Source organism: Spea bombifrons, chromosome 5, assembly GCF_027358695.1.
Source record: "Spea bombifrons isolate aSpeBom1 chromosome 5, aSpeBom1.2.pri, whole genome shotgun sequence".
Classification (NCBI taxonomy): Eukaryota; Metazoa; Chordata; class Amphibia; order Anura; family Pelobatidae; genus Spea; species Spea bombifrons.
In genome coordinates, this window is record NC_071091.1 from 17,934,600 (window position 1) to 18,002,188 (window position 67,589).

At 37.0% G+C, this 67,589-nt stretch overlaps 3 protein-coding genes across 5 annotated transcripts in view; 1 reads left to right on the plus strand and 2 right to left on the minus strand.

The window, feature by feature from the left end:
• LOC128496590 (protachykinin-1-like) overlaps positions 1–1,815 on the plus strand; it is a 15,094-nt gene extending 13,279 nt beyond the window's left edge. Inside the window, exon 5 of the mRNA XM_053466285.1 lies at positions 1,656–1,815. Coding sequence (XP_053322260.1) covers positions 1,656–1,702 — 47 coding nt within the window. The 3' untranslated portion in view covers positions 1,703–1,815. The remainder of the gene's footprint in view (positions 1–1,655) is intronic.
• Positions 1,816–11,400: 9,585 nt separating this feature from the next.
• On the minus strand, positions 11,401–27,522 carry LOC128496589 (tachykinin-like peptide). Of its 3 annotated transcripts, XM_053466281.1 has the most exons (7): positions 27,367–27,522; positions 26,896–27,148; positions 19,913–20,012; positions 19,121–19,144; positions 18,556–18,579; positions 16,344–16,397; positions 11,401–11,972 (listed from the first exon to the last, which is right to left on the minus strand). In XM_053466281.1, exons 2-7 carry the CDS (start codon positions 27,004–27,006, stop codon positions 11,926–11,928), a joined length of 360 nt encoding a protein of 119 aa, XP_053322256.1. In that variant the 5' UTR covers positions 27,007–27,148; positions 27,367–27,522; the 3' UTR covers positions 11,401–11,925. The 3 variants fall into 3 exon arrangements, with proteins under 3 accessions (XP_053322256.1, XP_053322257.1, XP_053322259.1); XM_053466282.1 differs by lacking the exon at positions 18,556–18,579; XM_053466284.1 differs by lacking the exons at positions 16,344–16,397; positions 18,556–18,579 and having other exon boundaries at positions 27,367–27,521.
• Positions 27,523–44,965: 17,443 nt separating this feature from the next.
• Positions 44,966–60,067, minus strand: ASNS (asparagine synthetase (glutamine-hydrolyzing)). Its single transcript, XM_053467243.1, has 12 exons — positions 59,978–60,067; positions 57,013–57,274; positions 55,466–55,703; positions 54,337–54,522; positions 53,696–53,797; positions 52,414–52,541; positions 50,760–50,886; positions 49,199–49,305; positions 48,585–48,685; positions 48,096–48,177; positions 47,838–47,993; positions 44,966–45,270 (listed from the first exon to the last, which is right to left on the minus strand). The coding sequence occupies exons 2-12, from the start codon at positions 57,259–57,261 to the stop codon at positions 45,061–45,063; spliced, it is 1,686 nt and encodes a 561-aa protein (XP_053323218.1). The 5' UTR covers positions 57,262–57,274; positions 59,978–60,067; the 3' UTR covers positions 44,966–45,060.
• Positions 60,068–67,589: the final 7,522 nt, after the last annotated feature.

A 67,589-nucleotide genomic window follows, 5' to 3' on the forward strand; every position in this document is an offset into this window, starting at 1 on the left:
TTATGGGTTTACATATATATGGGTTTATTCTCCAAAGGGGGCTTGGCAGGGGAGTTGAGGATTCAACATTCTCACTTCTTTACAATGGGCCAACACTGGCAGGTTCCTCCAATAACATAAGCCTAGATGACCCTATACAATGTATTATTTAATCAGTGAGTAGACATTGGGGAAAGTTAATTGGTTTAACTATACATAACACAGGGCCAGCCTTTTCATAATGTATAGTCAAATCAAGACGATGAACCCACAACTCTCCCTTTAGTGAATAAACCCCATAGATTGTTACTCTCTATTATTTCCCAAATTTCTTGCTGATTTACATAACACATACGCTAGATTTTTTTTCTCATTTTATGAGATCAGCAGTTTTGAGACATGGTTTTCTTATGTGTTATGTGTAACTTCATTGCTGATCACTTAAATACAGTTAAAACATTGCATCTTGCAGATCTCAGTATGACAAAGGGCTAACCCTACATTTCCTCTATGTACGTCCGTAGGTCAGTGAGATGAAATGTTTTAACTAATCTCTACTCACAGTGCTTCATGAGTGAGTGAGTAAACTCTTCCACTTTAAATCAGCTCATGCTCTAGTGCAAAGGTCTCCAAACTACAACCCCCAGGCCACGTCTAGTCCGCCAAAAGTTTTTATCTGACCCACAGCAACTTGCCTAGGCGGTGGGGCTGGACTGGCCTGCCAGGATAATATGTGTGGCCGCAGCGGTAAGAGAGATCTGTGCTGATTTGCAGAGACACTTAGAGGCCGGGGACAGGGAGCATGCTGGGGGAGGGTATGAAGGAAAAATAATGCTGGGTATAGAGATGGAGGGAGGATGATTTTGGTGCAATACAGGGTGATGATAGGGGATTAAAATGATGGTGGAGAAGAATATGATGATGGTGGTGGTGGGAGGTATGAATATGGTGCTTGGGGGACATGACTTAAATGAATTATGATCTAGGTGGGGGTTATGATGGTCAGCTCTACACTTACACACACACACAAAATCTAACACCTTACACATACACACACAACCACTCCAATACCATACACTTACACATAAATACACACACATAGTCACCCCAACACCATACACTTATACATACATACACATTTTGTAATTAAAATTGAGGATCTTGTTAGGATATTTATTTAAAGAAAAACTGTTATATGCTTGGTCTATACCTGCAATGCAGTCTTTGCTTTGGATATTCAGTTGATCTCTGTTTCTATGTGGTTTTCATTTGATCTATACCTGCAATGCACTTGCATTGGATATTCAGCTGATCTCTATGTTTCCATGTGGTTTCGTTTGATCTATACCCAAAACGCAGGGTTTGCATGTTTCCGTGTGGTTTGGCATTTGAACGATTCCTGCAATGCAGGGTTTGCGCATGTTATTCATTTGATCCAAATAAAATGTATTCATTCACTTACAAAACTGATTTCTTTCTTTGACCCATGAAAGTGTGTAAAATATACAATGTTGCCCTTGTACTGGAGACTCCCGCTCTAATGCTGTAGAACCCTGCCTGCCTTTCTGTCTCTGTGTGTTTAAGCTTATAAAATTGGCATTTCTATATTTACCTTTTAAGAGTGCATATGTGTTTTAAATCAATAATTTATTCATGAAACTATAATTCTTTTCCAGAGTCTGAAGAAAGTGATGCAGATTTGAATCTCAAAAGGAGACGTTAATACTTTTAAACTAAACATTTCCTATTTATTTATCTATGGTTTTTGAAAACAATATGTGTTAATTATTTTAATGACTAATTGTCCATTTAATGATACTAGCTGTTGTATTAATGCATATATATTAATAAAAGAAATGTTTCTATCTTCGATTCATTCTTTTTAAAAATGAGGGAAATATTTTTTTCTTGTCCTACAAGTAGGTTACAAATTATTCTTAATTCTCGGCATTTGTATTTTGATCAAGCAGGGAATCAAGAATAGTCACTGCATTTCTATAGGTTTTTAACTACTGATAACTGTTATCCACTCTTAGTTCATTATCAATCAGAGTCAACTTTATTTCTTATATGCCACTTGTAAGAACAATGACTTTTGATAGTTGTATTGAAGCCCCCACAATGTTTAAACAGACAATAATCAAACACTTAAACGCCATGTATGTGATGCAGCAGCTTTTGGGGCAAAATGTGTATATATATATATATATATATATATATATATATATATATATTGCATTCTGCAGTGTCACACTAAATATTATTTATGCAGGGATAAATAAAATTATATTTAAAAATTCTAGTGAAAGCTAAGACAAGTTTGGCACAGATACCAAAGGAACTGGAAGTCTGTTCACAAATGTGTGTGTTCACAAACAGATTAAGGTCAAGGTGATCTAATGCATACGGCAGAAGAAATAACAAATATTACAATCTTTTGTATGCTGGAGATAGATGTTTAAATGGATACTTAGTCATGAACAAATTACTTGACTTTTGGCCTTTTAAAACTGTCATTATCTTGCAGCTTCCAAAAGAAAATAATTATTTGTTTAAGAAGGTAATTACAATGTCCATACCTGACACTTACTCAGTACCCATAATTAATGACCCATTGTGCTAGAACAATATTAATCATCATTGCATTTAGTGGAGGCAATCTGACAAAGTTGGATGAGAAGTCTAAAGAATAGAGAACAACCAGATCATTTTTCAATTGTTTCATCCCCACTTTGTATAAATTGCTTTTATTTCTGCAATTACAATTTGTGTGTTCTCTGCGAGAGGCTTCCTAAGACCCTACAGTGTTAGAGAATAATACTCTGGCTGGTGGGTTGTCACAACAGTGTCATAATTACTAAACTAAACACCTATAGTTTGCACAGTGCCATTTAAACTTACCAACGTTAGTGACATAGTTACATTTTTTCATCTAAGCAAAATAAATTTTTACTTTTAATGAGAGGGTAGTAGATAAGTGGAACAGCCCTCCAGTAAAGTAAACTTGCATGTGATAGGCATATGGCTATCCTGAATTTTAGACAAGACCAAGGATTAATTAAGGTTAGAAAAATGGGCAGACTAAGCGGGCCTAATGGCTGTTATCACCAGTTAAATTCTATGTCTGTAACTATAATACATATAATGTTAATAACATTATACAGTTGTTAGATCTTCATTGTGTCCTTAATAGAGAAAAGGGCTCTTGTTGTCGGTACCAATGATGGTTCTATACATTATAGAATGTATCAATCCATCTGATTATCTACCCACATAATCAGCTATATCAGTGTGGTCTAATGTTTTCATGATATGTTTACCCAGAGCTGAAAAATATTTTTTGGCACGTCATATGGTAATGGAAGGATGACTTTCAATACATTATACCCTTGAGTGCCTGGAGCCTTTTTCTATTTCAATACATTATAGACATGTGCAAATGGGTCAAAAACGATTATTTCGTTTTGTTTTTGGCCCATTTGTTTTCGACACCATTCGGTTTGGACAAAAATGGGGGGGGGGAATTTTAATTCAGGAATGAAATTTGTTGCCCACATTCACTGTTATTAACCCCTTAAGGACAATAGGGGTTTTTACTCGTAGTATATTGTGGGACAATGGCTATTTTAAAATTTTTCGGTGTTGCTGTTTAGCTGTGATTTTCTTCTTTCTCATTTCGTGCTCCCACACATATTATATATTGTTTTTTTCAGGACAAACAGGGCTTTCTTTAGATACCATTAATTTTATCATATCATCTAATTTACTATAAAAAAAATGATAAAATATGGGGATTTTTTGTTAAAAAATTACTTTTTCTCACTTTTTAAACAAAAAACTTTTACTCATCTGCAAAAACGAATGAAAAAACCTGCTAAATAGATTCTACTATTTGTCCTGAGTTTAGAAATACCCAATGTTTTTATGTTTTTTTGCTTTTTTCTGCACGTTATGGGGCAATAAGTACAGGTAGCGTTTTGCTATTTCAAAACCTTTTTTTCCAAATCTGGTAATTCTTCCCCCCATGTGCCATTTCGGGTATCTTTGAAGCCGGCCAATGCAATTTACCCCATCAAGTCATATATTTTTAAAAACTAGACACCCCAAGGTATTTCACATGCTGGTAATTTAACCCTTTCCATGCACTTATTTTACCACCAGCCTTTGTGAAACTTTATGGCAGTACATTTTTTTGTATTTTTTTCACACACGTTGTACTTCAGGTATAAATGTATCGCTCCTGGTATATGTCCCTGTCAAACAACACCCCAATATGTGTTCAGTAACATCTCCTGAGCGCAGTGATACCCCACATGCATGGGTTTGTTGGGTTATTTGGGAGGTAAAAGGCCGCCTTTGTGAGGTGTGTATTTTTTGGCCATTTAGACATCTGATCCTACTGCCCCCATGTCCCATATTTGGGACACCTTTGAACCCGGCCAATTCAATTTATCCCATCCACTCATCCATTTTTTAATACGAGACACCCTATGGGCATTTGTAATGCCAATATTTTAACTCTTTCCATGCTGGAATTTTTGTAAAGATAAAGAATTTTAGGACTTGCTTATTAATTTTTTTTTTTTTTGGTGACAGTGGGGATTTTTATATGTTACCATATTATTTTTATTTTTTTTAAACATTTTTTTAATTTTTTTTTTTAATTTTTTTTTTTTTAATTTTTTTTACTAATCACTCATTAGTGAGCTGGGCTCCATTGACCTTGCATGGTTGGATGCAGTACCTGCATTCAACCTGCAGGAGGAGCTCGAGAGTTCCCAAGAGGGTCTGGATAGACCCTCTATGAACTCATTTCTATTGTTGATGCCATCCTGTGAATGACGGCAACGTCATTTACAGGATGGCACTTGTGGTTGCTCTTCGGAGCAATCACAAGGCGATCGGGGTAGGGGGGTAGTGTTGCTGACATGCCTCGATATCGAGGCATGTCAGTAACACCATTTATGCTTAGGAAGCGATTCAGATCGCTTCCTAAGCTGTTTTAGCCGGGCGCCGCCGCGATCTTTGATGATCGGTGCGGCGGCGGCCATTTTTCTTCCGGGGAGGGCTGCCGAGGGCAGCCCTCCCCGGATCCACGGTCAGCCTCACTTGTGAGGCTTCCGTGGATGCTGCAAAGCCGCCGATCGCGGCGAAAACGCCGCGATCGCGGCGATGCAGCTATTTAACGGCAGCCCGTACATGTACGGGCATTGTCGTTAACCCGTTGCACGGCAACCCCGTACATGTACGGGGATTGTCGTTAAGGGGTTAACCTTCACACTCTCATTCACTCACTCTCTCACACTCTCTAAATGTTTTCCCAACTTCTCTGCTGACTACTTCAGTTTTTACTTCCACTTCTGCTTCTGAATGTTCTTGCTAAGGCAAAAAAAAACAGTTTATTAGAGATTCCTCTACATTCTTTCATGTCACAATTTGTTCATATTATGTTTTGGATTCACATTATGTTCCACCTAATCCAAAGCCTGGCTACTGCACATGTGCAAACCATGGTTCACTGTAAAATAGGCATTGCACACGTGTAGCTAATGATATGTGATATTGGACAGGACTATTGGCAAGGGACACATATTTTCTGGTGTAGACTGCCCCCTTTCATATCAGGACAATTGACGAAAACTTAAGGTATAAGAACAACATTACATATACCACACAACACAGAGGTGGAAAAGGTAGGCACCTAACTGACCTCACTTCTTGATGCTCGTCATCTGGGGACTACAGTCTTCTCGCCAGTACGTTACAAGTTCCTGCCCTTCCTGTGACTGGACACACAAGCCCATGTAACATGGAGGGAAAGGAAAGGGAGAGCAAGGAAGCGAGGGAAGAATGAGTAAATATCCAATCAAAGCATACTCTATGCCTTGAACCCTTCCGATCTACGTGCTGGGAAAGAGGAAATGGCTCTGCTCTAGATTAATCAACTAATACACCTGCTGTAGAGCTGGCCCCTCACTGATAGTGTCTGACCATCCCTTAAATTGATCCAAGACTAACAGGCTTCGCAGGTTATTACAACAGTGGAACACAATTGCTACATGTGCTCCTTGGTTAATCCGGCGCTGGTCTGGAAAGACATCTACAAGATGTCCTGGTCCACTAGTCACTGTCTATGAGTGAATAACCTCATCATAAAACATGTAATACGACATAATTTTATGAAACAAGACTCATGGTATAATACCAGAAAAGATGTGCGTTTTGGGATATAGATATCAAACAAAAAAATCTTTAAGTTCTATAAGATTTGGTCCTTTCAATGCTAGGTTTGTATGACAACCTTTACAAATCATTCATTAAGTATTTAACCCCCGAGAAACGACAAATAAAAAGGAAAATCGTGTCCGCTTTTAATGAAGGGGAAAAATGTTGCCGACATAAACTCATCCATGTGAGAAAAATATTCCCTGGCTACATCAGCCAGATAAGCAGAAAAAGAAATTATCTTTTACAGGAAAACTTGCTTAATATAAAAAAAGAACAATCAGAATCATTAAGTCTTTGGACTGGAATTTTTTAATGAGAATCAGTGAATTAGGAAAGAGTAGATTTAATTTATTAGAGCAATTTTAGCAAAACACTTTAAAAATTGTCCCAATGCCAATTATACTACTAATTATATCTACTGACCAAGTTCACACAATCCTTTTTAATCAATGGGACCCTTTCGTTAAGATATAAGCATGTTCCTCTTGTCTCAAAAGAGTGGTCCAATCAACAGGAATATTACATTAGCTGCTACGATGAGAAGACCAAATCTTACACGGCAGACTCATATCGCGTAATAACTGTAACCGTGTGTTTTACATCCGCAACTTGGTTATCTGCATATAATTTACATTGCCTTTCCAGTTATATTGCCATTTATCACCGTTACCATGATATCATCCATTGCTACCAACCACTGTATTTATATTTCAGAGAGTCATTGGTTATAGAAAATAGCTGTGGATTTGACTGCAACCTACAAAAACTGAATTTAGTTAAATTAATATTCTCATAAATTGTTTCATTTGTTCTTTTTCTACTCTTCTTGTTATTTATTTACCAAAACCCCAAATTCTTTGGATCATGGGGTGACCTTTGAAGATAGACTTGTCTACCTCATTTGTGTTCTCCTCAAATGGTAGCTTCAGCCCTATTTAACTCTCTTACTTTATTATACATTTTAAGATCATATATTGTATGTGTTATCAAGCAACTTCCTAAATGAAAGGAAGGACAAGTTTAAGTTGAGGAGCACAGCTCCGTAGTACACACAAAAGAACCCACGCCACCAAGAATTAAACTCTTTTTTTACCGCACAAGTTGATTTATCTTCATGGGCAAAAGAAACAATATTTTTCCTAGGGTGCATTGATTATTGTGAAATAAACAAAGCCACAAGGAATAATCATTATCCTTTCCTCTTGATTTGGAAAATGATTGCCTCGGGAGGGACACAAGTGTTTACCATTCTGAATCGATACCAGGATTACAATGATAAGTATGTTAAATAAGTAGAAAGCACACACCAACACCATGTCCTATAGTCTATGTAGCGCCAGTGTCATTTTTTAAATGCTACGACATTGTGTGGCATACTTTATTATTTGCAAACAACATTGAGGAACTCCACTAACTACATCCTCAATATATACCCAAATTTAGAGCAATGAACAGCTGATTTCTGTTATTTATTTCTTAAAAAAATATATATCACATTCATGATTACAAAAAAATAGGAAAGGAATACATTAATGAATAGGTACAAAAATTCAAATCCATTCAAGATTTTTAATCCCGCTTCCGCCCGCTCCCTCTGATTTTTTGGCCAATCCCGCCCGCTCCCGCAATGTGGGTGTTCCACTCCCGCCCGCTCCCGCCACATTTGTGGCCAATCCTACCCGCTCCCGCCACATTTGTGGCCAATCAAGCCCACCTCCTTACTTGAACGGCAGATTGCTCGCGCAGTCCCACAAGGCTGCCCTCGAGTTGCTCCCTCACAGCGTCTCTTCTCTCAGGAACCAGGAACAAGGCGGAGTCATGGGAAGTGATGTCACATTACGTGACTCCATTTTGTTCTTGGGCGGAGCAAGAGAGGAGACACTGTAAGGGAGCAGCGAGAAGGCAGCCTTGCGGGACTGCGCGGGATTACCGGGACCCGCAGGTACAGTGCCTGACCGCCCGCTGCCGCCCGCAACCCCAGCAAGACCGCCCGCGCCTGCAAGTTTTTGGCGGAACCCGCCTCCCAATGCAGTCCTCCAATACCCACCTTTAGCACTTAGAGTACAGTGCATTCCTGCAATCTACAGAAAAGAATGAACAAGTTTGGAGTGAATTTTATAGTATTGTTATGCACGGTATAGTTATTGTTATTGCACAGGGATGTTTGAAACGCAATTGAAACAAGTTAATAAAGACTGAGGCTGGGAGATGAAATTCTACAATAGGGCAATTAATGTGAGGTCAAGTTAGAGCTACAAAGATCAAAGAATCTAAAAGCGTTCCTAGGGAACATAGTAAATGCACAAATTGGTCTGCTTACACACATCGCAAGACCGCATCGGAAGCAGGTGGCGTTCCCTCCTCCTCTACTGAATTAACCAAGATACCCATGACAGGCGTATAGTCGCTATATGGGCTTGGTGACAGAAGAACCCCCCGATTCCCAATAAAACACAAACACCTTTATAGCTGGGAAAATATACGTGAACAGCTTTAATATAAGGAAAGATTACAAAGTCATATGCCATAATAACATCTCCTGTCGTAGTACATAACAATGACCTCCCAACAATATTTAACATCATCACAATACTTAAAAAAGTGCCGATCACTTGCCTGAATAACCTAAGATAGCCATTCCATCCCCCAATTTACCTTTCGGGTCCCCGCTGCTGTGACAATATGGAGAACAACCAAAAAATAAAACCAACCACTCAATTAAAGGGAGGGGAGTGACAGCAACAGGCCTGGGAATCCTATTAATGGTGTCTCAGTCCTGCATGAGGTCATGTACCCTAATGGTTTATGTTTGTATGTCCATCCTCAGCAGTGTGTATATATGACAAATATCTGATCAGTTACTTCAATAAATGTACCTGATCTGGCCTCTGTTTCTACCTTACAAGTCATATTATTAACAAGGCAAATAACGAGGATGGGATGCATGCAAAGTTGATTTTCACCTAAACCATAAAATCAAAGGCATCTATATGTCTTTTCCTACAACTATAAGACAGAGGGAGGAGGGAAATGCAGAAGCTATGCCAAGACGTCCTTTACATTTTCAAAGTGAAAATTATTATATGTGACCATTTTTACTGTTATTCAGTAACAGTAAAGGAAATTGTTAAGGAAACAGAATTAGACCCTTTGTTAATCAAAGTATTACAATATAGACTTGAAGGTATGCCAAAGTTGGGGGATGAGTTATTTTTGGTCACTGCAAGAGATTGGAATCTGGAATTCTTGTTTGTGAGGGGAGACACGGTAACCAAACCAAGACAAAAATAGAGGTGGTACGTATGGGACATTCTGGCATTGGCAGAATGAAGTTGAGAGGACATATATAATTGTGGACACTGAAATGTACGTGAAATCCGATAATGGCTGCATAAGGGGATGCAATACCAAATATGATGCACAAGGTTGTAGGTCAATCACCTCTGCTTTATTTGTGAATGAGGCCCTACTATAAGAAAGTAAAGTCCAAGTTAAACAAATAATGTTCCCTGCTTGAGAAGCATGCAGCATATTTTTTTCCTAACCCTTTTTCAAATTGAGCTTTATGGGATTTTGATGACCACACTTGTAATTAGATACCCGTTTGCTCAGGGTAGAAGTTAACCTTACCCTTACTGGTTTGTGCAGCAAGTGAAATACAGCCAGGAAAACCATAGAAGCTGCCAAGGTCATAATTCTCCCTGTCACAGGCTGCAATCATACATCCAACCAATCCAACCCTATGATCGAGTACAACCATGGAAATGGCCAAGAGTACTGTGGTACAAGATTCATTTATAAGGGCCCAATAAACAATGTAATGTATATTTTAGTGATAAATGCACATTCAACATGATATGATGTTATTTCATTACATTCTTGTACCTTTTTAAGAACTATTAAGGATCTGAGTAAACATCAGCCATGTTTTCCAGATAAAGTGCTGCCTTGCAGTATGGGGGATGTATAACTGATTAACTGGCTCCCTCCCATGAGTCTATACATCCCACATACTGCAGCACTTTACCTGTGCTGGTCATAATATGTAAAATGTATACATGTCTTGGAAAACATGCCCAATGTGGTCAACCTAGCATTAAGTGATGGTTAGTGATCATGGACCACGATTCACATCTTTAGAATTAAAAGAATGTATGGCGTCTCTGAATATTACTCACAAAAGAACACCACCTTATTATTTAACATTATGGAAAGATTTTTAGAAACATTAAAGAGTTGTAGAATATTAAATGAAAACTATATTATAATTCTGTCTGCTCACATGTTACCGGTGTGAGTCCTGCTAAGTTAATGTTTGGGCGAACAATCAAAAGATTAATTGATTTGGTAAGAGAGAGAAAACCAAAAGAGACAAAGGTGTATGAAACTGGAAAAACAAGAAACTATCAAATCTATGCAAAGTCTAGGCTGGAATATAAAACAAAGGAAGAAACTGGTTGCTTGTGATGTTGTTAAAGATCTTGGGAAATAGGAACTATCTACTCAAGTCAACTAATGGTGAAGGCGAATTGAACCAGCTACAAAACAAACTACTACTCGGACACTGAACATCATAAGGACCAAGATGCTGTGTGGTTTGATTCATCGCCAAGTAATGAAGGGGTAAGGAGTGGAGCAAAGGCAGGGATCGTTGAACAACACAACTCATCTCTAAATAAACCTATGAGGAACAAAAGGCCACCCATATGGATGAATGATGGTTGTTGTACAGGGCTAATTTCAGTTTCTTCTAATGACAGACTGTTATCGGTGTTTTGGAAAAAAGACAAAGGGGAATGCTATAGTTTGTGTTTCTGGCGTTCTTACACTTGGGCATACTATACACTCGATTCACACTTTATTCATATCACTATTTCTATTATTTGTGATCTCTTTTTCTTATTATTGTTTGTGCTTTAATGATTCTAACAGTCCTGCATTATACTTGCCATGTAGTCTACCTTCAGAAGTGTGCAGCACTCAGGCTTATTGTCAGTTACTTCAATAAAAGTGAGTTGTACCTCATCTCGGCCCTGGTTCTACCTTACAAGTTTATTACATTACATATTAAGTGATATTAGTTATTTAGACTGCATGTGTCTCGTAACATTGAGAAAATCTAGCCAGTCCCGTTTGAAAGGATATATAATCGCTTTTTCACCTTAAAATGAACACACCACGTACACAGAGAAATGTTGCAAAATCTTAGGTTTTTTTTTTTATTCAAAGTGCCACTATCAGAAAAAAAAATGTAGACTGTGAAATGAAGACTTTGGATTCACATATGAAAAAAAAAAACATGCTGCAATGATACGAATTTATTTTTGAAGACAACGTTACAAGATTTTTTTTCTAACAAGGAAACATAACTCACTGAACCGGACATTGGCTGTTCACTGCTGTAGATATGGAAATGGTACAATACATTATAATTTCATAATGGGCAAAAGGAGCCTTTTCAGCATCGTCACAGAAGCGCCTAGCTGAATTTGCACCTTGAAGTAGATCTTCAAGAATCAAAACTGGAGGATCACAGCACATTTAGATAATAGGTATCATTGCTACACTATTAAAAAATAATAAATTTATTGAATATACAAGCTAAACAATCAATCTTAAAATAAATAAGTATTCCTTTTACACTGGGTACCGTATATTACACTTTGTTTTTTTTGTGTCAATGACTGAAGTTAACAAACAGCATAAGGGGATTTCTCTTTAGCGTCTTCTTTCATAATTCTGTAATGTGTTCCTTTCTGATGATCCTATAAAAATAAGTTTTACATTTTCAATAAATGGAAATACAGAATTGACAAATTTACAAACTCAAAAAATACAGGAATGTGTCATCAGACATGTATCAGAGATAGATAGATGATAGATAGATAGATAGATAGATAGATAGATAGATAGATGATAGATAGATAGATAGATAGATAGATAGATAGATAGATAATATACAGACAGTACCAATACATTGTATTGTAATTATTGATAATGTATAGCAGTAGTACTCAACTGAGGTCTGCAGTGCAAACCACTAGTGGTCACAGGGCACTAAAAACAGTCCTCTATAAGACAAAATTGTGTTTGACTTGTATAAAAAATATATATGTATAATATAGAAAGTGGGCAAGAAAAGTTTGCCATCACTCCTGTGTTCCAATGGCACATTGTGTTCGCTAACCTAAGTTTAAGTTTAAAAGGCTAATTGATCATTAAAAAGCCAATCTGAAATGTCTGATTTTATAGGTTCTAGTTCTATCTATAGAATAAAGATAATATGCTATATCACGTGTACATGAATTAAATATGAATGGTGAAAAAAAGTGAAAAAAAGTGAAAAATAATAATATACTTCCCAAATGACCGCAGCAGCCATTATATGTACCTGCGCCCAACCATCTGTATATCTGCTAGTTCTATCTATTTCTAAATTCATATATCAAGAAAATCAATTACATTGTCTCTAATATTTTGTTTTTTGTTTATAGTAGAAGCAGAACTTTATGGGAAACAAAAATTCTCACATTTCACATTTTACATGTATGTACAGTATATCCAATAAGTACATTTTAGGTTTTTTTGTTTAAGCACTGTGTGTTAATAATTTCAAATTTTTATATGACCTTGATTGATAAAAGAACAAAATGAGTTTGGGGATTTGGTGGGTAAAAAGACTTTATGAGAATTTTTGTTATGGTAAAATATGGTTTCATATGCATTCTTTCAATGTATTTACAGTTTAATTAAAAATAAAGCAGGAAAAAAAGAACTGCCCTCCCCCCCAAAAGGGAGGGGAACCAAGCCAAGAGCACTTAGCTCCAAATCACGAATGAATGAAGGATTTAACAAAAAAGCTGAAAAGCAGCTGGATACAATAGGTACTAATAATCTTAATCATTACTCCCCACACTAACAAAACATTTTCCCAGTGTGCAATAGCAAATTCAAATAGACCCAATTAAAACAATAAATCAAAGCATGGGGATGTTTGTAATGAAAAACAAATCAGTAGAACAGCAACAATGAAGGGGAGAATGATTAGAACAATTAAAACATACAAAGTATAGACATGCATGTGTCTGGTGAACTATTAAAGGGAAAGCATTATGAATGACCAATGCACATTCATCATAATGAAAATGCTATACAGTGAAAGGCAGGAGCATGGCCTGGGAAAAGGATTAAATGGTTACATACTTAATTCAATAGTTTTTCCTCAATTATAAAATCAAAAGAGGAAAACACCTTAATATGGGAGACCATCCCACTATGGATATATATAACGAAATACAAAAAACTAACATATCAGTAAAAAGGCTGCCCTATACATTGAGCTTGGGAGCAGTCATAATGTGTCCCTTATCCAATATGTATTCAAAACTAGATGATTTTTTGATTAGTTTTTAAACATTTTTTACATTTTGTGTTTGGTGCCACTCGTCATCCCATGCTGTTCCCTATGAAGGATACCAGTTGTTTAAAGCAAAATTAACTCAATCTCTATACTTGCACATCTGGGTCTACAAATGGGTCTACAGGGTCTATACCTAGGGCAGCTATATGGAGCATAGGCTCCAGAGTAGCTCCAGGCCCAGGGGAAGGTGGGTGTGCTTTGTTAATCATAGCCTCCATGAGAAATTATAAATAACTTTTCTTTATAAAAATGGGAAGATCCTGAAGTGGTAGGGTTGACATGGAAGCACCTTGGAGGATTAACATGATGGTTGTGACAAGAAGAGGGCCTGAACTCCCTTTTCCAGCTCGTCACTCCCAGCTTCCATTTATGTCGCCCACCCAGCCAGCACTAACTATATTGTTTTTCAATAGATATATGATTATTCAACTAGGAATCCAGACATTGATCTTGTTATATAACTGACTTTATATCCCCCTAGGCCTTTAGGTCCAAAGGACATAAGTGCAGTGAATTGAAAACGTCCAACTAATAGACCTAATTATGCATTCTGGGGGCCAAATTATTTTGCATATCGTTATATTAACTTCAACAGAAACAACGGCTACATAAATACAATTGAATACTTAATTCATTAACATATGGCTTGATCCTGTATACATTTCTGTTGATTTACACAATTGCTCAAATATGTGACTTAATAACAAGGTTTGCCAAGAAATAAAAGTGGCTCAGTTGCCTTTAAAAGGAAACTTGCCAATTTAGCATTTAGAATTATCAGCCTGGCTTAAGGCGGTTTCTGTAATAATTACCCTCATTTTTCAGAATCTTGAACTTTTCTCTGCATTTTACCGGAAGCAGTATCACAGAAAAAAATTACATTTTATTTCATATGTGACACAAAAGCAGCAATAGTATGGTATGGAATAATAAAAAAAAAACTTGCTACACAAAGCAACCCTAATTAACACTCGAAGGCACCGCTTATTTAAATTTATTTGTAATACAATCACCAGAAATAAAGTGATTGCAATGAAAATATACATTTAGGCGTTTTTTTCATTATAAACATAGTGTGCTGCGCTGCCAGTATACTTTTGTTAGTTTCCAGGAAGTGACATCATGGATAGAGCTTGCTTCCTGCGCGTATCAAGTTTAAACATTGGCTATTATATTACCTAATATTAGGAAGCTGATGTGCAAAGACTTGGTTTACTTATTTGAAGGTCAGTGAAGTGAGTGAAAAGACTACATTGTATGCAAAAAAATAGTCATGGAAAAGCATACAACAACAGTAAAAGACAAATATTATTCTACATGACAACTTTTAATTGGCTTCTGGGGTCCATGAAATTCTTTAAAATGCATTTTCAAAAATGATACAGTTTTTCTGGACTGGGAAAATCCCAAAAGACAGATATCTATGCCATTTTTTTCTGCCAACACTGCACTTCTTCTGCTATCTTACATTGATCGTTCGTGATAAATGCCTTCCTCAAAGAATAATTCGACACCTACATTTTATCTAGATTTGTAATGTTCACCTTTCCTTATCCATTTTCTAATGATGAGAATGTATCAGAGAGTTTTACACATCCCTAGGAATTGAGTTAATAGGAAATATTTATAGAAATGTTTTTAAGTACGTCATCACACGTGGGGCAGATTAACAGATTATTTAACTTTTACTTATTTTTTTCAATTTCTTTCCCATTGCAGTCTATGGCAGGGTTACTATTCAATGATAGATGTATCTCTGCACTGATTCCAGTCCACTGGGGAAAAAAACACTAAATGTGTAGCTATAAATAATGGAAATTATTTTGTGTCTGAGTACCCACTTAAAACCCCAAATGTAGACTGCTTGGGGTATGTATTGTAATTTATTTTGAACTCTGCCTAGCTCTTGTCATAAATCTGCCTTTGTATCCTTCTTTGTGAATGTTTAATCACATAAATACAATATGGCTACTTTTCAGAAGATCTTTTATTTTCTTTCTTCAGTTATGGCTAATGACGTAACAGTGCCTGCGTTCGTGTCATGTGACAATTAAGCATTCCTGGGACAATTATGAATAAGGCAACATTTTACATGCTTAAAGAATAGTATGCGGGTGTGAGCCTAGGGACTAGCATCCCTAAAAGGTCCTTCCTATAGAAAAAAACGTTCTACAAGTCCCATTAAAATCAAGTACAATAATGGTTATACCTCATGCACTTGAATGTTGGTGATTAATATATAATTCTTCTTGTAAATGGACTTCGTTAATAGTCTATACTATACTATACTATACTTTAATAGTCAACATATTTAATTGTTGCTCAACAACTCTGAGCTGTTTCATTGAACAACCAACATTTTAACCATGTCTTATTTACCAACCCATCATCAATGTCCTGCAGCAATCAATGTGCCTTCATAGATATTACAAAAGTACAAGAAAAAAGAAAGAAAATACGTCTCCGGGGGGAATTAATTAGAGAATATTGCCAATTAAACTATATAGAAGGGAAGAATAATGTTTAAACATATACAGAAACAAACAGCTCAAACATTGCATCACATAGAACTAAAGTGAATGGGGTGGAAAAAACCTATTACAATCATTATTGAATAATTAATGGATGTGTATAATTCATGATCTTTCCAAAATCATTACTGTATTGAACATTATATGCGTGATTCCTATCAGTCATAGACAAAAGGGATACATACCAGAGTATAAAGATCTTTTGCCCATAAGTCCAAAAAAGGAATCTGATTTATACCCTGAAAAAATATACATTTGATGGATGGAGTTCTTAGACATTAATTGATTCAAATATCACCAGAACAGATTATTTATGTCTGATTTTATTGATTAGCTTTCAATCCTAGTAAATTGATAAGTAAATAAAACCGAAAACAGCTTTATTGTGAAGCCTGAGGCATACATAATGTGTAACTTTGTCAGTTGGAGTTATGCGAGCTTCTACCTGAGACCATCTGAGATAGAAAAACTCTTTCTGCACTCGAATATCTAATGTCAACATGTATCGGCATACGGGAATTATCCGACTTACTGCTACGTATGGAAGCGTGGGCTTGTATGTCTAAACTGCATGCAGTGCCAGCGTTATGATATAAGCAAAACACCTACTTAGAGGCTTTTTCCTATGTTAGTAAGCAAGTGTATGTATGATGGAGGTGCTGCAAATGTAGCCGGTAGAAAATCTAGGGTCGGCCCTTATTGCTCAGATAGACGTATCATTGCCTGTCGCCTAGGCATGGGCACTTTTTACTACTCATAAAGAAAGAATATAACTAAAGCACTCATACAAGTATTGTTAAAGAATGCTCCATAGCAGAAACAATAAAACAATAGAAAGGGATTTATATGTATATATACAGTATCTTATAAACCAATTATAACAGGTTACTGGGCCCGGATAACAAGCCACCCAGCAACTCTGTAACCCCTGTGCCCTGTTCTGGGCTGCTCTGCTGGAGTAAAGGAGGGGGGTCATCAGATAAGTAATCAGGGGACGCGAGATCTGCCCTATATCAACCCTGTATAAGGATGAGAATAAATGCAGATTTGTGTGACCTGTATAACAACCTGTATCCTAGAAGCAATATCAAGTAATATACACATTAAGAAGCTATTAAGTGCCAACCAGAAGTTCATTAAAAGGCAGCACATTGCAATGAATTTTGATGCACATATCCATTATTGGAACAAACCTGTGAAAAAAACATCTTACTTGAATGGAAACTATCATTTACATGTTTATGAATTCCATTTATTATTAAATATTGCCTTAAGTGGCGATGTTTTCTGCTTCATATATGTTTTAGTCTTTTTATCAAGACTGCTATAATATTCGTGTTATAAAATAGCTGTTCCAGATCAGAGGTTCTCAGCAATGGTTTTAAAATAACCTCAGGAATTTTGTTTTGTGTAATGAATGCAAAAGCAAAAGGCAGATGTTAATGTTTTATGTGGTTCATTGAATTTACAAATATAAAAGAGACTTCTGAGCTCTCGAAAGCTTATGTTAGTCTACATATTTTTATTTGTTAACCCCGTAACAGGTATCACCAGTTTTTTCACCATCTTCTCTTGGACCAATATGGCAGTATGCATTTTTTACATTTACTTTGTATGAAATATTTGAACATTGTCTATGACTAAGTGCACGCCATATTGACTCCCATTAAAGGTACCCTGGGATTTGTTATTAAAGCTTCCTAACAATGCAATGTCCGTCTCCTTCCTCTCTGAATGCTGAGCCACATGGAGCGGTTGACTCCAACAGACCTCCATGCCACATCTCTACACAGAAGTGGACATTTATCGCAATTTTTACAGTAACCGCTGAGCGTTCCGTTGAAGTTGCAATCTGTTCTTCTAATTGATCGAAGCTGTACATTTAGCCTATCAGGGTTCTGGTAGACCTCCTGTCTTTCAACCCTGCCTTGACTCACTTCACACTTTACCTCCTACATTGGTGTCCAGAGCATGGTAGGTAGCAAAGTACACAGAGGTTCAAAATGGGGCTCTTGTCTAACCCTAGGGTCCATGTAGATGCCATTTTACACCCTGTTCAAAAACTCACTTGTGTATGAGTATGGCCATCAAGTTATACATATGCAAAAACAGCCGATGGCAAAAATAAGCATCCATAACCATTTTTTTTGCCTTGCAGAAAATATACTAGCCCTATATGGCACCAACACACCATCAAAGTCAGATGGTGCTGTGTGACATTTAAGCAACTTGATTAAGTTGTTGCAGTTATAAGTGATATTAATAATTTATTAATCTTGTCTGATCTGCTTTTAAAGTATCTAACGTCCAGAATTATATTGCATTTTCCCTGCACTTAAAAAGTATCACAGCTGACCACTTCTGCTTTGTTATTAATGTATATATTCTCCAACTTACGTTTGCGAGATATTTGACCAAATCCTAGAAAAAGAAAGGAAAAATAAACTACCTATTAAAGATTACTTTCTACGTAAAATGCATGCTGATTCTATTGATTGGTAATGGACATTAGAAAACAAATCAAGTGTTGCTAAAAGTTTCCTTATTTATACGCCTATTTAATTTCATCAGGTATCTGTACCCCCAAGGATTTCATCTCAGATCAGTGCAACAAAGCAGTCCAATCACAGGTACATTTATCAGCAAAAGGAAGTAGGAGATGATGTCCTACTTCCTTTTGCTGATAAATTTACCTGTGATTGGACCAAATAAACACGCTCAACATAAAACGCTTGGTTTCATGGAAAAGAATCATGGAAAAGAATCATAAATGAGTTCATGGAAAAGAATCATAAATGAGTATGATCAGGAAAGGTAGATTAGTTTTTTCATTCTTGAGAAGGAAAAAATATTAACACCCAAACCTCTTAAAATTTGGAATACACAATGTTCTGCAATCCTTTAGATTAATCATTGAAATGTCCCATTATGATAGACATGCCAAAATAAGGGGTACACTTACTTTTACGGGATATTTGACCAAATCCTGGAAGAGAAAAAAAAATATTTTAATCTCCTTTAACTGCATCAATAACATATTGAACTGTTGTGTTTGCATGAATGAAAGCAGATTATGGATCACCTATAACACAGATACTAGTGCTCAATAAACAAAATGCCTAAATGAAAATGATTACAAGCAATGATAAAAACAACTGTAGTGCATAATTTCTCAAAAAACATTATTTAAATAGAAACATTCCCAATATGGCCGAAAAAGTTAAAAAAAAACAAAAAAACAATGAACATATTTAACTTTGGAGAAAAGATGGGAATGATGATTTTGCTTATGCTAACAGTGGTTATTATAACTTTATAGAAAAGTGTGTCTATTGTGAATATACTTACACGTGGTTCTGTGGTTGATTCAAAGAGGAATACAACCAATATCTTGGAGCATTGAATGATTTTTTACATTCATATTTAAGTTGGTTGTTTTTCCTATATCTAGGTCAACAGCACAGCAACACACAAAAGGGTTTGAATATAAAGGACTAAGTTACTATAGGGTAACAGTGGCTTTTAAAGTTACCAGAAATTCACATTCTTTGCCACATAGTGGTGGAGAATGTAATGATGCAACAAGCACAATGTAACCGGATAAGTTACATGAATGTTAATTACAGATAGCACATTATACATATACTGTTGCCGCAAGTTCTGCTTCTACTGCCCTCTTTTCTCAGCCCATTAATTTGACATTGATGAAGAATAACAGAATTAACAGCATACAATTTTTTTTTTACATTCTTACCATTGTTCCGTTTTCCCATTAGACCATAGAACTGATCAGGTCTTGGTTTCCTTGCGATTCTCTGAAGGAGACTTTCAAACACTGGTCCCTGTAGTTCTTCCTAAAATGGTGAAGCGGTACAAATGTGTGAGTTTATTTGCTGTGTTTTTTAATATAAATCATTATTTCAGAAAGTTGGAGCTGCTTTTATGTCTGTCATGACCACATCATAATCATGTCACCGTTATTGCCAACTCTACACTGTTATCATTAAAAAATGTGGTCTTATTCAGATATGATCGCTTCACAAGGGCGTATTCTGGCCTTGGCCTATTAGACCTTTTAGCAGGTCCAGGATGAGGCGTGCCCCTTTACAAGGAGCAGATTGATTGGTCAACGGACCAGTATTTTTAGACCATGGAGCTCTGCGCTTAGCCAGCACAGACATTCATGGCGTTCCTTTCATCTTCTAAGACAGAATGACGTGTTGCAGTGATCTGCACTGAGAGGACACCCAGTGAGGGGAAGATGTAGTGCTGGGGGCTCTGCTCTTGGTCAGGCCTATAAATAAGTCTGGTCTACACTCCCAGTTCTTTCCTCATCTATATATATTCTTGCAAATAAAACAAAGTTTACCTAAGTTCTTTCACTTTCCTGTCAATTCATCATAAACTCACTTACCCCTCCATCTACCTATTTTTATCTTGTAATTTCACAGGACTGTAAAGTCTTGACTCCATTACAAGAAAGTGCATGACATATACCTGAAACTGGGCCTGTACTGTATTCTAAACAGTTAAAAACAGACCAACCATTCTCAATGTAGCTGATGAATTATATTAAGACAGGCAGATTGTGATACTGAAAGAAATATGAACAAATTTGAGCTACCAAGTATCCCGTAAAGCATGCCTTACTTAGGCCGTCCCAATATAAGCCCTCCATTTTGTCAAGAAAGTTTTCTTGTCCTTCATCAGCATCACATTTATCATTTAAATCATCTTAAATTCATTTCTGCCTAAATAACATATTATTTATATTTCGTTCAACATGGTTAATTCCATCACCAACAGAAAATCTCCTCTACATCAATCATTAAATGGCTCCAAAGGCTTCATACCAAAGATATATTATTCCCAATGTGTGAGCCAGAAGTACCAAAAAATGTCATCGCTAAATGATTACGTGATGTAAATAAGGTTGGAAGAACATTTTTTACAGTGCTTTTGAAAAACTTTGAATCAGCAGTAGGGAGAAAATCCACTGTTGCCACCTGTATCTTAAGGAAACATGGCTTCCAACGTTATACAATCTGTATCAATGTAGTCACATAATGTAATAATCATACTATTACATGATTAAAATGACAAACATAAATAAATATACTTTCAATTATTTTAAGACAATGTAAACATTTCTAAAACTGGCTTACATAACCTCCTTAGATCACTAGTTAAGGAAGTGTTTCATGAACACCGCTGAGGTGGTCCTTCATGTTATACGTAGAATTATTGATGAGCAGAAAAAAAACAAAATGGGGTATGGCAGGGATGGATTTGGGCAGCTCATGATTTAAACACGATAGCCACCTACCCCCGCCTAATTTTCCTCTTGGGAAATGTAGCAATTTACTGACTAGAAATGTGCCAAAACAAACAAGGCCACACATCACACATGACTACCTATTGATCTTAGAAGCGCAATTCATGGATTTCTGGACTGTTTAATCAAACTTATAATACCTTCAATGTGTTATTTTAAAGATGTATTGACCTGGTTTAATAGTTCACCTTTTAGTTGCCATTTAAGATATGTAAGTATTTTAAATGAAGCAACCACTATTAACTCCCTTTAGTACTAGAGAAGTTAAAAGAACTACCATTGGCGACTTTACTACTGAGAAGTCTAGAAATCTACCAAAGGCCACACTTGGATTCCTCTAAATTTTTTCATCCTTTTCTAAATCATTTTTTGCTGTTCCGATATATATATATATATATATATATATATATATATATATATATATATATATATAGATATAGCATTTCCAATATTTGACTAGTTTGTGCTGGTTTTGTCAGTATAATGAAATTATACGTTCATTCTATTTCTAGAAATATGTTTGTTAAGATATTATTTGCACTTAAATCATGTTTTTAATACTTTCTACAGATGGGTATACATGTGCAAAATCTATACGGTCCTTTCTAGATTATGTATGATATGATTTAAAGACCCATTAAAGGAAAGGACCCTTTTAGATATCCCATAGGAAGTAGTCAGTAATCAGCGTCCTCTTTAATGTAGTCCATTTGTGAAATACTTCTGAAACCGCCATTACTGTAAACTAGTAATATAATGTGCACAAACTGTCTGTAACTGGGGGAACAAATATACTGCGTCACATTTCTTTTACAGCCTCTGACTATGAAACTATCCTGTACAGTGGAGAAATTTTTGTTCTTTGTCGGGAAGGAATCCCGATGCTCAAAAAAGCACACTTCACTGACTCGGAGTAACATTGATTAAAATTAAATCCAGAAATGAAAAGAGTCCAGAAGGTAATAATTCCTTCATGCATACAAACTAAACACAACAGGTCAAACAAATGGATAGTAATTAATGTAATGCTATTACATGCAAATTAAAGAGACAGGTTTACTACATTGTTATATAAATAAGAATATATATATATATATATATATATATATATTATACATATGTATATATATATATATCTATATACACATATATACACATATATACATACAAACATACATTCTTAAATATATATATATATATACCTACATGCAGGATATAGAAATTGTATATAGAAACAGTTAAAATGTTACAAAATTAAATTGAGTTAAATCTACATACATATTAGGAGCCTTAAGTGACTTAGTGTCGAAATTACCCGTAGCTTGTCAAGTCAATTTATCAATAACCCAGCCTGCTGTATTTGAGCGCTGATAAATAGTTATGTCAATGACAATGTTTGAATTGAAGTACACTTAAGATAATTGGAGAGCTCCCCCCAAGGTGACTTTGTGAGTACAAGGCAGTATTTCACTCTCCAGCAGGAACATTTTCCTTGGAAATAAACCAACGCATTTGAGATGGATGGACATAATTGAACCTTATTGATTATTTAAAGTAGTTAAAATATGTCCAGTGGACATGTGGGCAGTGTTTAGCTTCTGATGCTGAATGTCTCTTGTGCTCAATGTGAAATGTCACTTAACACATAACACCTTCTTCAGAGTGATATGGCTTCATTAACACATGCAAAATTCATCAAGAAAGGAGGCCATTTTTAATTGTTATGTATCTGTAGAGCCTTGCTAAATGCAATATTATAGTGTTATATGTAGTCTGGGTAATTGGAACTTACTTAACCATATTTGCAATAAGGTGATAACGTTAAAAAAAATAATGTATCGAAACGTACAGCTTTCTATAAAGTAATCATGTTGTTGAAATGTTAAAGGTTTTGGTAATACAGATGATTCTCCAAGTGACATATTTAAAACATAATCCTCAAGTTAGGAATACATTTTCTGTACGGCTCCGATGATCATGATGTCTGCTGTATACATATAGACCATTCAGCCCGATCAAATATTCAAAAACGCTGTATTAAAATAAAAATAGTATGCATTATAAACTGGATATATGAACCCAGATGAGTTAGGCCACATATAGAGGAAATATTTTATGTCCAGGTCCATCAATCAGGCAATGAATGGAAATTATGGGTTTTTAAGAAAAAAAAACAGAATACAAAGATGGTAATCATGAAATGAATGCAGGATCCGGTCCATTAGCTACACCCTAGGATTTTTTTTAGTAAATATTTATATATATATACTCCATCATTAGATATCTTTATATCGGACGTTTTAGAATATTGTGCTGGGAATTACATTTCAGAAGCGTGTAAAGCAATTCATACATAAGTCATGCTTACTAGAATATAGCAATTCATACATAAGTCATGCTTATAGAATATAGCACGTAATCTCTTAATAAATGCTGTGTTCCGAATGAGACATAAGGAATAATGTTTTATACAAAATAAAATATCATATTTAGAATAAAAGTTATAATTTTTTAACATTAGATATTAGAAAAACCAAACTTAGAGTGTAAATAGCACTGTTTCTGGGAATTTTAGTACTGAACTAAGACTTTTAATGACACATGAATGAATAGCAAATCCAAATGTACATTAAGTGAAAATTTATGGCTTCTTCTAAAGAAGTCATGGTGAAATATGCTAATATGAGAATAAAATATACCTTATTTTAAAGATTAATATTTGGCTCTATAGTAGGCTGTATCGAAGGCTTGGTCCTCAACCAGATCCTAATACGCAGTCATTTTTAGGCATGATTTATGGGTTGGAATTAAAAAAAGAAAAACGGTGATTTTTCAAACCTCACTTCCATCAATCAAGAAGAAACCTACACGCTACCAATGTATTTCTGATACTTAACTCATATAGCTCTTCTCCTAGTCACGTAAAGTTTCTTTTAAAAGTCAACCAAACCTGTTGAGCATAGTATCAGCCATTGCAATAGCTGAGTAAAAAACACATTGCTTCTTGCTCCAGTACTTGACGCTGACCTACAGATCATATATTATAGACTCGTGGGTCAACCAATATTCAAAAATGAACCATAATGCGGCATCTACTCAGAATCTTGCAAGACCCTTAGATGAATAGCATTTCATTTATGGACACAGCCAGGCTTTTCCAATTCTTTACTAGAATGAACATGTTACTGGCGTAGCAATTTATTCTACAGCCTCTGCCCTGTTCAAATCCCCTCGACAATCGTATGAGCTGTATATCTGTATGGCATGCATTATTATCCTTATAATCCATATTATGCTCCAAAGGTTTGATCTGGAATATGAATTCTAAGTATCAACTGCATTTTACAGGTAATGTTACATTGGGGTACAGTACTGAGTGCTTCCACAAAGTACAACTTACAAACGGGTGATATAAACCTTCCATTGTATAAATCACTAAAAAAAGTAACAGGTTATTTTATAAATGCCTGGGTTATTTTTAATAAATAAGTTATTTCCAATGTTTTAATATTTCGCCTAGTGTTGCTTAAATGATTTTGTGTAATTGTCATACAAAATGTCGGAAGTTAAGGAAAAGCACCGTGGTAGAATTTTATTTTATTCACCGCTTCTGCACAAACGTGTGTGTGGAGCCAGACCACAATATCAATTTAGATTTCTTAAGCCATTTGGGTTGAGGTGAATGTACTCATTACTGAATGGCACACTAATGATAATATATTATCATTTTGGTCCAGCAATGTGCAAATATTTTATATTTTTAAGTATTCTGCATTCTTAAACTATAATACAAATGAAATTACTGCTCAATTAAGTCATGAATGGGTTTATGCCGCAAAGCAGTATGTATGACACCGTCTGATTCTATATTGAACATTATGTACTAATGCATTAAAATAATAATATTATACTATAAGAAAAAATGACTATGGACAATTGTGTCCAAGTGAAAATGGACTCTTTAAAGGTTGATACATTTTATTTGACGAAACATAAAAATATGTAAAGTTACATAAGCTTTGAGAACATCAGAGGTCTGTTCTTCAGATGGCATGAAGAGGAGACCTCTGAGGTCCCAAACGCTTAGGTAACTTCACATGTTTTTCTTTCTTGCCCCAACGAAAGGCACCGATATAATCATAAAAGATTCCGAAAAACTATTAAGATACACTATTGTTTATTAAAAAAATACCTAAATATGAAAAAGAATACTAATTTCTATACCTTCTTGTAATGATTGAAGTTGTGGAGCTTGACGGGGGGGTTGTATTTGCTGGTTTATTACTCCATAAAATCTAATAGTAAAAAAATCTCTCTGTCACTCTAGTATATAGGCTCTCAACTAATAAAACTTTAGTGTGAGATAAGCCGATCGAATGTAAACATATTCATGCAATTTTCACTTATCCTTAATGCTTCATTAATAAATGGATGACTTATCAGCTTAACTGATTAGAGTAATTGCTCACCCTGCAAATGCACTTAACAAATAGAGCAGTTCCTTGTCTGAGTGATCACTTACAGCAAAATTCCTTCTTAAGCTATATTGCTGTCAAAACTGAAAAAACAGTTCCTTATTTCTCTCTAGACTCTATAGATTCTTTGCTATACATTGCTAAAATTATTTAATGGGTATTTTACTTATAGACTTATGTTTTATTATAATAATATTAATATTATCAATTATTGATAGCTCCATCCTATTCCACAGTATTATATATATATCTATCTATATATATATATATATATATATATATATATATATATATATATATATATATATATATATATATACATATACACTAAGAAAATAACTCACGTAGCTGATCCATGATGTATTCATTCATAATTTATACAATGACTAAAGGGTCCTCTTAATTACTGTTTTCATCCAAATGTACTTAGTCTCTCTTTGTATGAGATTACGTAAAAATGTAAAGTGAGAATATAAATATGATATTTTCTTTTGTTAAACAGAACAATACGGGGTGTTTCAAAGTACAATAGCTCTGCATCTGCAGGTTAATACATTTGTACAAAGAAAAATTAAATTCAGTTATTTATGCAAAAAAAAAAAAAGATAATTTAGCTGTTTTAAGATAGCACAACGCACACGGTTAAGATCGATATGACCCTATCCAAAAACCTGGAGGGTAATGATGTTCCATTTTATAGCCGGAAAGAATAATATGTGAGCTTGTGCTGCTTTGTCTGTGCCAGCAACAGCTGTGCCTTTGCTTTTAAAACACAAGCGCATTACAATAGGAGATTTTGCTGTCTTGGAAAAATACAGAATAGAAAAACAAAGAATGCAGAAATCGATATAATAAAAGTTTTTTCCTAGTCTTTTAACATCATCGTCTATGGGCTTCTATGAGAAATATTGTATAAAAAAACCTCACCTGTATTTGGTCACTGTAGGGCCAGTCAATGTCTTCATTAAGTCCTATTTCTGCTGCAAACACTTGCGCCGAAATCAGGAGAATTACAGCAAAAGCTACAAGGATTTTCATGGTACCCGGTCTTCTCAGATATAGCTTCGCACTGCAAATAACCGTGCACTGTTTCTGAGACCAAGTGCCAGAACAGAACTTACAGCTGATGGATCAGAACAGAGATACCTTTCCAGCAGCCCAGATATCATAAAGTCTTTATCTGTGAACGGAACAAAAAAAAAAAAAAGAAAAAAAGGAGAAAAAAGAAGTCAGTCCCTTCCAACAAAACACAATTCAGAAGTTCACGTAGACGACGATAACTGTATAAACAAGTTTAAAAAGGATAGCATCTTTACCTTAAAGCTTTTTCAACAGCGTCCTATATATTTTACTTTTATTGCAAGAAAGAACACAGAATGACATGCACGGCACACTTACTATACTTCAGTGGGAAAGGCAGCTGTTCTCCGACTTGTGCACGTTACGCTCAGCGCCTGTGTATCGCAGTACAGTACCTTTCTGAATACACTCTGGAGAGCTTTCCACTATATATAAGTGGAGATGGGCAGGTCCAGGGCAGCTTCGTGTCCCTAAATCTAATTACTGCACACAGTCTATTTAACATATGAAGCAGGGAAACTATATGACGTAGTTTTCCCAGCAGTGTTCCTTATCAATATTCTATTGGAGTATTCGGAGGTTTCCCCGTTTCTTTTGTGAATCCTACTAGCTTCTTTTTTTTTTTTTTCCTGTGACAGTTCAATATGACATTTCCACTGGAGGCGACACGCTGATGGCCATGACTGGATGTAATTTGCTCGATGTGACGTCATTTGCCAAAGTCTAAGCAGAATAAAAAAAAAACACATCATTTTTTTTTGCCGTTCCTAAACAGATCTGAGTATAAAACGCTTTAAAGCTGCCACTAATGATAAGGCATGATTATGGTGACGAGGGCGATGATATACTTGATACCCAAGAGTCACATCACAAACTGTTCATACTAATAGCATGGCTTAAAAATAATCGTATGATGCTAAATTGCGAAACAATGAAAGTGACTCAACTAGGACCATTATATGTAAATTCTACTAGAAAGAAAGTTACCTACAACATTCACTTCATCCTAGTTGTACTAAGTTAACCCCTTAAGGACAATGGGCAGTCCCTAAACCCATTGAAAACAATGCATTTTGAGCCCGTACATGTACGGGCTTTGTCATTAAGGGGTTAATTTGGATTCCTATTCTATTTTATTTTGTTAAGTTTGTAATATAACTTGTTGGGTTATAAGCCATTAATTAAACATTTTCCTTTTAGGTTCACAACCCATTGTGTTGGCCATTTTCCATTAAGTTTAGCAACTCAGCTTCTTTCAATGTAATTTCGTGAGAGCAGAAACTGAGAATACTGTAAGATATTAAAAGTTGAAAATCATCTCAAGTTAACCTTTTGCCATGACTATTTAGAAGATGGTTTCTACTTTCGTTAGGTCACAAATCAGTTAAAGCAGCTTCAGAAGTGCAGCTACTGCTTTATGGATTTGTAGGAATGTTGATCCACCGCAGTTATTGAACTGCAACAAACATGTTCCGACATTCATCATTTTTGGGATGTCTGCTGCTTTCTAAATGCTATTTGTACGATTTTCTCTATGATGGGTTAGAATGGGGGGAAGCTCTATAATCAAAATGCATCTCGCATGGAAGGAAGCCTGTTCCTCACATGGAGCAAATTGCTTTTTGCCTGTTCCATCACACACTTCAGCTGTCATAGTAACTAAGCACATTGGGATATGACTTATTGTCTACTGCAGAGTGCTTGACTATGATCCCGTCCATGATCTGGCACCAACCAGTTGCATCTGGGTTCATACCTAAACCAAACCGCTAGAGCAGAACGTGTTGGGACCATGTGAGCGCAAGCAATAGAACGTATTGTCAGAAAGCCACCACCAGGAAACAAGGAATCAACTGGACATTCCATAATTTGGCTTGAATGAAAACACCAAGTTTCTTCCAACCTAGGACCTAGGACACAAGCCTTATCATGGACAGTGGTGTTGTTGATAGCACTATTATGAGTTCTGGGCTAAGAGACTGGAGTTAGATTAATACTGTATAATACGCAGTTTTAGCATTATATTTAAATAAAACACTAAATATAATATAGTATTGACATCCAGGATAAATATATGAATACAAAGTGTTTTTTTCTGCATCAAAATCACCTTCTTCAAAAGTGGAGTTTAGACTATACAAGCACTTGCCCTAAGAAAGAAAACAGAACAGCAAAAAGAGAAAAGAAAATAAAAATAAGAAATTAAAGAAAAACAATTCAGACATATACTCTAGTTAGTAAATAGATCCCTATAACTCCACTCCTCTTATAATATTATTAGTTGCACATTAATGATTAACACCACAGTATATAATGTATTGTGGTAACCATGTGATTGATATTAGAATTAGAATGGCTTAGCTACTGGCTGGGAATGGTGATACAATTTTCCAGGTTTGACCTGGAATCTGCAGATGAAGGTCGGCTTCACTGGGTCTCCAGGCCAGTTTTTTCTTTCTCTAAGCAGGTGTGTGGATTTTGGCTCTTCCTGTTCCTCCTCTCACATTCTGCTTACTCCTATCCAGTTTTTCCCTAATCTCTCCCAGTTCCTCCCCACTGGGGCTATTAATGTCCCGACCTAGGAAGTAGGAACTTTAGGGCTCCAGCTACCCAGAGCACCCCCTTGTGGGATGCGGGCAGGAAGTCACGCAGGTGCCAGTGGGCGGTCCTGCTGATGACGGCAGGGCAGTCCTGCTGACATCAGTGGGCGTTCCCGGTGACATTGGTGGGCGTTCCTGCTGACGCTAAGTCATACGCTGCTGTTTATGGAGGGAAATGGGCGGGGAGTGGGGCATGTCAGGTATATTAATGTGGCTAGCCCCACCACTATGTGTTGCTATACCTGGCCATTCACAAAGACACTACAGAAGAAGGAGAGCTCAAGGTAGTATACTTTCAGAAGTTCCCAGATATTCAACAACATCATGGCTGGTTTCAGCTTTAAACTCTATTTACTATGAAGGAAACAAAAGGGTTGTTTTTTTTTAAAGCATGTTAGAAACATTTAACCACTTACCATTAACTATCCATTATCACATATTCAGACTACACAAGTGAAAAGGACTCAGTTAATGTTAAATATTTTAAATTTGTTTGCTACCAAAGTTGATCAAAGTAATGTTAGAACTTGGATTTACCACTCATGTGATACTTGAATAAGGAATAGAGGATTTTTTAGGCTTCATAACATGAATATACATTATATATTATACAGATGTTTAAAACTCAAGATCAGTGTGAAAAGTGGAACATTTAGATTCTTTATAACAGAATTTAAATTATTTCTGATCACCTAAAAATATTTCTTCTTTTTTGGTAATTAAAGATGATGCAACAGCTAAAATATTCTTCCCTGAAAGCTTTTACCGCAAAACTCTAAGTTCTGATTTCCTTGTATTCGCTTTTTAGTGGGCAAAAACACATTATAATATAAAAAAGGTACTAAGCATCCTTCCTGATAAGTTAATTAGCATCAACTAAGGGATATTATGCTCCATTAGAGAAATACCTTCTTTGACACAGAAGTTTTAAAGCATTGTTGTTTTCTCTTCTCTCTCCATGGTATGCACAGTATTCAGCTAAGATTAGTTCCAGTCTTACAGTGAATTCAGGGTAATGTCGCACACCCCAATACAACAGCTCTGTGCTGCCCATACAAAAGAGTCTAACTTGACTAAGGACCCAGGGTAACAGTCCGAATGAGTTTCCCCAGGGTATTAATGGAGATATTCATACATGTGTCATGTATGCACCCATGTTCTGTGACCCGGGTGGATTTTCCCATTAGATAATAAGTTGACAAACACAGACTACTGGTTGTCTCTGGTTCTGACTGGTGCCATACCGCCGACAATTCTTAACTGGCAAGGGCATATTGATAACCAGCTATTGGTTGGTCTACCGGATGTCCTTTTTAGTGTGGATGGGACATACAAAAGAAAAATAAACAAGGCATTCCATTATGAAGCTGCCCGTAAAGTATATTGTGTCATATAAGACTGTTATGTATTTGTTTTGAGTAAATGTCTGTGGCCAAAGTTTAGATGAATTTACAGCTTCTAAGTATTTAACACGTATTTAAGCAGAGGATTGACAAAGTAGTACACATAATTGTTGACAGGCTAAGTGTTCTAGAAAATGTTGGAGAAAAAGACCTCATGCTTCTAAACATTAGTTATTTGATGTTTTTATGTTCTTGTTTTTTTTACCCTTTTAAAATATCAGTTAGGATACAGCTTTCATCGTATATGAAAAATATTTGAATATTTCTATTGGACCATTCGTGTAACATACTAGCATTCCAGAAAAGACGCTCTAGCATGTATGTCACATGATCAGAAACACATGTTACTAGCACTCTTACATGGACATACCCAATAAGAGTTATCCTAGAGGGCAAATACTGTACATTTCCCTGTTACAACTGTTGTATAAAATTGTTTGAATTAACCCTTTGGTATTTTGGGTTGACCTCTGTTTTTGGTTGCCCACCACTAAGGGACTAACGAGTCTAAGAGGCTGTGCTTAATGGAATAACCCAGGGGAATTTAGTGTAAAAAGTAGATGCTACTACCTTGTCCTTGTTTTGCAATTACCCAATTCTACTAAGTAACACAAACCTATGGTTATATTTTCACTCCAGTGGGGCTTTGAGGGAGCCTGCAGTGCTAGATTATCCATGACGCACACTGGGTACATACCAAGGGGCCCCACAAACTCTCTGGGCCCCTGGTGTTCTAATGGATAATCTGGGTCTACTGGATCTGGGGGGGCAGGTATTCAGCGCATTACTAGTTATTGCATGCAAGGAGCAGCAGAGTCAGGCATCTGACACATACGTTGAAAAGCCATTAGGGTCATGCCAGCAGTCTTTCAACAGGAATACATTTTAAATATATGTTCCTACTTCAATGTGATAGGTGATATTTGTTAACAAATATTGCAAGATGACTACTATAAATTGTTATATATATCACAGTATAGTTCTGTATTTATAACATATCATAAACACATCTGCTGAACGGAAGATCACTAGGGGGCAGGCAAAAAGGAAAAAGGAAGGGGACATATTCTTTGAGTCACATGGTACAGAGCTGAGTACAGAACCGAGTCCTCCATAAAATGCATGGACATCATACCTGAGCCTGCCAGGTGGTGCTTTTATATAAATAGGTCATATCCCTGAACAAATACGGCTGATTCAGTAAAGGTTTATTTGACCACTTCATACTTTTTAAAATATTTAGTTAGCCCTTCTGCCACCACAACAGGGGCAGATCACCTTACTGGGTGATCCAATTACCTGGGACACCACAGCTTAATGGGCTACTTAGAAAGGAGATCTCTGATCTCCCCCACGGCCCATATACACTATTTCCACAGCCTCCAAAGGATACTGTTTCCATGCGGCACACATGCCATATCCACACCTGGGAACTTCTGGGAGCAGGGAGCGAGGGAAAATGGGCTAGGAGTGGACGTGGCTTAATGCTGCTCCCCCGCTCCAGAGAAAGAGCAAAGAGACCCATGCTAAGCAGACACTCCTGGTGAAACTCTTCGGTTTTGGTCATATCAAGTGGCGTATTTACCTTGGGTGCTGCCCTAAGCCCGACCCAGGACAGCGCCCCCAGCCACCCCTATGTAGTCGGAATCCTGAATGCATTGAAATTTTGGCCTTCAAAAAATTTGTAGGATAGCAGGTATGTAATGAATGCAGAAGGTATGATGGTAACCAACAGTTTTTTATACATTATTTTGTTTATATTCCTGTTTTGCTTGTATTTTTTAAGGTAGAAATGTAATAAATTAAAAAAACAAAGTGATTTAAGACACAACATCGTATCCCACACACTGCGTCTCAAAGGTGTGCAGTGGCTTTAAATTCAGCATAGGGAGGCTGTGATTTGCAGGCACAGCATCCATAGTGTAGTGGGAGATCAGGGGGCTTAGGCAGGGGAACTGCCACCTCGTCGGCCTAGGCCTGGATACACCACTGGTTAAATTCAATCATAACCATGGCACCCAACACTCAGGAGGCGGCCATGGAGAAGTTGGCTTAGGGTTCTGCCTTAGGTCAGGCCAAGGGCAGTGCCAAAAATAGTTTTAAGGTGAGATGCTAATTCTCTAACTCTTTATATTAGTATTATACACCCCGTTTTCGTTTTCACTCCCGTGCATATAAAAAAAACCCAACCAACTATGCAAATAAGCCGTGTAGTGTGCATATAAACTGGGTCACTGGAAACATGAATACCGAATACAATGTATTACCAGTGGACTCATTCACAGTGACCGCCACATAAACACAGGGCTGAATACCACATGTAATTATGAAACCACTAAAAGATACAGATAATTAGCTCCCTGTAACCGATGTTGCTGTAAACGTTACCAGAGACAAAAACGTCTCCTTCATGACCCAAATTTATGTCTGACCCAAATTTTTGTTTGGGACTGTTTCATAAGTAGATAACACATAACCTGCTGTACAAAAAAAATATCGAAAACTGGGTGCAATACGCTAAATAAATGTGATAAATTGAAAGAGCACTGACATAACAGATGTGAAGGCAAGACTTGCTGAGAATTTAGTCAAATTTTCAACGCCAGTCACGTGCGGCTAGGGTGACAACATCAGCCATGATTTCCAGAACACATGTTCGTTTTTCATATTGATGACCAGTACAGGTAAAGTGCTGCAGTGTGGGGGATGTATAGACTCATAGAAGGGAAGCAATTAGTGAGTTATGCATCCTCCACACTGCAGGGCAGCACTTTAGCTGGGCAGGTCAGCAATATGTAAAAAATTATATCTGTCCTGGAAAACATGGCTGATGTGGTCACAGCCACATATATCCAGTCCGCGGCCATACAGTTAAGGTAAGTAGCCTAAGTCATCTGGCACCAGCTGACCAGGCGTTTGCCCACTTTGTCACATGGCCAGTCCAGGCCTGGATACAATACGCGGCTGATGCAAGCGAAAATAGCAAAGCCATTCAAATCTTGTTGCATATCCCAGCATGTGCAAAGATAAACTTGTGCGATTCTGAGTCACAGCCTAGACTGATGTAACCTGAGCTTGTGTATCTTTTTAAAATGATCAGGGTGAGATTAAGACTAAGACCCTGCACCTGTTCTGAGACATAGGGACTAAAGGGACACCGTTTTATTGAAAAAAAGGGGACCATGTTTTATGAACTATGTTTTGCATTAAATGTATATTTTGCTATGTTACAAAAAAATAATAAAAAATAAAATAACTGTTTAGAGAAAAACTCAGTTGTGCTTTCTGCTCCTCGTTTAAATTGAGTAATCAGTCTTTTAAATGACCAATTTGTTCACAGTCTTCTAACAACATCAGAGGAGAAGGGATAATGAGACTCACTTAGGTCTCATTAATTAAAGAGTGAAACAAAAATTCGGTAATGGTCATTTCCATGCTGAATTGTTATCATCATTTTTGCAAATGGTTGGTGATTTTAATTCTAAGTGGAATCAGCATAATGTGCGAGAGGAAACTTTGTATCAGTAACTTAAATGCTTTGAAACAAATCAATTTCATTCTATTCTCTCCCTATTATTTATTGGGCAGTACAGACATTGAAGAAACATAATTAAATGATATAAAATATATTTTTTTAACCTTTAATCTTTTATATACATACAAGATGATTTATTAAAAATAATAATGTTTAGTTTTACTCTTTTAGTATACAATTTAGCGAGTGATTTTCAAGGTAACTCCTCTGGTGGATGGTCATGGTGGCTATAAGGGCATGAAAGCATATGGGAAATGAAAGTTGTGGTTAATTTATACTTGGTTGTAGGTTGACACACTTATTGGGAATAACATTATCTATTTCTAGCACTGTGTAGCCAAAAATATTTATTAAAAATATTATTCACTTTTGGTAACCGGGGCGGATGCAGCTGAATATTTTGCCTATAAGTATTATTTATTCAGAATCTTGACAAGTCAATGGAACAGCCTCAAGCTGTTGTTGTGACAGGTATCCTAGACAAAACATTAATTGCACTTTCTAGTATGCTAAATGAATAATTCCTGACTGATCAGAGGTTATATTTTTTTTTCCTCTGATGGTATGATCACATAAAAACTTTAAGAAGCATTTTGAGAAGCATTTTTCAGTTTCTATGGCAACAACCTATCAGTGCTCGATTCTGTGTCACATACCTATTAATTGTTCCAGGCAAAAATGGGGACTATAGAGTAGATTGTCTTCTTTCTTCGCTCTCTAGCACCATAAATAGATAAAGTTCCATGCAAAAAATATTTTCACCTTATATTTTATTCCGCATGACTTTTCCTGCTCAAATACCACACTTTATGGTAATGCTAATGCAAGCCTAATTGTACAATTAAGTTCTTTGCTCCATACACCTTAATTTCTTCATTAGTCAGAGTGTCAGGATGGGTGATTAAGATGGAGTCATTCTGTTTGTACTACAAGGCAGTGTGATAAAGAGTCTGGTTGTTTGCCTAGACCAGATAACAGAACAAGAACATATATAAATAACTAATATAAAGCTGTCTGAAAACATTAGATTATGCAAAAACTGTTTAAAATAATATTCTTGAAAATGTATTTTCAATCTGATATTCTAATAATAACAAATGGAGAGGAAGTTCTCTTTTTAAGTCAAAAATGCAATAACATATTACGAGATTTTGCCAGGACAAGACCAAGTGTATGACTTGGCCAACAACTGTACGTGGACAGCTAGCAACTCTGGATGCTCTGTACCTGCATCAGACACTTTCCATCCATAAAAGAGTCTATGACAGGAGAGATGTTATTTGGCATTACAACGCTGTCCTTGTAGCCCTGTCTAACATCACTATCCATAAGAGCTTTTCGTTAGAACAAAGCAGTATGACTGTGAAGTTCTGTAGAGTTCAAGTTAAACTGAGTAGAAAGCTGATCTTAGTCTAGTCATCATTCGTGAGTTTCTACCTGAATATACTGTATCTTCCTACACAGAAGAGAAAGTGGTCTATTCACTAAAAACCCAGCTCATGAATTCACTAAAGGATACTTGCAGTAGAACTTACAAAAAAAAAATCACACACAACTTGCATATACTCCCCCGAAGGCGATTCAAACAAATTGCAAATGAATTAATCTCGTTCTTGTTTGTGGGTCACAAACTTAGTTTCAACTCCCAAATATTCTCTCTCAGAATTTAGTTATAGCAAATTGTGTGAGCTTCACATTAGGACTTTGCATGCCCTTGCCTGAAACAAAACATATAAGTCACGGGCAGTCACATGAACTCACAAACACGTATTGCAACTGGTAGCAGGTAAGGGCATGCAGCCTTAGTAAGTCTGGTTAGTTCATTTAACCCTTAACTCGACTGACCATTCAAAAAGACATGGTCACACTTACATTCCATTACTCTGATATGCTGACAATCTCATTTATGTATACATTCAATCTCACATACTGTCACATGGATTCCGACACTTACACACTAATCCTCAAATAGATGCATAATTATATTCATTTTATTCTGGTTGGGTAAACATATCAATATCACTATCCTCTTAGAAAGACACACATTGGTGCAAGATGCATTTAAACAGTGCTTCTTGTAACATGGTCCAGGTAGGAATGGAACAAAAATGAAATAAGACCTATTCTGGATTGAATTACTTGATGGACTGAAGCATCCATCAAGTAATTTCTTGTCCCTTCCTTTTGTTGTGTGCACCTGGAAGCAAATATTAATTAAGAAAGAAATACCTATTCTGGACTAATGCTAAAATATTCACCAAGTATTTTTGATCCTTCCTTACATTTTGTGCGGTTTTCTAACAAAAATCATTCCATAGTTCTACAGATCAGACTTAAGGGAAAAGTGTACTAATAATACAAAATAAATTATTACTATGTGCTCAAGAGATGCTGCTGTGAAATGATCCAATCAGTCACCTTTTTACACATAACACACTACTGCCACCTACAGGTTATACGCCATATCTTTTTTTGTTGTTGATAAGGAACTAGTTGCAAAAAAATAACATCATTTGGAAGTTAACGTTTCTTATGCATGTCATGTACCTTCCTAGCCCCAGTAGTTTATTATAAGCTGTTTTAAAGATTTCCGAATCTCTGAATTTCCGAACTTGTATTCAATCTCCATACAAATGAATGCATTCCTGGTTCGAATAACAAAAAAATTCAATTAGAAAGACATCTGCGTACAGATTCTAAATTCTGATACAACTTCTAAATTATAAAGTAGAGTATTTAATACAGCAATGCTATATCTATGTTTTTAATAACAAATGTGTTACTGTAATAAAGAAATAAATTTTTTTACGAAATGCTTTTCTTTTTTGCATTTGTAGTATGTTTATAATTCTTTTGGAAAAAATACATGTACCTGACATGTGTCCTGGATGTCAATTTTTTTTTTCCGGAATTTAGACATAGTTGGTAGGCTAAAACTATTCCAACTGTTTCCATACAAATTACCAATATAATAAACCCCGATGTGTAGTGTTTCAGACATTCTCATCTCTTAAAGGGACACTCTAGCCATCATAGACATACTGCTTCTAGCAGCCAATCAGTGGCAAGAATCGTCAGACTATGGATGAGGAAGGCAACTGCAGCTGCAGGGCTGAAGTTTCTCAGAATACTTTAATATGCATTCTTCTCTAGTGAGGATGGTAGGGACAGTAAATTGTCCCTTTAAGTCAGTTTCTGCTCTAATGTTGTAGACTGCAACGTAAGAAGTAATATAAACACGTAAGTTAATGTTAATTAAAATGTTATACGGGTTATTAATATATCCTCTGTTTACTTGTGAAAAGGCTTCATGGTTTTAATATTTACTCTATTCACTAAGCTATAAACCACCTACCTCTTGACTCATTAAGGACATTTTGGATGATAATAAGGCTGACTCACACTGTTCCCAGAATCCAGAACTATTCACTGGTAGCATTTGTCATACTGTAACGGACAATTGTTTTGGGTGTACTCAAGAGAGAGTAAAATGATTTGAAACCTAATGTGATGCTGTGGTCATACATGATTTACTTTCTTTATTTGCCATTAATTTTACTGTAGGGAGACTTACTATACGTCAAAAATGAATAAGTGTAATGCCAGGTTCCAGGCGCAGCAAGCTTTTTAGGAGAAATAAAGTATACATTTGCTTCAGCCATTCAGACCCATGTCCACAGGGCCATCCCATCCCTACCATTCAGGTGATAGGCAGCTGCCTACAGTGCTGACCTGGGGGGAAGTATTGCCACTAATTTCTTTTTCTTTATAATAACTTTTGATTATTTTAAGTGAACTGTTTTAACTTCAAATTAGACTTTTTTTTTATTTGTCTTCATTATTTTAATGGCTATTACTGTTTGTATAGTTAAATCTGTCAGTGCCACTAAGCATCAGCCACTGGCACATTTTTTTCACTTCTATTTTAATTGTAAAGTTGTGCTGATACTACACACTGACCATACATATCATCACAATCTTACAGCGTGACAGCCCACTGTAGCACATGACACAGACACTGAAGAAATGTACATATAGGTTGACAATCTCTTCTTTGAGACAGTAGCCTTTGGTTTTAATTTCACAGTTTTAATATAAAATAAAAGGAAATGCCATATAATGTAAACCTCTAAATACATATTTAATATTTAAATATTTTATACCCAGAGCAATATAACAGATGTTAAAAAGTCCTAGTTGGGAAAGAACAAATATAATAATCAACAGTCCCGGGTCACATCCTTCAGAAGTACTCTTTCATCAGTAAGATTTTAAAATCATAACTCACTTGGTAGATATATATATATATTTTTTTTATTTTTTTTATATATATCAATATATATCTATATATATTTTTTATTAACTACAGGGGTAAACAGCATCAGATAAAACATAAAAGTATTTAAACAGTATCGCATTGACTGTATTGAGTTTCTGACTTACTCTTACATCAATTAATATTTTTCCTATGATCGCATTAGATGTATTTCTTATTCTTTCCGATGCTATCTATGCAAGCATTCCTATTTAAATAGATCTCAGAATATATCTGAGCAACAGTTTCAACCCCAATATGTACCAATTGGGCACGATTCTGTATCCTATCATGCAACTACCTTGCCTTTCCTGATCAGCTGCTTTTTAAACTGTTTTATTGTGTTTTATAGCACGAGCAGAAAACTGGAAGAAGAAGGCAGTTTAGAAGAGCACCAAGTCTTAAACCAGGTGGTAAAAATGTCCATGCAGTGTACTGAAAAATGTTTTTTTTGTGATCTATTAGTTTGTCATTTTTTTAAGTGATGGATTTAACCTCTCTTTTTTAAAGCTGTGCAGAGTCAGGTCAAGAGTACCTTAGGGGGGTTTTTTTAGAAAAATTAACTATAAGTGTTATCAAAGTGTTATCAAATGAACAGTGGTTGACTATAGTGAATAATTATTATTATTATTATTATTTTATTTATATAGCGCCAACAATTTTCGCAGTGCTTAATATACCGTATTTGCTCGATTATAAGACGAGGTTTTTTTCAGAGCAAATGCTCTGAAAAATACCCCTTTCGGGGTCGTCTTCTAATCAGACCTCAAATAGAGGTCTGATTAGGAGACTAAGATCCAGATCCCCCGCACCGCTGCAGGGGACCTGGATCCTCCTGTCTCACCCGACCCCCCCCCCCATCATACACACACTTACCGGTGCTTCCTGCTGTATTGCCGGGGCAGCGGGTTGACGTCTACGTTATCCGCGTAGACAACGTCCGCTGCAGTCGGAAGGAGGTGTGGCTAGCAGCGGGGGTTGTCTGCCTCCGTCGCGTAGACCTTCCCCGATTGTCAGAGATCAGAGTTCCCCACAGTGCCATATTGGTGTGGCATGCCTGGGGGCAGATGTGCGTAACTGGGGGGCAGGTTGGAAAATACAAGGAAATAAAAACAAAAAAAAAATATTTTTCTCAATCATAGCTTTTATTAAAAAAAATAGTTTACATGAATTAACATTTACTGGTAAAACTTTTTTCCTTTGGGGTCGTCTTATATTCAGGCTTTTTCTTTTTTTCCTAAATTAATATTCAGATTTTGGGGGGTCGTCTTATAATCAGGGTCGTCTTATAATCGAGCAAATACGGTAATACATAAATTCAATGGGGTATGACAAGACGAGAATTGACAGACTAAGACAACCCGATACATTAGGTGGAGAGAGCCCTGCTTGCAAGCATACAATTTTAAGAATAATAAATATAATAAATAATAATATTAATAATAATAATAATAATAATAAAGAATAATAATGTCTCAGAATTTAGCTTGTGTGAGTCTTCTATGAATATATCTACTATCATTCAAAAGTTTTGAGTCACTTAGCTGTTTTCATGGAAAACAAAGACATTTCTAGGGTTCTCCAATGATTGGTTAGCCTTTTTGAACATAAACATAGATTAGTGAATTCAACATGCCATTGGGACATAGGAGTGATGGGAGTGATTCACCTATAGATCTTCCATTAAGAATAAACAATCTGTTTGCAGCTTCAATAGTCATTTACATTAACACCGCTTGCGTTGTATTTCTGATCCATTTTCATGTTATTTTAATGGACAAAGTTTGCGTTTCATTCAAAACCAAGGACATTTCTAAGTGACCTCAAACCTTTGAACAGTAGTGTATACACTATATACACTATTTATATGTATACTTACATGATAATTAAGATCATTTATTACTATCTCTCATTTATAATTATTATTAAAAATTAAATAAACTAGGCGTCCCGATTGAAGACTAAGCAAGTGCTCTGTTCCATAAAGCTTTTATTTAACAATCAATCAGCGAACACTACATCAAGCATCTGATCAGGCTCATGTTTAAATTCGTCAGTAGTATCATTAACTGAGCTTATATAGTACAATTTGTCATTAAATTAAGATAAGTGTAAGATAAGTAGTAGTCATTAAAGCCCAACTGCTGTCCTTGTCAGATGGTTTTGTTACCTTGTCACTTTGTTCTAGTAGTTTTGTAAGGGATTTTATTTCAGCCCTAGATAAATGAATCTATCTCTGTCTCTTTCATACCTCTGGATGCTTTAAAGAGGTTCTGTCACTTATACAAATGGTACATTTTACAGTTCACTATACCTTATAAAGGTATCTCAGGGTATTTACTGATTAAGATAAGCAATTTACTTAAATTAGAAGCCCACATGTAGGAGCAGTGATCTTAACTTCCGGTTCTCAGATTCGTGATTTGCTTGATCCCCATAAATATTCCTTCCCTTATTGAGAAAGCTAGCTGCTAAAAGTTGTTTAGGTTAAACTTCCTTTTCAGTTTCTTTTTTGCTCTTTTGTAACAGTCTCTATTATATTGTAGATGAAGGAATGTGACAATACCATATAAAAATTAAAATAATATAAAAAGGTTCCATATCACATATGCTTCTGTAACGGTAAATTACTCAATGCTCAGTAATGAACTCTGTTAATTGATTGATTCTATGCAAATTCACGAAATATTTTACTGTGAAATTTGGACTTTGGAAGACTGAAGTAGTAAGTAATAATAAGACAATGACATGTAGCATCCCCCCTACAAAAAATGAATGATGGCAAGAATATTTATTTCACAAATTTGTAAACTGTATGTCAACTGGAAAAAAACTAGGATTTTGAAAAAAAACAATTAACACAAATAAATTAAATAAGTTTAAATAAACAACATTTACGGAACGCATATGGTACAGCATAGCTCCTATTACTGTATACTGAGCCAGACATTGATGGTGGTACAGCGTAACTCCCATCACTATACACTGAGCCAGACATTGACAGTAGTGCAGCATAACCCCTATCACTATACACTAAGCCAGACATTGGCATGGTAGGCCTCTGCCTCTAAAATAGCCTGCCTGTGCTACAGCTCCCCCTGAAGCAGCCTGCCTGTGCCACCCTTCCCATTTAGCAGCCTATCTGTGCAACCTCTACCCCAGAAACAGCCTGCCTGTGCCTCCTCTGCCCCCTTAACAGCCTGCCTGTGATAACTATGCCCCTTTAGCAACTTGCCTGTGCCACCTCTGCCCCACTAGACCGCTTGCCTGTCCCATTTCTGCCCCTAAACACTCACTCACTTCACTCTCCCACACCCCCTTACCTCTTTTGCAGATTTCACTGGTTCGGGGGCCGGCCTGGTTAATCCGGTGCTGGTACGTATATGGCAGAAAGGTTAATAATATGTGGAAACGGTCAATCGAAAGTATGTGCATTTTCTCTGCAAGTCGAGGAAAAGATCTTCCTTATAGTTTTTAAGTTATTTTTGTTTAGGAGGCAGTTATGAGATACAGCTAGAAGTCAAATGTGCAAACATTCATTCTCTACCATCGCCACCCTTGAGAGTAGGAAAGTTGTTAATGTGACATTGAACATGATCACCCCAGGGCAGTGTAGCAGCATGGCTGTTTTTCATTTCCCGTGGCCAAGAAAAAAAAGAGGAAAAACATGAATGTTTACGTGTTTACGGTGGCTCTTGCTGAGACTCAAAATACCCCCTCATTCTACATTCATAAAATCTTTTTGTGTAATACTTAAAATATATTTCAGGTGCAAAGTACTCAATTTGAGCGCCCTAATACCGTTTATGATATAAAAAAATTACATTTTAATGTTACTATACATTGTTACAAGGCAAAAAGCAGTAGAAATATTGCAATCGTATTGTTGACAACGTAAAGAATAAGCAAGCATTAATGTTAGCAATTATTAAACCACATTTTATGAAGTGAGGCAATATCTCATTGAATTCTGTCACAGGTTCATGCTATACATATGAGTTAAGACATATATAATAGACAACAGAGAAGAAGAAAAATAAAGAAAATATAATAAAGAAACATACTCTATAAAGTGAACTGAAGCTGCCTGGGCAACCACCCTTTGGCAGACTTTGTCTTTGTTTCTTTTCCGTTTTGACTTATATGTGTCCAGTTGGCCTTCACTTCTACAGTTGTGACTTGATCTGTCTGCCATAGGAACCAGATCTTCATGCACTATATGACCAAAGGTATGTGGACATTGCTCCTAATTAATGAGTTTAGTTGTTTCCGTTACGCCATTTGGCAGATATATAAAATCATGCACACACAGCCTTCTCCATAGACAAACATGGGCAGAAGAATGGATCGTACTGAGAGTTCAGTGACTTTAAATGTGGTACTACCAGAGGATGCTACCTTTGCCACAGAGAGCTAAAGCGCATTGTGCTTCAAAGTCTGATGGATGAATCTGGGTTTTGGCAGATGCCCGGAATACAAAAAAAAGACATTTATTGATGTATAGGTTAAAATCTGTCTAATCTAATGTCTATGTGTTTTAGATGAAAGATCAATAATATATGTTGCAATCACTGCACATATACAGGTATGTGGAGAAGATTAAAGTGGAGATTGTTGTAGAAAGTCAAGTTTCTTTGTTTCCTCTGGAAGATGAATAAGGTATGTGTGTTAGAGAGAGCTGTATAAACATTGGACTCCTGGCGTGTGTGTGCAGAAGATTATTGATGGTCCTCGAATAGACAGCAAAAAGCCTCTTCCCCCAGTCCCCACCCCTTAAAATAAAACTGCCCCTGACTGGTCATCTGCATACCTAGGAACTTTCCGACTCTGGCTGCCCAGAGCCCCCCTTGCAGGATGTGGGTAGGAGGTCCCACTGCCGCTGGTACGTCATGGGGCACGAACGAGGAAGTGGGCTGGGTTTGGGGTGACCTGGACTTTCCCCTTAGTGACCCGGGGAAGTCGTGCTTCACCCTGAGTCTCCAGGCGAAACTTGTACGGTTCCTAGGTATGGCCATACAACATATAGGAGGGCATGTTAATGTTTCCCCCATGCGCACCACATGCATGATGTCACCACAGCTGGTAATGACCCTCCTATGAGCTATCATTAATTGCTATGTCCTGCTTATCCATTGGACAGCGTTACTAGCTTACCAATGCGCTGAGCTCTAAACACAAGAAGCAAACTGGGCATCGGGCACACTGGCCAAATGTTCAACAGTGCCCCTTGTGCAGTTGAAGATCAAGGACCACAGTGTGGGAGATCGTAAGGATACTTTGGAGGCTGTGCTGGCTAGGCACATGATTCTATAGCGTAACTGGGAGAGTTATAGGTTCACCTTCGCATTGAGCAGAGGTGCACGGGGGACACTTATCGCCCAAAAGGGTGATCTATGCCGATTTTGAGTGAGCACTGTACCTACCTGTGCCATAAGCCCCAATCTAATGAAAGCCTTAAGTGCCAATATCCGAAAATGGAAGGGACATAGACACAATCCATTGTGGTTTTTATCTAAACTCTTTTTTTATATAAGTACCAGTAAGGGTTCTTCAATATTTTATTAAAAAGTAAAATGACACAATTCCTTGTTAATATTGTTTGTTAAAACCCCCCACTGATTTCAGCTTCTACACTGAGACATACAGAATTTCACAGTTCTTTTAATTCCCTACATGTCTACTGTCCTCAAGGCCTATTATTTACCAGTCATTACATAAAATATACTGGTAAATATAATATATACCTGGTATATATATTAGACATTCAGAATGATTGTCTCTTTAATATTCAGCAGTAAGAGTTTCAAACTTTAGATTTACTTAATCTAGAACTTTGTGTAACAAACTAACAACCATGCAGAAGGAGACCTGTAAATTCTGACATGTATCACATTGTCGTAGCTGCAAATTGTGTCTAATAGAAGAGGCTGTCAATCATGTGCTCTGTTGCCTGAATATATAAACGTTTTATATGCCAACGGTTAAAGTGTGAAAGCTTACATACTGAATAGGATTCTCACAGCAACAGATTTCTACTGAATAAACCAAGCCCTGAGAATTCTACTGGAAATGTAAAATGTTTTATTGACCAAAACTGCGGCCACACAAGAATTTCATTAAATGATTAAAAAGGAATAAATCATTTATGTCTCAAGACTCCTATGCAGTTGTGTCAGACTTGTAATGCTTTAATGTGCGGGCAGACGGGTCAGTGGCATTGATCCATCGTGGCATCCAGTAATGGGTCAACCAACCAGCACGTCCTGGGTAGTATTTTTCAAACATTTGACGATAAAAGTAGCCTTCCTTTGTCTTTGGTGTATTAAAAGGAAATTTCTCAGATGCTTTCTCCATCATAATGTCATCCACCTGGAGATAAAAGATACAACATACAATAGCCGCTTAATCAGAAAGAAAAGGAGCAGACAAGCATTGTCCAAATCAAATGGTTCACTGTAATACAGAAGTAAGAAAATGAAAAAAAAGTACTGTTCCCAAGTGTATTCATGCAAATCATTCATCAGACATGATGATGGGAACCACGTCTAGTGTCTAGAACTAGAAAGACACATAGATTTTAAGAAAAGGTTAAAAAAGAGTAATAAATATTCTTGTTAAATAGGCCTGGCGTTACTTTTTCAATCCTAATTAACTAATTACCGTACTTCTTGAAGAGACACTCCAGTCTTTATATGTGCTTTAATGCATAAGAGAGTTGAGAGGTTCTTCTGCAAAATGCCCACATATGCAGTTGCTTCTTTACCCAACACTCCCATGGATTTCGGTGGGAACATTCCCTGCCTCTTATTCAAGCAGCTAATCAGTAGCATAAACCCTCTGCCCACGGAGGGGGTGGGAAGCTGCAGCTTCTCCCTAATGTAAGTATTATACGTTTGTGTGGGTTTTGGAGTTGTTCGGGGGCTCCCTGGGACACTGGAGTTTCCATATAAAAACAGGCTCACATTAAAAAAAAAGATGCATGTAGTTTTATAATATTAATAACATATTATATTTAATGTCACCATAATATCATGCACAGGTGTAATATATTTATGTATAAATATATGTTTAAATCATTATGAAAAAGTTAAATTATTGTAACTATATATATATATATATATATATATATATATATATATATATATATATACACCTGACATTTTCCCATGCTAAGTTTTCACCTCTCTGCCTTCAACCCCTGATGGCTTAGAACAATATGACAAGAACCACACCAGCCGCCTCCAAAGAGGAGTAACAGTTTAAAAACAGATATTTTGCATGTAGCCACCCTCTGTAGTAATTATAATAGAACAGAAACAATGGTTTTCTCAACCAATCTGGCATTATAATTATAGTCATTTTTTTAAATGTATAAATGGTAAACTTGTGGAGGCAAAAGCTATCTCTTCCTTAAAACATGCACCATCACATTATTTTTACTATTACAGCTCAGTGATTTTCTTAGAGAATGATCCTCATTATCACCTGATAACCTAGTACAAAATAAATAATAGACAAAGCAACTGCATATTTGATTGTATATTTATTCCACATTATGTGGCTATAGTACCAAGAGCTATTTAATTGCAATCATGTTTTAGAGTTGTTCTCAAAAATGAAAGACTTTTGGCCGATCTACAATTACTCTTACAAAACCATAATGGGGGATCTTGTAGTGAGGTTCCAATCTGGTCCTTACAAGTAAAGTTCTGCAGTGGCTATATAATATTTATTAACACTTCAGTAATTTGCTAGGACTGTTTAGAAATAGAGAAGTAGTTATGTTCCAGCGCCATCTGGTGGCCTCTTAATGCATCATGTAAACGGCAAGTAATGTTATTGTCAATGAATTGATTGATTTATATAGTGTCATCTTATCCCCTCAGTGCCATTCTATTGCAGTTTGATCCCTAGTCTAAGACAACTAGGGAAAATCCTGGAAGTGTGGGTTTTCTGTCTTTAACAAAATCATATATCCCTTCCGTTCAGCCTCCAAGTACTATGACTTCCAGAACTCACCAACTACAGTCTAAGCAACAAAGTTGACCTCAAAGACAGATAACAAGCCAAAAGGTCAGTGCCGGTGGAGATTAAACAAGGTCAACAGAAAAGCCAAAACCAGGAAGACAATAACAAATTACTACCATCGTACCCAAAAGCTCACCATACTGGCTGTCTACACGGACAAAGAGAGAAACAGAACCCAACAGCCGCGCCTATAGGATGAGGAAGGTCAATTCTCACGCCATGGAGATCATTAGGGAACTATTATGGAGATTATTCACAGACCATGTTGGTGGTGACATGGCAGGGGCGGATGGGGAAATGACAGGGGTTGGTGGTGACATGGCAGGGGCTGATGGGGAAGTGACAGGGGTTGGTGGTGACATGGCAGGGGCTGATAGGGAAATGACAGAGGTCAGTAGGGAGTTTATAATCAGGGAGTCTGTGTAAATGGATATTTAACATATGATCACCAGAACTTCCCATACTTTTCCTCATGCTTAGTAGACATGAAATGTTATGTATTATAAATTATGTGTCAAATGTTTTTCTCCCATACATGCAAACAGGATAATACGTTAAGAAAACACAGCCTAAGGTATTTGCAAACACGTGACCCTGCCTGTTGTCAGAAAGAAATTGCAGATATAAAGGAGTATACAGTAAGGTGATGTAAGGCTGGTATAGGGTGATGTAGTAAAGGGAATATGATTTGTAGTGACAGCAACAAAAAAGCTCAAAGACTCCCTACAGCCTATAAAACATCATATCGACTGGATAGGCTTCTCTCATTCAAGTGAGTATATATTTATTGAAGTATTCCAGAAACAAGACCAGGATTTCTATAACTAAAGAGGGAGATTTTTATTATTATTACTTATCAGTTATATTAATGCGCATATTTTTACATAGACTTGTTGTTTTTCGCATACCTGTTGTTCAATGTGCTCCTGAAGTATTGTAAACCAAGATTTCTTGACAGATGTTAAACCATCGCTAAATGCTTCCTTGGGCCTCCACAGAATCTCTTTGGGCAGCAGGTTGGAGTCTTCAAATGCTTCCCTCAGGAGGGATTTTTCAATTCCATTCTATGGAAGAAAAGAAAAACAGAACAGTATGGCTGATTCCTTTGTACTACTCTACAAAAAAGAAGAATTATTAGACGCATATGCATAGGCTTTCTACTGCACCTTAGGAGTCCTGAGTTCTGGAGGCAAAGACAGATAATACGCCGTGAATCGATGATCCAGAAATGGCACTCGGAGCTCTAGGCTTGTGTGAGAAAACAGAGGTTTTGGTTATGTTTATAAAGAACAATAACTCTCTTTATAAAAAAGGTCTGTACAATGGCTTCTAGATAGCCTTATCTCCACATCATAACACCCTGCACATTTTTCTTAATCTAAGATGAGAAGATAACCCCCGTGGCCTTCTTGAAGAAGCCTCTAGTTCTCACCATCCCCAACCGGTCTGCTGTACGTTGCCCAATGTATAGGGGGATACCCACCATGACACTTACAAACACAGAAGATCAGTAGCCCAAGAATATGTGTAAAAAACCAGTGAATGCCATACCCATTCCCTCTACTTTCCTGATACCAACAACCTCTTGAGGTAAAATGAGAAGGAGTGAGAAGACAATTGTCTTGAAGGGAGGTAGTGAAAGAAGAAAAATGTACCCATGCGCAGCTGTCGTCCTGTCAGCACGGAGCACATCAAATAAGTACAGTTCCCTTAGCAGGCGCTCACTGTCTTCTGCTGCTTCTTCAGGAGATGGTGCCTGAGTAGAAGACGTATGTATTTTATACTTTTTGGATGACATCTCAAGTGAAGTCACACAGCATTTGGTTCGTATCAAACTAGGTTGGGTTTCCATCATGTGCTACATAGTGTAGAACATGCATGCACGCTTAGTATAAGCCACATTGCAGAATGAGTGACCATTCTCTGAAGGATCGTTGTAACCTCTCATGTCTGCCCTTCCAAAGTATTATTTTAAGTGGGTAAAGATGATGGCTTTCCATGGGATTTATCCCTTTCCCTCAAGATGGCTGCCCTTAAGACTTAGCCTAATAAACGTTAGGATTTCACAAAACCTCTGTCACTAAAAACAAAGTTAAATGCAAAATAAAAAAAACAATTTATTCTTTGAATTACACTTTATGACACAAAGTATGGGATCCCCGTAAGTATTATCACTTAAGTACAATGTTATTGGTCTATTTCATCACTAGCTTCCCACATATACATTTTTTTCCCCCTTCGGATTTAACGAGAAAAAAAAGATATTAACCTTGTGGAAATAAATATAACCCTGGGTAAGCTCATCCGAACCCTCTCCAGAAAATATCACCACGCTGTCTGTTTTTTTCCTTATGTACTTGGAAACCAAATACATTCCTAAAAATAATAATAAACAGAAAAATAAAAATATACAGAAACGGGAGCACACAACCCAAAAAACACAAAAGGCATATATATATATATATATATATATATTCAGATTCCCAGGTTGCTGCTAGAATAATAATGACCAATAAATACATAAAACAAAGCAAGAAATCAGTGCACACCTAGCAGATACCGTTCAAAAAAAACCTAAGGCATAAATATCGGGGATTCTGTCACGCTATATATTATATTTCCTATAATTATTCTATTTAAAAGAGATACTTTAACCATTCGGTTCTTATTCAGTTTTGTTAGCAGTTTCATGTTTCTTACACCATAACAGCAGGTAGGACTTCAGTCTGCTTTATTGCTTTATAATAAATATTTATTTTAGTTACGTAAATGTTTGCTTTATAATAGGAAGTGCTGCAAATAAAGACCTCGGATTTAACCCCTTAGATGCCTGGTTCCACGCCACCCAATTCTTGGCTGGCAGGATGGCACAGGCTTATGATTCTCACAGATGTTCCACAGATAAGGCTCTAGGGGAAAGCCGGCGCTGGCATTACCCTTGCCAACCTGGCATATAATTTAAATGACTTAATCCTCCTATTAACGTTCTCTTATATGGTACAGTTTGTAAACTGAAAACTCTGTGTAATGTATTTAAATAAACCGACGCTTTCTACGTCCAATGCAACACCGACCCGGAATTAAAACAGTTATGTTTTCTTGTTATAACTGTAAATGTTGTGTTCTGTTAACCCTCTAATCACATTTTTTTATTTTTAAACAGTCAGCATTCTAAAATATGGTATATATATATATATATATATAAATAAAACACTTTTTTTCTTTTTAACCTATTTGCACATTATCATATACCCTCAAAGTGAAAATCTTAATAATAATTCCCATTATACGTATCTTTAAGGTGGTTGATATTGTTTGATTTATATGTTTTCCCCTGTTCCTTGGTGTGGCACACAAATACCTTCTATTTTATGCTTTAAAATGCAAGAATTCTTAATCTGTACTCGTAAAAAATGTATAAGAACAGTTAGGATATATACAGTATATGAGGGAAAAGTAAGTCAATGAAAAATATCGCTGCCCTGCTCAGTTATAAGGTGCATTTGGTTAGGATATATTAGTAAAAGACAGTACTTTTCCATGAATGAAAAGGAACATTTGTTATCCAGACAATTGTTGGAACATTGAAGGGGATATGTGCCAGCTGCATTTTATCATCAGTAGCTGCTTTTTTTGGTCAGAACACTCTGATCTTGGCACAGAATATGTTTCGTTCGTCATTTTTATTATTGGAAGTCTGTCAGAAAGCAGTTCCATTATTTTTTTTTTTATTCTTATTTGTGTCAATTAACTAATTGAGTATTGCTATTTATAATGCAATGAAATAAGTCGGTTAAAAACCAAGGAATTCATAATAAAAGAAATCATACCAACAGAGGCGCGCACAGTCGTGATGTCATAGGTTTCCAATGTAAAAATAACCTCATCTACAGCTTGAATCCCCTCTTCAGCGTCAAACATTACTTCGTGGTGCTCACTACCAATATGGGATGCCACCTAAAACATATTCAAGGGGGATGCATTACAAGGTTGTTTGGAATATCTGGAAGACATTTTAGATAACGAACATATAGATTTTATTAATAGGGGCAGCTTGTACGCTGTGACAGTGCCCACAAAAATAGGGGAGCGCACAACCTAAAAAGCACAAACGCTGCTACACATTCAGATTCCCAGGTTGCTGCTGGAATAATAATGACCAATAGATACATAAAACAAAGCAAGAGTTTAGCGTATACCCAGTAGATACCGATCAAAAAACACCTAAGGGATACATTTGGGGGATTCCGTCACACTATATGGCCATAAATAAGTTTGACAAGTCCTGTCTAATTTTAGGGCAGTGTTCAGCTGGAACTGATCCATGTTTGTATCATCTATCTTGAAGTATCCTGGGTTTTGTAGCACTGGTGGTCCCTGTGTCACAGTGTAAATACTCCTAAACTAGATCAACTAGTTGTTGGGGCTGTTTTTATTACCCCCGTCATATAGAGAATAAGTTTGCCACATAGTAGTTATGATGCAAAGCTGTAGCATGCTACTGTTTACTATTCTATTCTATTCTGTATTTTAACAGGTGAGTAAAAAGAACAAAACCATCAAAATGTTTGAAAAGTGCATTGTCAGTCAGTTTTCACATTTCACTAGTAAGTGAAAGGAAGGAAGTAATAACTTCCATTCCCCCAAAAAATATCTTTCCTTCATCAGGGTTTAGTCACATGCGTGGGAACTTCCCAGGTTAGGCTACCAAGAGCTCTCCCTCTTCTGGGCGAGTGGCTTTGCGTAGGGGCAGGACTAGCTGTGTATGAGGCTAGTCATGTATTGGGGAAGAGCTAGTCCCAGAGAGTCTTTAGTGGGAGAAGACTGGGCGAGAAGCAGGGGAAAGTGGGTGGTGAGTGGGCGGGACATGGGCAGGGAGTAGGCGTTGCCACCATGCTGCTCCTTTGTCCAGGGAAAGTAAAAACTAACCCCAGAGACCCGGGGAAGCAGTTCACGTGTCAAAGCTTATTCCTTTCCATGTGCCCAATTGCTTTCGTGGTATATCTGTTAATTCACAAATGTGTTTACGGTTGAGATGCAGTTGCAGCTCATCAAATGCCCCATACATTATGAAGAACTCTGGCAAATATCTTCTGCAAAAATGATGAGCTATACATAGTTCATTAGTGTGGTGACTTTCAATAAACCTGATATAACTACTTTATAGGGTCAACTAAGTTCTTTGTGCAGGGGTAACTTGCCAAGCTTGGCCCTTCATAATGCATACAGTTGAAGAATTGAAACTGCAACTCTTCTGCAAACTCCCTTGGACTAAAAAACCTAAATAAAATGCACGTACTGATATTGGTGAAATTTGGCAGCATGGCTTCTATGCATATCTAGGTCCAGCTAAGCCTTGACTATAATTGAAAACCTTCCTCTTAAATAGTTCCATAAGCCTATAGATCTCGTAATCTATCAAATCAGTCAAATGCAGTGCTTATTTCTACTGCATTGTATACGGTGCTAAGACCTATATCTTACCTTTCTGGCAGCAAGCAGATCAGGGCTATCATCCATACCTATTGCAAAGGTTTGTAGAGGGTAACAGAGAGTGTTTTCCTTCATTAGTTTCCTCAAAGTGGCAGCAACCAGGCTGGAGTCCAGACCACCTAGGATCATTTTTTGTGTGGAAATTATTCTTAGGTGAAAAATATAACTTTTCACATTTATCAGGTTTAGCTATATCTTAGTAAAGAAATTTGACTAGCGATCCAATCATGAGATCCATCAGTTCCAGAGCTAGTACGTAAAACATGGGATTTGTTGACCCCGGTAGTAAGGTATTTGTGAATCCAATGAATGGTACTTTTCTTAATAGAGATCCCAATGGCTAGTACTTTCTAAGTAGTTAAACTGTATATGAAGTGTATATAAACTGACATAAGCTTTTGGGACACCTTCCAGCTGAGTAAGAGACCTCTGAAGTCACGAAAACTTTACATCTTTTTATATACTGGCCCAATAAAATTGATCAGCTTTGATTAAAGACTTCATCTTTTTTCCTGGGCTGATATGGCTATGGGGTATATTCACTAAAAGTAGAGTTTACTGGAAAGCTGTGGCTTCAATGCCTTGACTTCACTATACATTATAAAACAACAAGATTTCTTTCAAGCCTCCTTACTTATTGAATTATGCAGGATCAGCTCAGCATTTCTTGCTGAAGAAGCCTGTCAATGTTAGCCCTTCATAAATTGGCATAGTGTCCCCTTTGTAACTGCATGGGGGATATAATTACCACCAGTCAGCTCCAGCACTAGCTTGGTGAATGTCGCTGGCCTAGCAAAATTTCAATGAGAGTCCTTTCCGGCCACTGATTGGCTGCATCAAGCAGCCAATCAGCGGCGAGTGTCCTCAGAACATGGAGGAGGTGACATATGGTCACAAGTTACTGAAAGCTACTGAACAAGCATGTATTATGACTGCTCTCTGCACATTCACCAGCCACTGCTTGTTTGTACACAATTGTGTACACGATAGCATTAACAATGTATAGATAATTTCAAATCTAAAAATGGAACATTTATTTCCCGCAACCATTTTTAATAATTTCGGTAAGGGCTTAATGCATGAGTAGGTGTATGTGTTACATACCAATAAATTCAAATAAATGGTGCAATATTAATATTATTAACGGATCCTAGACTGTGATAATAAAACTGATTGCATTAGATAGATGAGCAGACAGGAAAATTACATTGAGTTCTCAGGGCACGGAAAGAGAAAAATATATCGGCTGCCTTAAATCTTACTAAAAATATACCTGAAAGTAGACAGCCAATTCTTCTGTGTGCCATTAGACGCTTCCTGACAGCATTTTCAAACAGAAGACAAATGTTCCTTTTCACTGTTTCATGATCAAATCCTATGAAAACAAAAATTTAAATAAATTACTGATGACTCGGTCGAATAAGTTTTCAACGTCACTTTTCCGCTAATAATTTGCCTTTTTTTCTCATAAGTGGAATTTATGTATCTCATTGCATTCATTAAGATCTCTGTAGGAATCTATATCTTTGGTGCATTTTAAAGATTTCGTGGCACTGCAAGTGGATGGAGTAATGAATGAAATTGCGAAAAATAATTAACCTTTACCCATGCCTGCCACACTCATGCCTTGTGTCATTAAGGAAGCAGATTATTTATGTGATCTTCTCACTATCATAAAAGATGGATAGATAGAAAGATAGATAGATAGATAGATAGATAGATAGATAGATAGATAGATAGATAGATAGATAGATAGATAGATAGATAATGAAACCACCAGTACCTATATGATAATGCCAATTCATATAGAGAGAAGAAACCCCAAGAGGATCCCTGAGCAATTTAACATCTCCTTTGCAAGGCCAAGCTCACAGCTATTATTGGGCACCATAAATTGGTCTCTTGTTACATTACCTGATTGCAGTTTTCCAAGAGAGTCATATTCCGCATGGTTAGGTTCTTCTCTGAAGGTGTGAAACTTTATCAATTCCACTGGCACCACCTTCCCTGTAGGCTTTAAATTAAAAACTTCACAGTGGCCTGGGGGAAAGGGGTCAACCTTTGGACATGTGGTCATGGAATGCTTCACGTTGATAAGACCTAGAATGAGATGTAAACCTTTTAAAATATAAGAAAAAGCAGACTCATTTGCAATTAAAAATAATAATAATAATAATAACATGATGATGTACTGATAAACAAAGGTTAACCATAAATATATGAGCCATTAAACTTTTCCATCTGAACATTTTGAACCTACCCAATGGACCAGTCAATGTCAATTAAGTTATGGAAATGAAACCATCTATAAATACATTCACAGACCTTAATTAAACTTCACCTCTAAGAAACCTTATCCCATTTTGGGAAGTTGCCAATATTTAGGGCCAATTTGATTGCTTTATTTTATATAATCCTAACAAGTTGCAGGGAAAGGAGCAAGAAGTATACACTTTATCTGCTAAAACGAAAAAGAAATGTATCCCTAATCAGAAATATTGGTTGTTTTTCTAAGATATAAACACAATTCTAAGAAATAAATTTTTATCACATTCAATATCTCTTTGGCTGGTGGGGATTTAATTTGTAATGCAAGTGACTATGGTAAATGAACTAAACCGCAAATAAAAAAAAGGGTTATCTCATACAGACAAAACAGTAAATTAACTCCTCTCTAGTATGTTAAGCAAATAAACCTTATCAGATCTTTAATTTTAATATTTTTTATGATTCAATAAAATAACAAATAATTTTTAAAGACGCATTTACAGTTTTTATGGCAACAATTCATCAGTGTATTGGAAATAAAATAAAAATGTTCTTGAAATCCCTATCTTGTTCTGTTAGACTTTCTCCTACTTACTAACTTGAAATTTTAACCTCTCACTAGAAACCCAACTATTCAGAGAAGCATATGTCCTCCTAATACCCTCAACCTGCATCCAGAAGAAACCATCCATCCTCTTCACCGTTGAGATCTCCACGCCAATGACATCTCCACATCACCCTCGACATTAAAAAAGTGATTTAATGTACGTTTTACCTTTGGCTTCAGAGCAGACTGCCAAGAATCCATCATCGGTAAGAAGTTTAAACAGGGGTCTAACACCATAGGAGTCTCTCCCGATATATACTTTTCTGTTCGCCGTGTCCAACAGAATGAAAGCGAACACACCATCCAACAAAGAGCAGGTTTTTTCAATTCCGTATTTATCAAACAAATGAAGTATAACTTCACCGTCAACCATTGTTTGGTATTCAAAATCAAAATGTTTCTGTAACTGAATTAGAAAAATAAGGATAATTAATAACGCTATTCTTTTATAATGAGCGAGCGAGAGAGAAGAAACAGACTTCCAAGCGAATGATAATAAAAAAAAAAAAAAAGGGAACAGAGTATGACGTAAAAACGATAGTGAATGCAACGCAAGTCAACAATTAAGCTCAATAAAAAAAGTAGGGCAGCAAAAATGATTTTAGCGTGTAAATGTAAGCAAGATGAAGACATGATGGAGTCAATGTTATGTGCATCACTGCTTTTATCTCCCCCATGCCCTGGCAAATAGTAATAACAGATCCACGTATAACACTTCAATGTATATAATGATAATAGACCGGGTAGATGAAATGCTATCATCATGCACACCGTGGTGGAGGTTACAGCTGCGCACGCTTTTCAGGAATATCATTTTCCCTTCAATACAAATTGCAAGAATTCCTTTCAGTGGAAGGCTGGGAACTTTTAGCCTGGAGGTCCTCTTGTGATCTTATTCTGTTTATGAGTAATACATCATGTCTCTTTCCCAGAAAGCGAAAATAATAGCTTTCTGGGAAAAGTAAGAAGAATCATAGTAGAAGACACTCCACTGGGTGATGGATATATGCAAAGACATAGGGCAGATTCCATTCTTTACCGGGACTGACAAAAGTGCATCATGGAAACACAAATGGCTCAGAATTTGATCTTGAAAGAAAATTGGAAACATTTGGCCCTGTGTATTGCTGGAATCTAAAGAATTCACATTTAAGACAGTGTTCTGAAAAGTAATAACATATGTACTAAATGCATAAGATAGCTGAGGTCCCTTTAAACTTTCATGGTGCTCCCTTACGAATGCATACGGAGAGTCTGCAGGATCCCATCATATGCTTTTGCCCTTTTGCCCAAACCCCCCAGCTATTGCCAGGGCAGGAGTTAAGTTAGGCCGAACACGTCTCCTTGCATGTGATATACCGTATTTCCCCATGTATAAGACGCACCTTTTTTCGAAAAATTTGGGGTCTAAAAACTGGGTGCGTCTTATCCAGTGGTTTTAGATTGTCCCTCCCTGCAGTCACACTGATGATTGGCCCCGCCCCTTTCTGATTCCCAGTCCCTTCCTGCAATCACACTGACGATTTAAATGGGAGCCACCAATTGGCTGCTTCAAGCAAACTGTTGGACCAGCTGCAGCTTCTCCTTGAGGTAACTATTTTATTATTTGTTTTATATTTAACAAATGTATAGTAAAGTACTCATGAAGTATTACATTCTTCCTTTGTGGGCCGGTCAGAGACAGTAAAGTATCCCTTTAAGCGAATATAACTCACCTGTTTGTAATTGTAAATTTCACCATTATAACAAAGCCACAAATAAGGGAATTTCTTGACGCGAAGAGGTTGCATGCCATACAGCTGATCAACAATTGCAAGTCGATGGAAGCCGAAGCAACAGTTGGTAAATCCATTAACGTTTTCAAATCGGAAGGCATCGGGGCCCCTGTGGGCAATTTTCATAGCACTGAGACATTGTACGGAAAGGCATTCGTCGCTGCCGAACAAGGCCCAGATCCCACACATGTTCACAACTCTTCTATAATCCAAAAAAACAAAAGAAATAGTAACTATATCTAACAATATAAATCATATAATCTAATTATAAATCAAACGCTCTACAAAATATGAAATAACAATAAATGTACTATAACCATAATAGAGCTGGATTTCATGCTAGAGATAAATATATCCTTTGAATAGAAAGCCTTCCATTGATAAAAGATAAAGATATTACTAAAACATAGTGGGCTGGATTCAATGTCGGAGATAAATTGAAAAGCAATGATTTACCACTACATTCTTATCATCTAGGGATTTTCTGGTCAGTGACCATCTAAAAGCCTCTTATTGGCCTTCAAACACCAATAATCCATTGGAATTGGGTCAGATTGTTCTTCTGTGTTTCTAGTCCACTCTTAGAATATATTTATATTAAATTATCATAGAATACAAAATGACTGAATATTGTGCATTGAAGATTCATTAAATTCAATGGATGAGATGCAGTGATGGTCCATTCCATCAGACACGGACCTTGAGACTGCATGTTACGATGACGTGTTCCTCGTGCCTCCTAACTCTAAAGAGCTTAGGCCAGTGTTCCAGCTTGTTAGGTTAAAGACGTGACGCATTTGAACAAATATTATATACATTTTATACTTTACAAGTACCTTCTAGAACCATATCAATGAACTTATCAATAACCTTAGCCTTGTAGGTTTTAAACATGCATGTTGGTTTTGATTGGATTCTTTATGTGTAAATATGTACTTTTTGAGAGAAAAATGTAAGAAAATCTCTTATTTGGGTCAGTCAGACTCTGGTACTGCACCACGTAAGAGGCTTTTCTAACGGTATCTTTACTAATAAAAAATATTTTCAAAGAACAAATCCACAATATACACTAAAGGCCATTTTTAACACTTCCATAGTAGATTTCAAAATGTGTGTCTGTAATTTAGTAAAATGTTGGAAAATCCCTTCTCTACCGCTTTCTAACTTTCTTCAAAGCCAAGCTCCTCTAAAAACATTCTCACGGTTTCCCTAAACAGACCCGTTATGTTCAGCATAGTAACGCTATAGTCCCTGTCCATGGTTCTGACATGGGAAATTGGAAACTAAATCATCATCTACCCCTACTCCCCAACCCAAATAACCTTCATCTGAAATGGGAAATGGAACACTAAGCCATCATCTGGCCATACTCCCCAATTATTTCCATTATCTTGCTTTTTGCATGACATCATTTTATCTCTGAGTTGCTTTACTCCTATTCCATAATCTATTACTCCATCCAATGGAGTATCCTCATCCATCCCCATCAAGTTATTTTTGTACAATATCAGTATCAATAACCCATATGTCCCATAACCCATTACATCAGCATCTTCACATACATGGTCACTCGAAGCACTTGATATCACATGACACTGTGCCCATATACTGTATACCATTGTTTGCTTATGTGATGTGTAGTACTAGTCAGGAAAGGAGGACAGACTAGAAGATGCTCAGAGGGCAGAGACTACAGGGATTTGCCCCCCATGCTAGCGTACATAAAATATGAAGGACCAGAACTAGTCTAGAACAAGAACTAAATATGACATTTTATAGTTACTACTATTCTGAAGAATACAAAAAGTTGTAAGTGTTGTCCAGTAAGAACATACTCATGGACATGACTCCTGATGAGATTTACTTACTGTGTCTTATGCTCAGTATGATCATGGAGCTCTGGAGCACGACAGCACTCTAGAGTAATCAGCTGGTGTATTTTGGGTAATAATACAATTGGAATTATAATATTAGCAGGGTGGGATTCTGTCCCTCCTGGTAAAAGATACATTGGCCCTCGTAGCCATTGCACAATGTGTCAACCTCTTCCCTTTAACCTTTGAGGGGTGGAATAGAGATCAGAACACACCGTTTCGCAACATGTTGACCAGCGTTCTGGCACATGGAAGATTACAGAAAGCTGATGAAAAAGTCATACGGTAGGAGTACATTATATCACTTCCAGCCTTGCAGTTGACATTTTAAGTATTCTACAACATAAGAGAGGACATTATGGTATTAACATCTGCTTAACCCTGAGATGCAATGCAGACCAATGCATTGGCCACCATACAGACACAAAGGGGTTAAATATTTTACACCTGTTATATGGTTGCTGTAAAAACACGACTAGGAATATTTAAGAATATCTAAAGGAGCCCAAAACTCCAAAGGAATATCTGAGAATATGTCTGATGAGCGAATCCATTTTCTAGTTTTAGTGCTCCTCCTAAAACATAGTATTTGATGGCAGATAAAACACACAGCCCATCTAGTCTTCCCGTTTTGCCTGATGTACCTTAATCAGTCTGTGGTCTCATCTTAAATTCAGCAGAGCTTTATGCCTGTTGCATGTATTATTCAATTCTCTCAATATTTTAGTCTCTACTGGGAAGCTGTTCCGCTTATCTACTACCTTCTCAGTAAAGCAAAACTTCCTAATATTACATCTATGCCTCTGACCCTCTAGTTTTAGATTATGACCTTTTCTCTCGTGTTTTGTTAAATCCCTTTATGTATATAAATGTTTCCATCACATCTCCCCTCTCTCTTCTCTCCTCCAAGCTGCACATATTGAAATCATTTAGTATTTCGGGATTATTTTTCACCATTTTAGTAGCTCTGCTCTGAACTCTCTCCAAAATGTCAATCTGCACAGAATAAGAAAACGTGACTGTTGCATTACCGGTAATCTGTTTAGGAGTAAACCAGACTGCTGCAGCTTGATCTCAACCAGACTGTGAATCAAAAAGCTTCGAGAGGAGGCATGGAAATCTGCTCCAGAGCTCTTTGTAAGCAGGCTTCTCATTGAGCGCTGATCGCAGAGTCTGATTGGATATGGATGATGCCTCGTCATTCATGCAGGTTTCATTCACTTTCATTTCTGTTCTGATGCCGAGCTCTATGACTTCATGTCTCTGGCTTTATAAATATTCTAGTGATTCTGATAGTGAAAAATTATTTTTATTTTATCGATCCATTTTCTATGATGCTTTTTACAGAATGGCAGAATTTCTCCTATATTGATTTTCTTTATGCAATTTTGGATTTTAGCTAATAATTTCATTATTGCTCTAGAACTGCACAGTACAGTGATTTTATCTATCAATTTTCTATTATAGGTTTGTTTTTAAAAAAAATAAATGTTTGTATGAATTTTAATAAATTCTAAGAAATATCAGTATACGTAGTGCTGGAGAAATAAGTAGTAGTAATAATAATAATAATAATAATAATAAAAACCACAGACATATATATATACATTAATTCTGTATATATGTATGTGTTTTGAAATAAACAATTAAATATATAATTATATTTATATATAATTATATATATATATATATATATATATATATATACATATATACTGTATATATATATAATTTTCCTTGTCATAGAATATCTAAATATTTCACTGGATTTAACCGTTACATGTGTTTGTTTTTTTATTGTATAAGGAATAAATACATTGTCATTATTTTAGTGTAACTTATTAAATGTCTTAGTATCTTGATTCTGCCACTGTATCAGCACAGCTATTAACCTTTATGTCTCTGTCAGACCTTTAAGTGAAAGGATTAACTATTTCTGGATTGTCTGCATTTACTGAAAGGCATAATAACGTGAATTAATGGCTTATGGTTTGCTAGAGGTTTCTTTACCTATCAGCTGTAAGGTCTGTAAGGAGGGGGAGGGGGATTTCTTCTCTTCCATAGAATAAAAAATGATCCAATGGGAGGACGGCTTACATTTTGGCAGAACGGGTTTCTATGCTGTCTCGTGAAACTGCTGGGGGATGTTACATCAGCAACCGGTTAAAATGCCATGTGCCGTTCATTTATTATTAACCTGACGCGGAAGGACAGCCAAAACTGAAGCCCTGCTGCAGTCAATACAGCAGCCTCGCTCGCTGACAATAATGACATTTTAATCCACATTTCTGATGTATGCATAAACCTTATACATTAGCTTTCCTGTGATCCAGCAATGCAGTGTCTGCGTATACACGGTGTCAGTGTCTGCGTGGTATCCAAGTTTATAAAAGGAATGTATGTCAAAGGTTAATGTGTCCATGTGTAACCGTACACCTGGAAAGTGTACAGTACAGAAGAATATGTGTGTTAATACAGAAACATAGATAAGAACCACTCAGCCCATCCAGTGTGCCTGTTTTTCCTCCCCATAAAGACTCAGCGTGTAATCAGCCTTTGCGCTTGTCCTAGATTCAGGATAGCCATATGCCTATCCCATGCTTGTTTAGATTCCCTCCCTATATTAGCCTATACCACTTCTGCTGGGAGGCTGTTCCATTTAAGTATCACCTTCTCGGTAAAGTAAAACTAACTTACATTACATCTAAGCCGCTAGTTTGAAATTATGATATCTTGTTCTAACATCCCTCCTCCTTTGAAATAAGTGAACTGGGAATGTGAACACCTGCTATAACGCAATAGGTTTAAAATACGGTTAACCATTTAAGTGCCAGGTAGTGAGGAAACAGAAGGTGTGATCTCTTATGCACGGCGCTTGGTGAAATGTGACTCAGTGATAGATCCCAACTTCAGGAAACCCCTATCTTGGTACTGGTCACAGCGGTCCGTTTGCCATTCACATATTATATGTAATGCAATAGATCACAAATTGCCCCACTGACAGTAACGTGTACAAAAGTGTACCGCGTACTATCGGTAACGAAGCTACGAGGCCAAGCCTCGCAAACGTGGCCTTTCTCCAAGAGATTCAGATTTCTCTGCACTAGCGATGGTGTTTTATCGGTTCTAGAGCAGTGTTCTGTGAAGGGACGGATCTTGCTTCTCTGTTTGGCAGTCAGATGGGTTTGGCGGATGCCAGGAGAACGTCATCTGCCTGACTGCATGGTGCTAACTGTAAAGTTTGGTGGAGGAGGTATAATGGTATGGGGCTGTTTTTCCGTGTTTGGGGGCCTTACTTCCAGTGAAGGAAAATCTCAATGCTTCAGAATACCAAGTAATTTTGTACAATGCTGTGCTTCTAGCTTTGTGGGAACCGTTTGGGGAAAGCTCTTTTTTATTCCAGCATGACTGTGCCCCGGTGCACAAAGCAAGGTCCATAAAGACATGGTTGGATGAGGGTGGTGTGGAAGAACTTGACCGGCCGCACAGAGCCCAGACCTCAACCCCAATGAACTGGAACGAAGATTGCGAGCCAGGCCTTCTCCAACATCACTGCCTGACTTCACAAATGCTCTACTGTATGAATGGGCAAAAAAATCAATCAATGTGGCTTGCTAGCATTTTATAGGTAAATCAGAATAAATTGTTATCCTTAAACAAAACCAGAAGGCCGAATGTACAATGGCCAAAATAGTAATGTGGACATTTTACAAATATATGTATGTATGGGAATTTCATGTATAGAACAGAAAGTGGCACTAGTGCCAAGTAGTCATATTGCCACAGCAACCAATGTACTGATCCAATGAGCAGGAGCTTTACCTTTACTGAGCAAGTGATAGATAAGTTGAGCAGCCTCCCAGCAGAAATGGTTGAGGCTAATACAGTGAGGGAATTGAAACATGCATGGGATAAACATTTAACTGTACTGACTCTAAGACAAGATCAAACACTGATTAAGATCTGATTCTTTAAAACAAAACACAGGCAGATGGCAGGCTGCCATTAAATTCTATGTTTCTGTTTGTTGCCATGGTGAGAAGGTGCTATTTTTAAGCGGTCACTCTTTCTAAATAACTCCTATTGAAATGCAGTATATAACATATTGGTAAAGTTCTTTGTTTCAGGCATGCTCCTATCAGAACCCTTGTTTAAAATGTCAAAAATTGTAAATTGGTGCTGTAAATTTATAAAATATATTGTAGTTAAACATAGCTGTAAAAATGCTCTTTGCCATTAGGTGGCGCTCATTCACTTTAAAAGTAAACCTGTCCAAGCGGTACAGATTATGTGTTGTGATGCATTTTTTGTAACCTGTATTGTGTTATTTTCATTATTGGACTGTTCTATATAACAGGTTGACCGCTGATATCACAGGTGTTTGGGTGTAAAAGCATAATTAATACAGGTATGGGGCTAATGGATGACATTATCTTTGTATAGAGGATAGTTTTGTGGTTCTGTAAAGAAGTTTAGATTCTAAAGGGTGGTAATTGAGAGGTTCATTGAAAAAAAAAGTTGATGATAGAAAGCAATAGACGAAAGGATCATTAGTGATCAGTAAAGCAGATTACGGGGCCGGACTGGGGATGACCAGGTTACAAATGACTGGCAAATGATGCAAGTGTGGCCACTGGGCAGAGCCATACATACGTACATCATGTTTGTATGTTTGTACAGGTGTGCGGATCGGATGAGTGTGGAGTGCATACTAGAAAAGTAATGCATTAGAAATGCTAGCTGTGTCGCATTTACACATACGTATCAGAGGTAAGCTTTTAAAATAAATTATCACAACATTTACACAGACAATGATTATGAGCTATAGGCGGTTTTAATAATTTAGCTGCGTAAACAGTTCCGCTTTACATAATATTGAGTAGGGGTGCCGAGCGGTTGCTCGTGAAGTTTTCAGCAACCGCTCGGCGCCCCTCACTCTCCGTGATCCATTGCGGTGCTGGCGTTTCGTGAAGCGTGCACCGTGGCAGAGCGGGAAGACGGTCGCCACAAGCTCCCGCCGCAGGACTCCAGCAACAAGGTAAGTAAGGATAGGGAGAGGGGGGGTAGATAATGAAAAGGGGCAGGGGGGGCAGTGAGAAGGGGCAGTGGGGGTAGATCTGTTTGCTCTGGTTGCAACCCTTACAAAAAATTACTGCAGTTTTTCTGCAGTTTTTTGGACATGAAAAAACTGCAATACTGTACTTTTACTGCAGTATTACTGCACGTTTACTGCAGTTTTACTGCATTTGTACTTCACTGTACTGCATTATTACTGCACATTTACTGCGCTTTTTTTTTTTACTGCAATTATACTGCATTGTACTTCAATGTACTGCAGCTTTATTGCAATTGTACTTCCGTACAAAAATAACTGCAGTACAACTGCAGTACAGTGAAGTACAAATGCAGTACAACTGCAGTAAATGTGCAGTAATACTGCAGTAAAAGTGCAGTATTGCAGTTTTTTCATGTCCAAAAAACTGCAGTATTACTTCAGAAAAACTGCAGTAATTTTTTCGTAAGGGAAATACGGGGACATGTCATTTCATTCTGATGATCTGGGCATTTTTGTTGGATTCATGTCTAACAGATGACATATATTTTTTTAGGTTTACAATGTGAGTCAGTCTTGGCCGGCAATCCAAAATGTAACTTTTTCCTACAAGAGTAAAAAAAATTGAACCGAGTCATTAAAGAGAACTGCATAAATCATGTGGGTATAATAATAAATCGGAGCGCCTTACATTTGCTGTGCGGCTTGTGATTGGTTACGCTTCTTGTCAAACATCTGTTGTTAGAAGTGTTTTTTAGGCAAAAATCTGCCAGCCGTTTATTATACTCTTAGACAAGAGCAAAGTGACATCATGGTGAGAAAGAGAACACATACTGGCTTGGAACTGTTAAAAAGTGGAGCCCCGTAACTAAGGAAAAAAATTACTTTATAAGTTTTGGTCGTTTTAACCAATGGCCTGCCGCCATAAACTGTGTCTGTAAATGATGCTAAACGACACCATGGTTGTTACATATGTGTAGAGGTTTGGCACATACATGATAAGTACAATGCTACAATTACATTACATTTTATTTCTAGTGTAAGCAGATTCTATAGCACTGATACATAGTAACACAGAATATGGCATCTAGTCTCCCCATTGTTCCTGCTATTAAGACGCTAATCTTAATCGGTCTTATATTCAGAATAACCATATGCCTATACCATGCATGTTTAAATTCCCTCACTGTGTTAACCACTTGTTGACGCATTTATACATAACTCTCTATGTTTATAGCCTCCGAGTGCCCCTCAGTGACAGTAAATGAAACCCGATCCTTTTTCAGTGGGTATCATATACAGAATGTATGCATACAGAGAGGGAGTTATTGGCTAAGCTGTGAGTTTGCAAGTGAGCTGTAGTGTGAGAAAGCATGATGAAGGGTTATCCACTTTGGAGCTTCTCCTGCAGATAATTATGATGTTGTTAATGATTTCCATTTTACCAATGTATGTATGTGATAGATAGATAGATAGATAGATAGATAGATAGATAGATAGATAGATAGATAGATAGATAGATAGATAGAACTCTATCTCTGTATCTGTGAGAGGTAGTAAGAGCATTCTGGAGGGGATGGTGAGCATGGTCTGCACAAGTCTTCCAACTGATTTCAAATGGAGCCTTTTCCTGCCACTGATTAGTTGCTTCAAGCAGCCAATCAGTGGCAAGAAAAGTTAGCGCATGGGAAGGTGCTCCACTTCAGCTCTAGAGCCGTGGGTTCTTCTAAACCTAAGTACTTGATTTTATCCCCCAGATTTCATTAAATTATACTAAAATACTTTAATATCCACTCTTTGTTCAGGAGGCTGTCTGGGACATTGGAGTGTCTCTTTAAGGAACTATGGTGGTAAAGCAGGCAGAAAACAGGGCCGGCTAGATCAGTGTAAGTGCTTAGGAGACAATTAGTTTTAATGTTACCACGTGGTAGCTAAGTTCAAAGGCAACCTGTTGCTGGGGCAGCATTTTCTAATCATTTTCCTGTTCTCTCCACAATTTTAAACTCCCTCCTTCTCCACATTTACACAGGCTGTATGCGCCAATCAACAAGAATCAGTACTTCAACAATACGAAAATGAGTCTTGGAAAACGCGACAGATCCGTCTTAAAAAAAAATCTTAGTTGTGATAATCTTTCCTTAAAAGGAAAATAAATATTTGAGTTAGTTGTACTAATCCGATAATGCGTAACACCAAATATTTTCCTATTCCCTTTTTTACTTTTTAACACAAGGGATTTACTTTGGCTTATTACCTCACAGAGACCTCTATGTACCTTCTTTGATGTTGTGTTTTGTATCGGATAAAGCTCTGGTTATCAGGTTGGTTGGTCGGTTACAAGAACATTTTCTAATAGCTGGACAGATATTTATCCTAAAAGGGGAACTCCCACCAGCATTTTATTTTTTCTAATATGGCATTAATTCTGAAAATAATACATAACTAATCCTTTATCTTAAACCCCCATATTTTACTTAATGTTTCACGTGAGTACTCACCCACCCATGATCACCTGACACACTTCCACGTGACATGGAGATCTATACACTGCACCGGTTGCACCACATACGCATACCTGGGAACTCTCCGGGTTTGACCCCGAGAACTCCTGGTGAACCTCCGTGTCGCGGGAGTGGGGTCTTGACACGCCCCACTCCCTGCCCATTTCCCCTTTAAATGGGGAAGTTTCCCGTGACGTCAGCCACATCAGTGGAAACGCCCACCGACATCAGCAGGGCCGCCCACCGACATCAGCAGAGCCGCCCACCGGCGTCAGCAGGGCCGCCCACCGGCGTCAGCAGGGCCGCCCACCGACTTCAGCAGGGCCGCCCACCGACTTCAGCAGGGCCGCCCACCGACTTCAGCAGGGCCGGCCACCGATATCAGCAAGGCCGCCCACCGACTTCAGCAGGGCAGTCCTGGCCGTGTCCCGTAAGGGAAGGCTCCGGGTTCCCAGGAATGCACATATGCAACGTAGCGTGCAACACAGTCATGTTAATATAGATGCTGCAAATGGCACACCATACGCAAGCCACATATTGCTGAGAAGGTTGTAAAATGCGGCTTTATTTTTGAAAATATGTGGCTTCACAGTATACTACCACCCAATTTAGTCCAAAGTCCAGATGGGAAAGGTGGTACATGGTAAAAGTGTTCCAGCACACTGCCTCACTTAAGGCCTACCTACAAAACACACATTATTAATACCCTACTGACTAAGTGACTTTGCCACCAATGGAAAAAATTGAGAGATTTCCCTTTTAAGTGTATTACATAAAATACATACACGCCAATTTAAATAGAGTGGGTGTATTTGTTTTTTGGGAGAAAAATGAAAGAATACATAACTGCAGCTGTTTTCTTAGGCAAAAGGTCACCATATTTTACACTCGCGTTATGTATGCTTGCGTGCTGAAATCCAGGCGTCTGTAATATACTGTAATACGTTACTAGATTCATCGGTCATCATAAAGGAAAATCCTATTATTTTTCCTCATCTGTTTCTTAAATACTATCCTAAAATGAAAAAAAAAACTTTTAAATTATGCTGAAATCCCTTGCACTAATTTTTCCACCATTCATCATGATGA

What these genes read in the sequence shown, in the direction of transcription:
- LOC128496589 (XM_053466281.1), bottom strand. Translation starts at nt 27,006, where the DNA reads ATGAAAATCCTTGTAGCTTTTGCTGTAATTCTCCTGATTTCGGCGCAA. An exon ending in AATGGGAAAACGGAACAATG is followed by an intron (nt 19,145 to 19,912) that starts GTAAGAATGTAA and finishes TTTCTCTTCCAG; the next exon opens with GATTTGGTCAAATATCCCGT. An exon ending in CAAAAGATCTTTATACTCTG is followed by an intron (nt 11,973 to 16,343) that starts GTATGTATCCCT and finishes TTATTTTTATAG; the next exon opens with GATCATCAGAAAGGAACACA.
- ASNS (XM_053467243.1), bottom strand. Translation starts at nt 57,261, where the DNA reads ATGTGTGGGATCTGGGCCTTGTTCGGCAGCGACGAATGCCTTTCCGTA. An exon ending in AGTCTGCTCTGAAGCCAAAG is followed by an intron (nt 54,523 to 55,465) that starts GTAAAACGTACA and finishes ATCTCATTCTAG; the next exon opens with GTCTTATCAACGTGAAGCAT. An exon ending in AGGACGACAGCTGCGCATGG is followed by an intron (nt 48,178 to 48,584) that starts GTACATTTTTCT and finishes TTCTCACACAAG; the next exon opens with CCTAGAGCTCCGAGTGCCAT.